Below are 72089 nucleotides of genomic sequence, written 5' to 3' on the forward strand. Positions count from 1 at the left end.
GCTGGACGGCAAGGCCCTGGTTCTTGCCGAGGACCGTGCGGCATTCACGGAGTTGGAGGCGAAGGCTCGCTCCTCGCTGAGGACGCTTTACGACAGCGGCCTGGAGGGCCCGCTGGCTGGCGCTGAGGACGGCCCCGCCAAGCTGCTTCCCTTACTGGTTCATGCTCTTGAAGATGTCGCCCTTGGCCTTGGCCCCACGGCCGAGGCCGAGGCACACGTCCTGTCTTCTGCAGCACTGACGCGGGTCCTCACCCACATCTACCTTCGCGATCCCGGTGTCGACCTCGACAGCCTGCTGGAGCCAGTGAGTGGTGAGCGTGCCGCTGCCACTGCCGAGGCCGTGAAGGGTCGCGCGGAGGCTCTGCTGGGGAAGTTCTGGGCCTTCAGCACCAAGCCGGAGCAAGGCGCTGCCGACCCCGCTGCTCCGTGAGGCGAACCCACTCCGCGCTGCTCCCCCGCCGCCAAGTGACTCCGTCGTGGCTCCTGTCCTTCTTTTTATTCCTGCACACGTATCATGCCTCGGGGAGGCGTTTAAAATTGCGTTTGGCATTGAGATAACAGTGTGGACTGTAATATTTTCTTTTGAATTCCTTGAAATTAGCGCTTTTCCTTCCTACTTGCTAATGTTCTACGCCGGCAGAGCCCGGCCCCGCGCGTACCTCACCCAGCAATAGTCTTGACCGGAAACCAGGACGGGACCAAGGAGTGAGGGGCTACGTGACAAGTTAGGCTCCTGAGTCGCGATGCTCAAGAGTCTCCCTTGGCGCACGAATAGCAAGTAGGGAGGTGTGATGCGGGTGAATCTACCGTTCTACGTCTGCAGAGCCCGGCCGCGCGCGTGCCTCACCCAGCGATGGTCCCGACCGGAAACCAGGACGGGGCCATGGAGTGAGGGGCTACGTGACCAGTTAGGCTCCTGAGTTGCGATGCTCAGGAGTCCCCCTTGACGCACGAACTGCAAGTAGGGAGGTATGATGTGGGTGAATCCACCGTTCTACGTCTGCAGAGCCCGGCACCGTGCGTACCTCACCCAGCAATGGTCCCGACCGGAAACCAGGACGGGGCCATGGAGTGAGGGGCTACGTGACCAGTTAGGCTCCTGAGTCGCGATACTCAGGAGTCCCCCTTGACGCTCAAACGACCTTCGTACCTTGGCTCCGCTCGGGGAGAGACGCGCGACGAACCAAGCCTGGGGGGGACCGCTGGGCGGTGTGCGTCTGGGTGTGACCCAGGCGCAGCCCCCGTGCCCAGCCCCCTCGCGCGGCACTCCTGAGGGGAGGCGTTACGATGAGGCTAGACACTGAGCTCTGGGCTCCCTGAGGTTGATGCGGCCCGGGGGCCACCCTCAGTTGTTTATCACCAGCGCGGAGCATAGTGCTACTGTATGTGTATGGACATAGCCGCTCCTCGGCAGTGTCGTCTGCCAGCGCGGAGCATGGTGCTTCCACTGGTACGTGGGAGCGGGCCCCCCTCTGGGAGGAGCCCCCGGGGCGTGTACAGCCCCGCCCTGACACGTGGCTGGCACGGTAGGGCCTAGCGAGGTGTATCTGGGCACCCGTGAGCCAGCGCGGGACTCATAGGGCCCTACCTCTAGGCGGGTTGCGCCTGGCACTGGGCCTTATCTTGTGATGTGTCCCTGCAAATTTGGTTAGATGTCGGCACTCTACGTCCTCGGTCCCGGCCCTCGAGCTGGTCTCAGCCGTCGCTGGTATGCCAGGTCGCTATGCCATGGACAAGGCCAGAGGGTGAGGGCTGGAGAGCTAGTAAGAGGCCTGAGTCGCGATGCTCAGGTGCCCCCCTTTAACGTGCAAGTGGTCGGCATGGAGGAGAAGAGGTGCCGTGGACCGGCATCAAATAATCAAGCATGGTGGGTCTAACGCATAATCGGAAATAAACACAAATGGGATACATGCCACTGGGCCTGGCCCGAGCGGCTTGGGGATCATGCAGCCTGAGGGGCGCCCCCAACAAGGTAAGCTAACAACATGGAATAAAGGGATACACGCCGCAGGGACGGACCCACGCGGCCTGGGAATAATGCAGCCCTGAGGGCGCTCCCAGCTGGAAGTAAAACTTGAAAGATGTCACCTGATGATGTTGAGGACAAAGGGGTGTTGGCGTAGCAGGCTCGGTGGGCTGCGGGAGCCGATCCTCACGAGCCCCCAGGCCTAGGGGCCTCGGGAGGCTCCGGAGGCGCTAGCGGCTCCTCACGGGCCATCTCCATCTCTGCCAGGGCTGCGGAACGCCTAGCCTCTCGTGCCTCCGTGATGCCCCTCATGAGGCGCTGGTACGCGTCAGCCGTGTTCGGCAAGCCGTAAGGCATGCGAAGGTAGCTGTGGGGTGGACCTCCGCGGCGCCCCACTCACGAGGGCCAGAGGCGCTCCAGAGAGGCGACTCGATTGAGCCCCGGTATGTCGATGCAGACGCGCAGCCCACCATCCTCGCCTGGACGGGGGGCCACTGCTGGCAAGCGGGGGCCGCCTTCCATGACTCTTGACTCCTGTAGCTCCTGAATGGCCTTGCTGACAAACTCCTGAGGATCTGGATCTCCTTGCCTTGCTCCTTCTTGAGGGAAACGTGCTTCAAGACACGCCTCCATGTGGTGCCCAAGCGCCTCCCTTGTGACCCTAGCCAGGTCGGTGGCCCTCCAGGGGAGAGCCCCCAAGCCCGGACTGAGGAGGGCGTCGGGCGTGCTTTCCTATGCGATGGAGGGAGGCTCCCCCTAGGCAGGCGCGGGCCCAAAGGGGCCTGCCTCCTGAGTGGTCGGGCCGAACGATGTCTTCTTCTTCTTGGGGGTGATCTCGGGAGGCCTCCTGCTTCCACAATCCGGGTCTTCCAGTGACGCGGCCTGAAAGGCTCGTTGCAGGGAACACACCGCGTCCTTCTCTTCACAGGGCACCGTGATGACTCCGCCGCTTCCTGGCATCTTGAGGACGTTGTAGCCGTGGTGAGTTACGGCCATGAACTTGGCCAGCGCTGGGTACCCAAGGATGGCGTTGTACGGCAGGCGAATATGGGCGACGTCGAAGTCGATGAGCTCGGTGCGGTAGTTGTCGCGTGCCCCGAAGGTGACAGGGAGGCGGACCTGCCCAATCGGGACCGTGGAGCGATCAGTGATACCGGTGAAGGGCTTGGTTGGCTGAAGCTGGCTGTAGGGCACTTGGAGGTTGTTGAGCGTCTCCACGGACAGGACATTGAGCCCTGCCCCTCCATCGATGAGGGTCTTGGTGACCACCACGTTGCTGATGATTGGGGAACAAAGCATCGGGAGGACTCCGGCTGTAGCCGCACACTTGAGCTGATCTGCTGAGCTGAACGTGATGGCGCACGACGACCACCTGAGGGGGCACGTGGCTTCGAGCCTGGGGAGGACTGCGTTCACCTCGCGGGCGAACTACTTGAAGATGCGCTGAGAGGCTGGGGCTTGTGCTCCGCCCAAGATGCAGGCGATCGCGCGCGGCTCCTAGAAGCCCCCAGCCTCCTCGTCCTGGTGGCGGTCCTCGTTTCTCCTTGGCTGCGGCGGCAGCGGTGGGAGGCCTGCGTTGCCTTGCGGGCGATCCTGCGAAGCTGATCCCTCAAGTCCCCCTCGCGAGGCTGATCCCTCCATCCTCTCTCGTGAGGTGGGTCTTGCCAGCGATCCTCGCGAGGTTGGTCGCGCCACCCTTGGCATGGCCCACGATCTTCCCAGCGTCCTGCGTTTCTTCCTCCTCCTCGGCCGTAGCCCCGGCCACTGTGGTCGGGGCGACGGTCGATCCTTCCTTCTCGCACGGCTTGGAGTTCTTGACATTCGTTGGTGTTGTGGGTGTGGAGGTCGTGGTACACACAGTACCGGCTGCCCTTGGAGGGTTCGGGCTGATCTCTGCCCCGCTTGGTGTCTGGTTCTGTCGCGAGCACGGCAGCCCCCTTGCGCTTCACGTCCTTGGCCTTGGGCTTCTTCTCTTCTGGGTCCGCGGCAGGCAGCTCAAGGAGGGAGAGACGCCCTTCCTCAGCCCTGGCGCACTTGTTTGCCAAGTTGAACAGCTCCAAGGAAGTGCACAGGTCTTCATGCATCGCCAGCTCCTCCTTCATCTTGACGTCACGTACGCCGTCGGAGAAGGCCGAGATGATGGCCTCCTCAGTCACCTTGGGAATCTTGAGGCGTGCGTTGTTGAAGCGCTGGATGTACTTCTCCAGGGTTTCCCCGGGCTGTTGCTTGATGCGGCGCATGTCGCTCACGGCGGGTGGCCGGTCGCGAGTGCCTTGGAAGTTGGCGATGAAGCGGGTGCGCATCTCCTCCCAGGAGGAGATTGTGCCTGGAGCCAAGTTCAGGAGCCAGGTGCGGGCCACGTCCTTGAGTGCCATGGGGAACCAGTTCGCCATGACCTTCTCGTCTCCGTTGGCAGCTTCAATGACTAGCTCATAGAGCTGGAGGAACTCTGCAGGGTCAGCCGTGCCGTCGTAGCGAGGAGGCAGGTCTGGCTTGAACTTGCCGGGCCACGCTACGCTGCGTAGTTCGGTAGTGAAGGCGCGGCAGCCTGCTGTGGCCACGGGAGGCCATGGGTGACGGAGAGCCTGGTCTTGCATGTCCCCACGCGCTGCAGCTGGGAGCAGCGCGGGGTCTTGACGCGCGGGAGCAGGAGCATGGTCGCGAAGTGCTGGAGCAGGGAGCGCCCGGGCAGCTTCTTGCGGGCGAGGGACTTCCTGGCAGCTCTGCTCTTGCCGCGCTGGCGCCTGACGGAGCGGGTTCCGCCCAGGGGCCATGCACCTTGGGGCCATGGCATCTTCTTGAGGAGGAGGCGGCCGGGGCGCCGCCGGAGCCTCGTCGCCCACGCGGGGCGGGGTGCGGTGCAGTGGAACGGACGGCGCAGGAGAGCCCCCTGCGGCGCGGGCGAGCTCGGCGACGCGGTCGAGCCATTCTTCGTAGATGTCGTCGATGGGACGGTAGAGCAGGAGCTCGTTTGCCGCGATGAGTGCAGCTCGAGCCTCCATGGGAGCGCGGAGCGGGCGGGATGAAGAACCAGCTGGGGTGAGCGAGGGAGTTGCGGTGCGGCCGTCTTGCCGCACGGACGGATGCTGGGACGATGCTTGCCGCTCGTCCCCCGCCGGGCTGGTGGCGGCGTTGACGGCAGGTGACGAGGAACGGCGTGGATGCCCGCGGGAAGCGAGTGCGGCCCGGCGCTTGGCGCGGGCCCAACGAGCGTCAGACATGGGCGTGACGGTCGGAGGAGAACGGGGCAGTGGGAGATGAATTCCGGCGCACCCCTACCTGGCACGCCAAATGTCGGATTTCGGGTTCCGGAAGACCCTTGAGGTTCGAACACTGGGGTGCGCGTGGAGATTTCGCCTCCTACCTACCCGCCCCCCTCCGCCATGTTAGGATCTAAACTAAGGAAAGAACAACACAAGAGACACAGGGTTTATACTGGTTCGGGCCACCGTTGTGGTGTAATACCCTACTCCAGTGTGTGGTGTGGTGGATTGCCTCTTGGGCTGATGATGATGAACAATACAAGGAAGAACAGCCTCACGAGGGTCTGTTCTTGGCTGGGACGATGAACTGCTCAGAGGAGTTCAGTCACCTTCCTCTCTCTCTCTCTGCTTTCCTCCAACTGACCTGGTTTCGACCCCAGCTTGTTTCTGGGTTGGCTGATGCTCGATCCTCTATCCTCGATCCTCGATCCTCTCTCCGAACCCCTCTCTTACCCTGGGGGTGACTAGTCCTATTTATAGAGGCCCTGGTCCTCTCCCCAAATATTGAGCGGGAAGGGAGCCAACAATGGCGGGCTAATTTGAAGGGGGACAGCTAGTATCAGCTATCCTGACAAAAGTAGTCTTCGCATGTGCAAAGCTCTGGTGATGACGCCGTCTTGGGCTCCACGGTGACCTCCGTCTCGTAGTCCTCCTGGTCTTGGTCTCGTTGCACTGAAATGGCAACCTTTGCCTGATGCCTCGGTACTCCGCGACTGCGCTTGCCCCCCTTTGCACCAAAGAGGGAAGGAGGACGCTGCGCGGGCTGGCACCCGCCTGGCGCCCTGAATCGTCATGGCTTGCGTCACGGGCACCTTGTGAGGTACCCCGCCTTGATCTCTCCGCCTCCTCGTGAGCCAGCCTGATGAGGCCGTGCCTGAGGAGGCTCCGCATCGTCCACCCCACGAGGCTTGGCCCCTCGCGAGGGTCTTGGGTTTGTGTTGGTGAAGATGGGCCGTGCTGGGCCCCCTTTGAGCCATGCCGTAGGCCGCAGGCAGGCAAGTCTGGGGACCCCCGTTCCCAGAACACCGACAAATTGGTCCAAGAAACTTGATGATGCATTATGGGCTTATAGAACTGCATACAAAAATCCTATGGGTATGTCTACATATAAAATGGTCTATGGAAAAGCATGTCACTTACCTCTCGAACTAGAACATAAGGCATATTGGGATATTAAAGAGCTCAACTATGATTTTAAACTTTCCGGTGAGAAGAGGTTATTTGATATTAGCTCACTTGATGAATGGAGAACACAAGCTTATGAAAATGCCAAGTTGTTTAAAGAAAAAGTTAAAAGATGGCATGACAAAAGGATACAAAAGCGTGAGTTTAATGTAGGTGATTATGTATAGCTATACAACTCTCGTTTAAGATTTTTTGCAGGAAAACTTCTCTCTAAATGGGAAGGCCCCTATGTTATCGAAGAGGTCTATCGTTCCGGTGCCATAAAGATCAACAACTTCGAGGGCACAAATCCGAAAGTGGTAAATGGTCAAAGAATCAAACAATATATCTCAGGTAATCCCATAAATGTTGAAACCAATATTATTGAAACCGTAACCCCGGAGGAAGACATAAGGGACACTTTCCGGAACGTTCCAGACTCCGAAAAGGAATAGGTATGTGGTACGGTAAGTAAACCGACTCCAAAACAATTTTTAAGGCAATATTTCTCCGTTTTGGAATATTTAGAAAAATAGAAAAATAAGTAGCAGTCCGGGAAGGAAACGAGGGCCCCACGAGGGTGGTGGGCGCGCCCTACCCTCCTGGGCGCGCCCCCTACCTCGTGAACACATCGTGTGCCTTCCGGACTCCGTTTTCTTGCACGTTACGTATTTTGGTCGGTAAAAATTCATTATATAATCTCCCGAGGGTTTTGACTCCCGTATCACGCAAATTTCCTATGTTTTTGTTTTCGAGCTGTTGCTGCTGCAGATTAGAGCAAGATGTCTTCTCAAGAGTCAATCGGGGAGAGCCGGGTATCTAATCCGGCACCGGAACCAAGGGCAAACAGCGACGCTGACCACTTTGGGCCAGCAATGGAGGAGGAGATGGAGGCCGACTTGATGAGGGTAGATGCCATGGAGGATCAAGAAGTCACCTCTCGCTTCCGAGCTGGATTCACAGGGGAACCACAGAGCTCAGCCATTCCAAACTCGGTTATCCCTTCCAATGTTAGATTTCTTTCTCATGAAAATATGAAGAGAAGTGTCACTTGTTCTCCCGCAGCTATGTCATAGGAAAACTTCGTAAGTAAATAATGGACCTCAAGAAGCAAGTCAATAAGCTCGAGGAGGAGAACCGTATCCTGAGGGGAATAATCGCCAAGAATATTACACCAACAACAAAGAAGGAGACATAATCACTTGGGTATGGGCACTCCCCTTGGCAACTGCCAAGCTTGGGGGAGGTGCCCCGGTATCGTATCACAATCGCAACTCCTATCTTTACCGTTTTTCTTAGTTCGATCCTATTAGTAGTATCCTGATCTAGTAGAATAAAGTTTATGGTATGATCTAGTTTTGAGTTTGCTTTATGATCTCTCTATGTAATCGAGTCTGTGAGCTATATATAATAAAGATTAGTGTTGAGTCAAGGGCTTGATTATTTTGCCATGATCTTGGGTGAATAAAAGAAAAGAGAAAAAGAATAAAAAAACAAAAAGTTCATATTGATCTTATCGAGAGTAATGACTTCACATAGAAAGAGTATGATGATTAAAAGTTGTTGGGAGTTGGCAGACATAGCTTTGGTCATTGTTGCAATTAATAGGAAGTAATAAGGAAAGAGAGGTTTCCACATATAGATATATTATCATTGACATCTTTTATGATTGGGAGCACTCATTAAAATATGACATGCTAAAGAGTTGATGTTGGACAAGGAAGACAACGTAATGAGTTATGTCTTTCTTATATCTGAGATAAAGTATGTTGTTATGGATCCTCTAACTTGTTGAGCTTGCCTTTTCCCCTCATGCTAGCCAAATTCTCAGCACTAAGTAGAAATACTACTTGTGCTTCCAAATACCCTTAAACCAGTTTTGCCATGAGAGTCCACCATATCTACCTATGGATTGAGTAAGATCCTTCAAGTAAGTTGTCATCGGTGCAAAGCAATAAAAATTGCTCTAAATGTGTATGATTGATTGGTGTGGGAGAAATAAGCTTTATACGATCTTGTGATGTGGAAGTAATAAAAGAGACGGACTGTATAATAAAGGCTCATATCACAAGGGGCAATATAAAGTGACGTTCTTTCGCATTGAGATTTTATACATCCAACCATAAAAGCGCATGGCAACCTCTACTTCCCTCTGCGAAGGGCCTATCCTTTATTATTATCTTCTACCTTATACAAGAGTCATGGTGATCTTCACCTTTCCTTTTTCATTTTATCCTTTGGCAAGCTCAGCATGTTGGAAAAAAAACATGATATATATCTAATTGGATGTAGGGGAGCATGAACCATTATTGTTGGCATTACCCTTGAGTTAAAAGGTTGTGGGGCAAAACTATAAGCCCCTATCTTTCTCTGTGTCCGATTAAAACTCCGTAACCACAAGTATCGTGTGAGTGTTAGCAATTATGGAGGACTAAATGATAGTTGAGTATGTGGACTTGCTTTTTAGCTCTGACATAGACTCTTTCCGATGTTATGATAAATTGCAATTGTTTCAATGACTGAGATTATAGTTTGTCGGAGCCCAATAAGGTTTATGATTTATACTTTTGCATTGTGAATAGATCATCACTTGAACATAAGTAATCATATGACAAAATCTATATATGTTGCTGTTATGAGAATAATCATGATGCCTTCATGTCCGTATTTTATTTTTATCGACGCCTCTACCTCTAAACATGAGGACATATTTATTATTATCGGCTTTTCGCTTGAGGACAAGCGAGGTCTAAGCTTGGGGGAGTTGATACGTCCATTTTGCATCATGCTTTTATATCGATATTTATTGCATTATGGGCTGTTATTTCACTTTATGTCACAATACTTATGGCTATTCTCTCTTATTTTACAAGGTTTACATAAGGAGGGAGAATGCCGGCAGCTGGAATTCTGGGCTGGAAAAGGAGCAAATATTAGAGACCTATTCTGCGCAACTCCAAAAGTGCTGAAACTCCACGGAACGTCTTAAAATAAATAAAGAAAAATCCTCGCCAAAGATGAAGGACAGGGGGCCCACACCCTTCTCACGAGGGTGGGGGGGCCCCCCCTAGGGCGCGCCCCCTACCTCGTGGGCCCCCTGGTGGCTCTCTGACGCCCATCTTCTCCTATATGAGGTCTTTCGATGAGAGAAAAATAAGAAGGGACCTTTTCAGGACGAGACTCCGCCGCCACGAGGCGGAACCTTGGCGGATCCAATCTAGAGCCCTGGTAGAGCTATTCTGCCAGGGAAACTTCCCTCTGGGAGGGGGAAATCATGACCATCGTCATCACCAACGCTCCTCTCATCGGGATAGGGCAATCTCCATCAACATCTTCACCAGCACCATCTCATCCCCAAACAAATAGTTCATCTCTTGTATCCAATTCTTGTCTCCAAGTCCGGGATTGGTGCTAGTAGGTTGCTAGTAGTGTTGATTACTCCTTGTAGTTGATGCTAGTTGGTTTAATTTGTGGAAGATCATATGTTCAGATCCTATATGCATATTATTACCCCTCTGATTATGAACATGAATATGCTTTGTGAGTAATTACATTCGTTCCTGGGGACAAGGGAGAAGTCTTGCTATGACTAGTCATGTGAATTTGGTATTCGTTTGATATTTTGATAAGATGTATGTTGTCTAGCCTCTAGTGGTGTTATGTGAACGTCGACTACATAACACTTCACCATTATTTGGGACTAGAGAAGGCATTGGGAAGTAATAAGTAGATGATGGGTTGCTAGAGTGACAGAAGCTTAAACCCTAGTTTATGCATTGCTTCGTAAGGGGCTGATTTGGATCCATATGTTTCATGCTATGGTGAGGTTTACCTTAATACTTTTGTTGTAGTTGCGGATGCTTGCAATAGAGGTTAATCATAAGTGGGATGCTTGTTCAAGTAAGAACAGCACCCAAGCACTGGTCCACCCACATATCAAATCTGCTGAAGAGGATTGAGGATGCTGAAGGCCCTTAATTCGGTAGTAGAGGAGCTGACTGGCTTGAAACAGCAAATAAACACCATGACTGCTGCCATTTTTGGTAAATAGCTTTCTCATAAGCTTTCAACATGTATTATCTAATAACACGCCGGTTTATAGACATTTTTGATGATGCAGGATCCCGCGTTGCTCATCTTGGCTCAGATATGTGGCAAAGACTGAAAGCCGCCTATACACTTATAGAGTAGTTATATACCGGCATGCAACAGGTTATCTGCACAACTTCTTATAACAAACCGCCCCCAACCTTGATCAAGGAGACATTGGAAAGGCTGGCGATGTTGCCTGCATGGTTTGAAGAGCTAAAAAGATCAGCTGCCAGGGCGGGTGCCCTTACTGCGCTAACTCGGGCCAAAGCATGGATATCTAATCTTGATACAGTCGATTTTGCAAATGGCTACCCGAGCAAAAAGGAGGACGGGTTAGACTTTGATGCTGATGACCTCGGAGCCCTAACAATGGAAATGCGCTCATTGGCTAGCAAGTTGGCTGAAGAGACCAATCTTTCACATTATCAGTTGGTTTATGATGCCAACAACAAGAGAGTTAAAGCGCCAACTTATGATGTTCCAAATCTTATTCCTCCAATCCGTAAGCATACTTATGCCCCAGATGTCGACCCCTCCCCACTTATAAGTGATGAAGCTGTATTCAAAGCCTTAACTGGAGGCTGGCTGGGTAGAGAAGAGGAAGATGAACCGGCGCTGGATGACCCACAACCTTCAAGTCCACCCGGCCAAGATTCATAAACCGGAGGCTGGCTGAACATCTGATCTCTACAAGACTTGTTGAAACAATTATTCTTTTGGGCATCACACGCCTTGTAATAGGCCAGCTTAAACTCTTGATCTGCTATGCCATCGCACATATTTGCTTTGCATGACACTGCTATTCCGCAATGTTAAGATATGCCATGTATGCTTATGATGTTCGCAATTGGAACCTGTTTCTGCATACAATAGATTAAAAAAGTGTCCTAGCGGTTTACCGCTGGATGGGTTATATTGCACGATATAAAGCCATGGGAATCATAGTTATATAACCAAAACTGGACTGAATGATAACCATATAATTTAAAATATATCATACCTGTGATATTTGATCACACAGTTGGTTTACCAAGTGATAAGCACATTTCATATATATAATTTTGGCATACGATTATACCACTCGTTGGGTTATGCCCATCTATTCTTGCAAAGCTTAGTTGAATATTTGCATGAAAATCATATAATGAATCATTTACTAGTCATTGTGTTTCTTTTGCACAAAAGTGCGCAAAGGCACTATAAACTTCAAGACCCGGACTAGTGGCTAAGAGAACGAAGAGGAGGAGGAAGAATGGACTTGTGTGAGAAGAAACAAAGTAACCATGGGACTAACTAGAGAAGAGAGGGATCATCTTGAGAAGAAAGAATGGAAGCAGGAGGGCCAGAGTGAAAAACTGGCAGATCATAGGAGGAGGTCAAAATCCCTAGACGCCCTGATTCCCAAATCGGGCCTGGCAACACCTCTTCTTCCCCCATCTCCTTCTCCACCACCGGCCACCACCGCGGCCAGGCTGGCGTGGTGGGGCGCCTTCGCCACCCATCCATCTATCCATCACTAGCGCCCCTCACCACCAGCGCCCATCTCGCCTGTCGTACCCGCGCGCCTCCACCTACTACTGATTCTCCTTGCCGCTCCCTTCGCTTACCTCGCTGTTCTTCTTCTTCCCGACGTCCTCCCTGCTGCCCTTCTGCTTCTCCTCTGCTTTCCCTCTCCTAGCGCATCAACTTGCTGCTTCTTCTTCTTGCGCCGAGCTACCGCTGCTCCTTCTTCTCCTGTACCTGCTGCTGCTCTTCACCTTCTCTTGCCCCAAACTGCTGCTGCTCTCTCTCCAACGCCCCTGCTGCTCCTCCCTTCTCTCTGAACCTCCCTTCGCTGATCCTCCCTCTTGCTTCACCCCTGCTGCTCCTCCTCTCAACGTCTTGCTCCTTCCCTTCTCGGAAACCTCAAAACTGCTGCTGCTCCTTCTTTCCAAGCTCCGCTGCTGCTTTTTCCTTGTTGTGCCCTGCTGCACCTCCTCCTCTTATTCCTTACCTCCTCTGCCGCTGCTCTCTTTAGATCTCTCTCTCTCTCTCTCTCTCTCTCTCTCTGAATTTTCTATAAGCTAAGATGTGTAAAACTTTGTAAAATTCAGATTTTAAGAGTGTTGGCAATCTGTAGCTTGTTCTGTTTGGTACTTGTAATATATAATGCTTGACTAGTATTACTTTAGGCTGTGAGAAATAATTGTCATTGAAATCTTGCTCTGTGATTCAGTAACCTTCTAGTATTTGTGTGTGTTCACCTTTTGTACTAGTTAACTTTGTATGTGTTTGAACCCATCGAAATAACTAGTCCCTGTATTACCTATGTACCTGTGACATATATGCTTGTGATATAAACATTTTCCTGTGACATATATGCTTGTGATATATACCTGAATTTTCTGTCATATGCTTGCTAGATATATATGTCCATGTCTTTTGACTTCTCTTGTCATTGATGTTAGTATTTTAATTTCTCAAGCATTACGAAAACACCAAAAAGACAATGAGTAAAATCTGAATCTCCCTGTGCTCTTTGCTTTCTCTTTGTCGTCTACTTTGGTTAGTTTAGGTCTATATTTCCTCGCAATCATCATCTGAATTCTGTCACCTAGCTTTAGTCGAGCATCGTTTGCGTCGCCTAGTCCCTGTGGAGAACACGACACTCGCAGTTTGGCCGAAAAACCCCAATGTACTCACAATAGATCATTTTGGCGCCGTTGCCGGGGACTAGCGTCGAGTGACTGTGTTAGGCTATAGACTAGGTTTTTCTTCTTTTGCTAGTTTGTGCCATATATGTGATATATCTCTAACTCCTAACCCTTGTTCCAGTTTATTTCCTCTTTGTTTTATTTTACTTTTTTGTAGGTTAGAACCATTTTCTCGGTTATGGCTTACTATTCAGATCACCAGGCTTATGCGAGCAACACTACAAACATCACAGAAAGTATTCAAGACCTGATAAGTAAGGTTTCCCATCAATTAGATGATTTAGCTCGCCAGCGAGAAGTAGTTTTTGAGGATAGGCCTAGCTCTTACGATCCTTATTCTAGAGGCCATCGTTATGTTGCTCCTACCTGCCATATTTGTGGATTTCAGGGCCATTCGCCCACTGAATGTTAGCGTGGTTACTCTCATCCTCCATATTGTTTTAGCATGAGCTTCGCTCAGGAGCATAGCTCATACCAAAACAATTACTTACATGGGTGGCCTAAAAACCCAAATATGTCATATAGGAGCAACAACCCTGAGATCTCACTGTTTGCCTCTAGTTATCCAATACAGGGAGTTAGGTATGAAGAGGAGAGCAATAGCTATGCACCACAACAATTTTATTCACCTCCTACTCATATACCTCAACACCAGGAGATGTGTCCAATGGAGTTAAATGGTCCTGCACTTGGTTAACCAACAACTCCAGCACATGTTGAGCAATCTCATGCACAAGTGCCCACACAAGATGACTTTGATGATATAGACAAGCTCACATTGCTTAGCCTCGAGTTCACTTGGAGTGCTGAAGATGATCCAATTAGGCCGGTGATACTAGAGGAAATGAAGAAGATCAAGAGTGGAAAAGAGCTAGTGGAAGAAGTAAGGAAAATTGAGAGGAATATTAATGTCGGGTGCACTATCTCATCCCTCCTTGAGTTGAGTGTTGCCGGGATATCCCTTGAGGTGTGTGAGGTTTCAACACCGTCACATTCAGCTGAGTAAGATAGCGAGAGTCCATAGGAAGAGATACTTCAGATCCAAGAAGAAATACTTGAAGACAAGGAACAAGATGATCTAGAGCTGCAATTCCCAAGTGATCAAGATGAAGACAAAAGATCTACTACTCTTGAAGAAGTAAAAGAAGTTGCTGTAGATGAACTTGAAGAACCAGAAATTCATTTGCCTATTGTCATACAAGAGCGTGATGAGTCAGGTTTATCTAATCCTCTTAATGACATGTCTCCATATGATTTGTTTGCTACTACCTTGCATTGCATTATGCCATCACTTAAGGTAGATTTGAAAAACTATTTTCTTGGACTTGATCATACACACCTTGTTAGTGGCATTGCTCATATCTCTGTTCATGATACTTATGTTCCTGATGTTATACCCATGCTTAATGAAACGTGTGATTCTAATACTAGCATTGAGCTTACTGATTTGTACCATCCTAAACTTGTGCTTTATAGCTATGCTTATGTAATTGGGTACTCTATTGATGATTTAGAGGGCATTACTCCTATCACTCATATTATCTCTTTGGTTGAGTGCCTTTTCAGGTTTTTGCTTGTGCATGAAACAATACATGCTGACCGGGTCCGAGGTGACATTCCTTGGGACCCCGGTGGACTCGGAGCATGGTGATGACGAGAAGCAGGGGGCACACATGAAGAAGAGTGAAGCTGGAGCATGCACGAGGAAGCAAAGGACAAGAGTTGCAGCTTAGAGAGTGATCAAGCGAGTGCTACATGATCAAAGCCCGGTGAGCTGTTTCATGACCCTAATCTGAATATATCATCCATCGATCATGCTGAAATCATTTGATATTTGAGTTGCTTAAGCCATTTATTAAATGATATCCCACTGAATTTTATTTGACATATTGTGCTTGATGTGAACATGAGAACTGATTGTTGAATGCCTTGTAAACTAGTGATCTATACAATGATTGCTTTGCTGAAATTAGTGAGAACTATTAGTTTTGAGTGCTTACATCCCTAGTGCACTAGTAAACTTAATCATTTTCTGCATTTACCTTGATACGCCTAGATCACTATGTTCAGATGATGTATTTGTGCCAAGTGTGTTCCCATTGAGAGCAATCACTCACCACTATGGACTAGCATGCTATGTTCCCTGGATCGGTAGTATGTGAACCAGACCTGGATGAGTGATGATTCTTGTTCCCTTTTTGTATTCATTTGTTAAATTAGTAATAATGAATAAATAATTATCTGACCTTACCTAACAGTAGCATGTCATGTTCCCTGGATCGGTGGTTTGTGAAATCTGGTTGGATCGGATAGGAGTTAATTATATTAAAAAATGCTATAATTGTCGAACCAGGTGTATACCATGTTCTCGGGATCGGTGGTATGTTCCTTTGGGGAGGCAAACAAAAAAACTTATAATTGGTCGAGCCAGGTGTATACCATGTTCTCGGGATCGGTGGTATGTTCCTTCGGTGTGACTGATAATATATTATCATTACTTTCTTCAAATTTAATAAGTGGTTCAACCACAATGTTATATTTCTGCAAATAAGTGATTTAATTCAAGTTCCTTTTGTTCTCAGGATCATGCACTCTTTAGGAACCTTTGGCATAATCAACATTTGAACTTGCTAATCTTCTTGTATCATTGTAAAAGTTTAAAATGACCGATTCTACTAGTATCCTATTGCTTTGTAACACTCTTAACCATTGATTTTCACTAGCTATGTCCAAAGCATGCAATGTTTGGAGATCCACTTCACTGGTACATTCTCTAGTCAGCTCACTGTTCACCATCTAGCTCTTGTCATTTTCCTTTACTTGAGGACAAGTAAATATTTATGTGTGGGGGAACTTAAATATAAGAGATTGCCGGCTTAGAAACAAAGCCAGGCCGGGTTAATAAACACCGGATATTATCTTATCTCATACTGATGACTTATAGTCGAAAGCCAGGCTGGGTTAATAAACACCGGGTAGTTTCATGTATAAAGCATAAGGCATCACAGCCCTCATTGGCTTTTTAACCATATATTACTATGTCGCATGAGAAAAACCTCAAAAATTGTTCAAATCAAACAACAACGACAAATCAAGGCTTTCATAGGCGGTCAGGCCTAAAACGCAAGTGCTTTCACGGGCTGCACAACCACTGTGTTAAACCTTTATACAAACCTTATAAGCTAGACCTCACACAACCAATCTTCGTTTTAACTTTGACAAGTTCAGGGTCTGTATAGGATTGACTTGTCAAAAGTACAACAGGTCGTTCCAGGTTTACCTGGGCGGAGTGGGAGACTTAAAAAGGAAGGATAACCCAGGGTTTTAGGTTAATACACCTGGCTTTTAAGCCTATTACAAGGGTTATAAAAACTCTTGTTCTTTAGAACAGAGAGCTTTAACAGGGATGCCGGTTTATTATATTGATCATAATATATACATTGTCAAAAATATGTACATCAGAAGAGCCAGTGACTCAAGTATAGTAAGGCCGAAGATGAGCAATGTGCCATGGCCAGTGGGTCTTCTCCTCTGACTTGCGTGAGTTTTGTGCTCTCGAGCATCGATAAGGTAGTAGGACCCATTGTTGAGATTCTTACCGATCACAAAAGGTCCTTCCCAAGGTGGGATAACTTGTGCATACCAGTTTGATCCTGGATAAGCCGGAGCACCAGATCACCTTCTTGGAAAGTTCTGGTTTTAACCCGGCGGCTGTAGTAACGACGCAGATCTTGCTGATAAATCGCCGAATGAGCTGCTGCGATGTCACGCTCCTCATTCAATAGGTCAAGTGCCTCCTGACGTGCTTTTTCATTGTCAGCTTCAACATAAGTCGTCACACGAGGCGAGTCATGACGAATGTCACTAGGGAGAACCGCCTCTGCACCGTAAACCATGAAGAAAGGCATGTAACCCATAGATCTATTGGGGTGGTATTAATGCTCCATAACACGGAAGGTAACTCCTCTACCCAACAACCCGGCGTCCTCTGCAGGGGAACCATAAGACGGGGCTTGATCCTCTCAGGATCTCTTGATTGGCTCTCTCAGTTTGACCATTAGATTGAGGGCGAGCCACTAACGACATGTCAAGTCGGATGTGCTCACGTTGACAAAATTCTTTCATAGCACCCTTGGACATATTAGTGCCATTATCAGTTATGATACTGTGGGGAAAGCCAAAACGAAAAATCACCTTTTTGATGAACTGAACCGTCGTTGCCGCGTCACATTTACTGACCGGCTTGGCCTCAACCCACTTTGTAAATTTGTCAACCGCCACCAGGAGATGTGTCCTTTTGTCCTTGGATCTTTTGAAAGGTCCAACCATATCAAACCCCCAAACTACAAACAGCCAAGTAATTGGAATCATCCTTAATTCTTGAGCCGGCACATGGGCTCGTCGTGAAATTTTCTGACATTCATCATACCTACTGACCAAGTCTTTAGCATCAGCATGAGCCGTTAACCAATAAAACCCATGACGAAAATTTTTAGCCACGAGAGACTTTGAACCGGCATGATGACCACAGTCTCCTTCATGAATCTCGCGCAGGATCTCACGACCCTTTTATGGAGAAACACATCATTAAAAAGGACCCTGTAACACTGCGGTGATGCAGCTCTCCATTAACAATTGTCATTGACTTAGAACGCCGGGTTATCTGCCTCGCTAAGGTTTCATCCTCAGGTAACTCGCCCCCGGTCATATAAGCCAAATAAGGGACTGTCCAATCAGGAATTACATGAAGAGCTGCCACCAACTGAGCTTCCGGGTTAGGAATAGCCAAATCCTCCTTTGTAGGTAACTTGACCAACAGGTTATGCAAAACGTCAAGAAAGACATTAGGAGGCACCGATTTACATTGAGAACCCAACCGACTTCGGGCATCGGCCGCTTCATTTTTTCTCTGATCAACATGCTCAACTTGATAACCCTTGAAGTGACCAGCAATGACGTCCACTTCTCGTCGATAAGCCGCCATGAGTGGATCCTTAGAATCCCAAGTACCAAAGACTTGTTGAGCCACCAAATCTGAGTCACCAAAGCACCTAACCCGGCCTAAGTTCATCTCCTTAGCCGTCCGAAGACCGTGGAGAAAGGCCTCATATTCAGCTGCATTGTTAGTGCAAGGGAACATCAAACGGAGAACATAACAAAATTTATCACCTCGAGGGGAAGCGAGCACAACTCGAGCCCCCGAGCCCTCCAATTGCCTGGATGCATCAAGTGAATAGTCCAATACGTGTTATCTGGCTTTTCCTCAGGCATCTGTAGCTCTGTCAAGTCATTGATGAAATCCACCAGCGCCTGAGATTTGATGGCCGTGCGAGGCATATATTTCAATCCATGAGGACCAAGCTCAATGGCCCACTTGGCTATCCGATCTGTAGCTTCTATATTCTGAATAATATCTATCCCCTAAAGGAGCAGAACTAACCATAGTGATGGGATGACCCAAAAAATATTGCTTAAGTTTCCGACTGGCCATGAACACCCCATATACAAGTTTCTGCCAGTGCAAATATCTCTGTTTGGACTCAATGAGCACCTCGCTGATGTAGTAAACCGGACTTTGAGCCGGATATTCTTTGCCTGCCTCCTTCCGTTCCACCACAATAGCCACACTGACAGCCCGAGCATTGGTAGCCACGTATAACAACAATGGCTCTTTATCAACGGGAGCAGCCAGAATAGGTGGCTCAGCCAGCTGCTTCTTCAAGTACTCAAACGCTGCATTAGCGGCATCACTGCAGACAAAATTATCCGTCTTTTTCATCATCTGATACAGAGGGATATCCTTCTTTCCCAACCAGCTTATGAAATGGCTTAATGCCGCAATACGACCCGCCAGACGTTGCACATCATTGACACACACTGGTTTAGCCAGAGAAGTGATGGCTTTGATCTTCTCTAGATTAGCTTCAATGACCCTGTTAGACACCAGAAAGCCCAAGAGCTTGCCTGCCGGCACACCAAAAACATACTTGGCCGGGTTAATCATCATTTTATAAACTCAGAGATTATCAAACGTTTCCTTCAAATTGTCTATCAATGTCTCCTTTCTGGATTTCACCACAATATCATCCAGATAAGCATGAACATTGCGCCCAATCTGATTATGAAGACAATTCTGCATGCATCTCTGGTAAGTCGCTTGGGCACTCTTGAGCCCAAAAGGCATAGACACATAGCAGAAGGCCCCAAAGGGAGTTATAAAAGTTGTCTTCTCCTGGTCCTTAACTGCCATCTTGATCTGATGATAACCAGAATAAGCATTCAAAAAACTCAAACTCTCACAACCCGCTGTAGCATCAAAAATCTGATCAATACGAGGGAGAGCAAAAGGATTAGCCAGACAAGCCTTGTTTAAATCTGTGTTGTCCACACACATACGCCAATTGCCATTCTTCTTAAGTACCAACACCGGGTTAGCCAACAACTCGGGATGAAAAACCTCAACAATAAACCCAGCCGCCAAGAGCCGGGCTACCTCTTCACCAATGGCCTTACGCCTCTCTTCGTTTAAGCGACGAAGAAATTGCTTGACCGGTTTAAACTTGGGATCAATATTAAGAGTGTGCTCAGCGAGTTCCCTCGGTACACCTGGCATGTCAAAAGGTTTCCATGCAAAGATGTCCCGGTTCTCACGGATGAACTCGATGAGTGCGCTTTCCTATTTCGGATCCAGATTAGCACTGATGTTGAACTGCTTGGATGAATCGCCAGGAACAAAATTAACTATCTTGGTATCATCTGTAGATTTAAACTTCAAGAGCGGATCATGCTATGTAGTTGGGTTTTTCAAAGATGTCATATCCGCCGGATCAACATTGTCCTTATAAAATTTTAACTCCTCCATTACACACACTGACCCAGCATAAGCCACATCACCTTCTTTGCATTCCAAAGCTATCTTTCGGCTCCCATGTATTATAATGGTCCCCTTGTAACCCGGCATCTTGAGCTGCAGATAAATATAACAAGGCCGCGCCATGAACTTGGCATAAGCCAGCCGTCCAAACAGAGCGTGATACGGGCTATGAATCTTGACTACTTCAAAGGTCAATGTCTCTGACCTAGGGTCATGATAATCTCCAAAAGCCAATTCCAGAGCTATCTTACCAACTAGGTACGCCGACTTACCAGGCACCACGCCATGGAAAACAGTGTTCGACGGTTTAAGATTTTTATACGTCAAGCCCATGCGACGGAAAGTTTCATAATAAAGGATATTGATGTTGCTCCCTCTGTCCATGAGTACCTTGGTAAACTTGTACCCTCCGACCTGGGGTGCGACCACCAATGCCAGGTGACCCGGATTATCAACCCCGGGTGGGTGATCTTGCCGACTCCACACAATGGGTTGCTCAGACCACCGGAAGTAACGGGGAACTGCCGGTTCAACAGCGTTCATCGCCCTCTTATGAAGCTTCTGATCTCGTTTTCATAAGCTTGTGGTGAAGACGTGGTACTGCCCACTATTTAACTGCTTTGGGTTACTCTTATATCCAGATTGCTGCTGCTGATTCCCCTGACCTAACTGTTTATGGTAGCCACCCTGATTGCCTTGATTACCTTGGAACCCAGAGCTAGAACCGCCACCGCCATCACCCGGTCCATGAGAGCCGGATCCTGAGCCCCCATGCAGCCCATGATTGTCTTGAAAAAGATTGGAATTCTTGTACTCCTTCATAATGAAGCAATCCTTCCAGAGGTGGCCAGACGACCTTTCTCGTGTACCATGCCTTGGGCAAGGCTGATTCAACATCTTCTCAAGGTTAAAGCCTGATCCTCCTATCTGTGCGGGCGGTTTACCTTTAAGACCCTGGCCATTATTCTGTGTGTTGGTGTTAACCACAAAGTCCAAACTATTATTAGATTTGCGCTTATCGTTACCTCCCTGATTTGCCGGGTTATGCTGCTGCCCTCTGGTGCTGCTGCTCTTCTTTCCCTTTTCCGGCTTTCTCATCATTAGACTTGGGGTCCTTGGTACCATCAGAGTCAGTGTACTTAACCAGAGCCGCCATGAGTGTCCCCTTGTCGTTGCAGTTGCGTTTGAGCCATCCCAATTTATGCTTTCAGGGGCGTGAAACGACAATTGCTTTCCAACATTAAGACTGCTAAATCAGCAGTGATGCGATTCGACGAGTGCAGGATTGTTGATACCCGGCGTACTCAATGAGTTGTTGACTCACCCTCTTCTTGGACATAGGAGGCTAAATCCACAACTGACATGGGCTGCTTGCATGTATCCTTGAAATTCTGGATAAACCGGGCTTTTAACTCGGCCCATGACCGATGGAATTGGCAGGGAGCCCTTTCAACCAAGTGCGGGCCGTTCCCTCCAACATTAGGGGGAAATATTTAGCACACGCAGCATTGCTAACATCTAGCAATTCCATGGCCATCTCATAACTCTCAATCCATGCTTTAGAAGGTAAATCGGCCATATAGTTAGGCACCTTGTGAGGACCCTTGAAATCCTTGGGCAGACGCTCATTACGTAGAGCCGGCAATAAACATGGCACACCCAAATTCCTGAAGTTACACTTGGCTCCACTGGAGTTGTCAGACGAACCAGAGAAGGTTGACGGGCCGCATATTGCACTGCTAGCTCGGCCTCTCGGCCTGCTCTACCTTGATCCACCACATTCTAAGCATCAGCGCCACCGCCCGCGGGTTATGTCCGTGGGGCGGGTTATGGTTCTGCCCACTTCTTGACACAGCCGGTTCATCGATATGCCTGTGGAACTTCAACTTGGGCGAGGGGTGGAATGAATCCTGTCACGACTGTAAGAATAAGCCTGATGCTGAACCAGTGCGGTTTGAAGGAGCTTCTAGCCCTCCGTGTTTCAACTGCCTTCAGAGACTCGCCTTCAACCGGGAGAGCCGTCAATCATGACGCCGCAGCGATCATGTTATCCAAAGGGTTAGAGTAATGACCCGGTGGCATCGGCACATGCTGCGGCGGGTTATTCTTCTGACGAGGCGGGTCCGTTGTGCACGGCTGAACCGGCGTACCCGTCCCAGGTGCTTCACCCTGGTTTACAACTGCCGGGTTACTGGTTCCTGCTCCTGGCATGTTAAAGAGATTTCTAGCCTCGTAAACTGAGGGCAGACGAGTCTGATATCTCCTCGTGATGACTTCGTTTGAAGCGTTCTGATCTAGCATGAACCGGTAAGACCCCGACTGAATCCGCTGTGCCTGAGCATCCAAAACAGCCCGCTCTTCGGCCATCCTAGTGTTTTCTGCGGTCAGCTCCTCCTTGGCCTATGCTATCTCATCACGCAATTCTGCGACCGCCGCATTATGCTGATCCTGATCCGCCGGGTTAACCACTGCTGTTAATAATGCTGTCAGCTTAACCAGTAAGTCAGTTAAGACCTGGGCCGATGGGCACACAAGGCCTCTTGCCCCGGCAGCCGTTGCCGCTGCTGACCCGGAAATCAACTCTGCTGCAGTCGACGAGTGCTGCACGGGCTGTGTACCAGCCATGAAGATTGCGACCCGGTTCGGCGGCTCGCAGGGGTCCGGAATACTGTCGCCATCGGAACATCCCCCAAGCCGGCCATCTTGCAGTTGATACTATGACTCGGTCTCACCGGTGGACGACTCACCATCAGAGTAAACGACCATCTCACCACTAGATGCTGACCTATCCTCAGATTCCGCTCCATGGATAAATCCCATGAAGGCACGATTCATGGCAGGCCGAACCCAGGCGGGTCTCGCATGCTGAGCCGTCTCGATGATGTTAGTGCAAATGTCCGGCTCAGGGCCCGGTTCACCGATCTTGTCGATTAAGACGTGAATTCCGCCAAAGGGGACCCGGTACCCGTACTCAATTGAGCCGGCCTCGGGGCCCCCACCTGCGTCGTCCATGTAGAGCTTGCCGCGAGGACTCTTGGTCATCCGGCCTACGGCGTATCCCTTGATCCCTTCGAAGTTGCCCTCTACGAACTTGAAACCATCGTGCGATAGCCCCACAGTGGGCGCCAACTATCGTGGAATTGTCACGGCAGATGTCCTAGTGTGAGGTATTAACCATGGATCCATCGTGACTAGGTTAGCTTACAGGGGTTAAACGGGACAAAGGACACATGGAGTTTATACTAGTTTGGCCCCTTGCGGTGAAGGTAAAGGCCTAATCCAGTTTGAGGTTGGTATTGCGAGGGTTTCGATAACCAGGGAGCGAATACGCTTAACCTGGCTCTCGATCTGTTGTTTCCTGTCCCTAAACCGCCGCCGGGTCGTCCCTTTATATACATAGGTTGACACCCGACGGTTCACAGAGTCCCGGGTGACTCATAAACGTGTCCGGCTCGGTATCTACTCTTTCCTATATTACAATACAAGTCATACACCTATGGAGGTTTACATTTATGGGCCCCAACCCGCCTTTTGGCTTTGGGCTTTCTTATTAAGTCTCCTTCGCGAGTCGCCATCTTCTGTGTCTTCATGGGCTTCAATACTGGTAAACCATCATGAGCATAACCCGGCCCCTCATGGGCGATTTATACTCAATAGTTATATCCCCAATATATTGCCATGCAGCTTCCATCGTCATCATATACATGACTTGAGGATTAATTGTCATATTGCTTTGCATGATCGTAAGATAGCTAGCATGATGTTTTCATGTCTTGTCCGTTTTTATGTCATTGCTACGCTAGATCATTTCACATCCCGGTACACCACCGGAGGCATTCATATAGAGTCATATCTTTGTTCTAGATATTGAGTTGTAAGTAAATAAAAGTGTGATGATCATCATTATTATAACATTGTACCATGTGTGGTTATCAAAATAAAAGTGGCCAAAGAACCCCCCCCCCCCCAAAAAAAAGAGAGAGAGGCCAAAGAAGCCTAAAAAAGAGAAAAAAATAAAAAAATGAGAGAAAAGAGAGAAGGGACAATGTTACTATCCTTTTACCACACTTGTGCTTCAGAGTAGCACCATGTTCTTCATATAGAGTCTCTTGAGTTATCACTTTCATATACTAGTGGGAATTTTCATTATAGAACTTGGCTTGTATATTCCAACGATGGGGTTCCTCAAATGCCCTAGGTCATCATGAGCAAGCAAGTAGGATGCACACCCACTTAGTTTCAGTTTGAGCTTTCATACACTTATAGCTCTAGTGCATCCATTGCATGGCAATTGCTACTTCTCGCATTGACATCAATTGATGGGCATATCCATAGCCCGTTGATTAGCCGCGTTTATCTGAGATTTTCTCCCTTTTTTGTCTTCTCCACACAACCTCCACCATCATAATCTATTCCACCTATTGTGCTATATCCATGGCTTACGCTCATGTATTGTGTGAAAGTTGAAAAGGTTTGAGAACATCAAAAGTATGAAACAATTGCTTGGCTTGTCATCAGGGTTGTGCATGATTTGAATATTTTGTGTGGTGAGGATGGAGCATAGCCAGACCATATGATTTTGTAGGGATAACTTTCCTTGGCCATGTTATTTTGAACAGACATGATTGCTTTATTAGTATGCTTGGAGTATTATTGTCTTAATGTCAAATTATAGACTATTGCTTTGAATCACTCGTGTCTCAATATTCATGCCATGATTAGATTACATGATCAAGATTATCCTAGGTAGCATTCCACATCAAAACTTATCTTTTTTATCATTTACCTACTCCAGGACGAGGAAGAATTAAGCTTGGGGATGCTGATACGTCTCCATCGTATCTATAATTTTTTATTGTTCCATGCCAATATTATACAACTTTCATATACTTTTGGAAACTTTTTATACTATTTTTGGTGACTAACATATTAATCCAGTGCCTAGTGTCAGTTTCTGTTTGTTGCATGTTTTTTGTTTTGCAGAAACTCTATTTCAAACAGAGTCCAAACGGGATAAAAACTAACGGAGATTTTTTTGGAATATATGTGATTTTTGGGAAGAAGAATCAACGCGAGACGATGCCCGAGGTGGCCACCAGGTAGGGGGGCGCCCCTAGCCCTTGTGGCCAACCCGTAAGGTGGTTGGTGCCCTTCTTTTGCCGCAAGAAAGCCAATATCTGGATACAAATCGTGTTAAAATCTCAGCCCAATTGGAGTTATAGATCTAGGGAGAAGATAAAGGAAGAAGAAGAAGAAGGGGGGCCCTCTCCCCCTCTGTCCCGGTGGCGCCGAAACGCCGCCCGGGCCATCATCATGCAACGACGATCTACACCAACACCTCCGTCCTCTTCACCAACATCTTCATCACCTTCCCCCATCTATCTATAGCGGTCCACTCTCCTGTAACCCGCTGTACCCTTAACTTGAACATGGTGCTTTATGCTTCATATTATTATCCAATGATGTGTTGCCATCCTATGATGTTTGAGTAGATTTTCATTATCCTATCGGTAATTGGTGAATTGCTATGATTGGTTTTAATTTGCTTGTGGTTATGTTGTTGTCCTTTGGTGCCCATCATATGAGAGCGCGTGTGGATCACACCATAGGGTTAGTTGTATGTTGATAGGAATATGTATTGGAGGGCAAGAATGACAGAAGCTTCAACCTAGCATAGAAATTGAAGCATACGAGACTGAAGGGGGACCAATGTATATTAACGCTATGGTTGGGTTTTACCATAATGGACGTTAGTAGTTGCAGATGCTTGCTAATAGTTCCAATCATAAGTGCATAGAATTGCAAGTCAGGAATGACATGCTAGCAGTAGCCTCTCCCACATAAAACGTGCTATCGGTCTAGTAGAGTAGTCAATTGCTTAGTGACAATTTCGCAACTCCTACCACCACTTTTCCACACTCGCTATACTAACTTTATTGCTTCTTTACCTAAAACAGCCCCTAGTTTTTATGAACGTGCTCTTTATATTCTTTCAAACCTATCCCGTTACACCTGCATAGTACTTCTAGTTTCATACTTGTTCTAGGTAAAGCGAACGTTAAGTGTGTGTAGAGTTGTATCGGTGGTCGATGGAACTTGAGGGAATATTTGTTCTACCTTTAGCTCCTCGTTGGGCTAAAGAGGCTACAATTGATACCCTATACTTGTGGGTTATCACATCTCACGGACAAGTATGGCCCACCGCCTGCAAGCCGTACCGACAGCCCGTTGTGGGAGCATGGCTTCCTCTGCCATGATGATGTCATGGGCGTTGTGGCAATAGTGCTGCACCAGGCGAGGGATACCCGCCTGGTATGCTGCACTGTGGTCGAGCTCAGCCCTGGAATCGGGGGTGATAGGCGGCACTGTAGCCACGCCCCGTCTCGTCGCTGTAATGAGGTGCTAACTTTGAGGGAGTGAGGGGCCGCCTGCTGCGAGTTGGCCAACCTCGTTGCCGCCTTCTGGGCTCCACCGCCTTCTAGCAGCGGGACACTAGGACCAGCCGGCCCCAAGAAGTTGGTCCTTTGTCTTTGATGCTTGAGGGGCGCAGCCAGCCCCGATGTCTTGAAATACCAGGGGAGGCCGATGAGGCTACCCGTGGTCATTTACTCCAATAGTAGTCCTCGAAGCTGGTGGGGCGCTGCGGCTGGAAAGGCGAGAAGCCTCAACAGCTTCCTAGTTCGAGTAATTTGGTAGTGTTGCGTCGTCCGTCTTCTGAAACACCGAGTGCTAGGAGCCGGCCGTGGCCAGGCAGGCCGCCTGGTGGTTTTGAAACATCATGGCGGGGGCCGGGTGGTTCGGTAGCCGGATGTCAGGCTTGCCACCCGTAGCTAGCTCGCCACATGGCGTCAGGAGGCCAGGCCGGCCAGCCAGTGCACGCGCGTGACAGGACGTCACCGTAGGCTGGGGCCCGCCCCTATAGGGCCACGGCACGAGCACAGATCCACTGTGGCCGAGGCAGACGGTTGAGCTTATGGGAGCAGTTAATACACGCCATTACGGTGCTGGAAACGTGGGATCGTGGGGGTAGTGGGCGCAGTTAATACCACGACCCCCCATGTTCTCACCCCCTCGGCTCCGCCGCCCGGGAATATAAATAGGGGAGGGGGGGCGGCTGACGCATGCGTGCCCTCCTCTCCTTCTGCCCTTGCCATTTTCCTTCTTCTCCTCTCTTCCGCCGTAGTGCCCCTTCCTCTTGCCGAAGTGTTGCCGCAGCCCATTGTCGCTGGGCCTCTTCTCGCTGTGGCTTCCTTGCTCCGCCGCGGTTTCGCCCGTTCGTCACCGCGCCGCGCCTCCGTCAAGCACTGAAGTCCATGATGAGGGAGTCCTGGACTAAGGGGTACTCGGGCGTCCGGCCTATTATCCATGGGCCGGACTGATGGGCTGTGAAGACATGAAGGCCGGAGACTACACCGTGTCCGGATTGGACTCTACTTGGCATGGAAGGCAAGCTTGGCGACCGAAGATTCATTCTTATGTAACCGACTCCATGTAAACCCTAGACCTCCTCGGTGTCTATATAAAACGAAGGGGGTAGTCCAGAAAGGACACCACATATACTCATTAATGTATTCACATAGGCTAGGCTTCTAGGGTTTAGCCATTACGATGTCGTGGTAGATCAACTCTTGTAATACTCATATTCATCAAGATCAATCAAGAAGGAACCATCAATCCTAGACGCACAGTTCGGGACCCCCTACCCGAGCTCCGCCGGTTTTGACACCGACATTGGTGCTTTCATTGAGAGTTCCACTATGTCGTTGATGAAAGGCTCGATGGCTCGCCTTGTCACTAAAGTCAACATTACCGCGCAGGTAGTTTTAGCCTCGAGCCAAAACCTCCGGCTGTGCGACTTTACTATGACCGCCTGTTCGGCCACGGAGCCGACGGTGACCTCTCGGGCCATCGAAAATCCCCTTCGCATCAACTCTGAGCACTCCAAGCATATTGATCCGGTTGAGTTTTCGTCCTTAAATGAGCTCCTAGATCGCATCGCCGCTTTGGGAATCGTCACAAATTATGATCAGATCAGGCCTAAAACTGATATGGGAGAAACCTAAACTCCACCGGTCACCCACCAGATCGCGGCAGTCCTGGAGCAGGACGACGAGTCTTCTTCTATATTGAAGATGGACTATGTTCGGGTCGCCGTTCCTGAAGAGACAGATACTCACCCGCGAAAGGACGCAACCAGCCCTCCGAACATAGCATCAGACGACGGTTCCAAACAATCAGAAGTTATTCCGGAACCCGCACTGTCTAGTCTGGAAGATCGTTGGACTCCGGACAACCGGTTAGGTCGGGGTTCGGATTTAATTCCACCCACCCACCCGGACATAGAGGCTCTCATGAGCATAAAACAGTAATCTCAGGAGAAGGTCCACCACTTTTGGGCAAGATTCGTCCTTCTCAAGGACAAGGTAAGAGATTGCCGTGACGAGGACGCAATATCAGCGTTCTGCAAAAATTGTGCAGACAAAGGAATCCTCAACGCCATCAATCGATGCCGCGTACTAAAATTTGCTGACTTAGCAACCATCGTACAAAAGTACTGCGCGATGAAAAGCACCTGGGAAACTCGGGAAGCTCGCTGGGAACCACCAGCCCAAACCCAACTTCCCCTACAGGAGAAAAGGGCGTACCCTTGGGGCACGCCTAGTCCAACAGTCAAAAAACACAATGCCACTATACGACACGACACCGTTCTGGAAGGGTGGCTCGATGGCCCATGCAAAATACATACAACAACAGATACCGTGGCAATACACAGTCTTAGAGCATGTTGGATACTACGACAGGTAGCCAAGAGCAGCGAGGACATCCTTATCAAGGACGCCCCAGAACAACACCCCCTAGAAGACGACGACTCAAGAGTACTGATAGTATTCAAGACATTTGCTTCAAATAACAAGCGCAAAAGAGCAATTCGCGAGCTCAACGAAGTCTGCCAAATCGATGTAATAAACCCATGGAACGACACGGCTATTACATTCAATGCCGGTGACGAACCAAGGTATAGAACAGTACGAGCACCACGCCACAGCTCGGTCCCTTGTTAGCAAGGCCTTCCGTACAGGGTTTTATTGGCCGACAGCCCGAGCGGATGCACATGACCTTGTCCAATGTTGTGTCAGATGCCAACTCTTTGCCAATCAAAGCCATACGCCCCCACTGCCCTACAAACAATCCCCATAACTTGGCCTTTTGCGGTCTGGGGACTCGACATGGTTGGACCCCTTAAAGGGGGAAGCCATAAGAAAAAATATCTGCTGGTTATGGTGGACAAATTCACTAAGTGGATAGAGGCTAAACCGGTCAAAACGGCTGAGTCCGGCCCGGTGATAGACTTCATATACGATGTTATGCACTGTTATGGTGTCCCACACGACATCATCAATGACAACAACTCCAATTTCACAGCCGACGAGGTAAAAATCTGGTGTACTAATCTGGGTATTAAACCAGATTACGCCTCCGTCTACCACCCACAAATCATTGGTCAAGTCGAACGCGCCAACGGTCTTATTATGAGCGGCATCAAGCCCAGACTAGTGTGTTCTTTGAAAGATTCAGACAAGCACTGGGTTGAGGAGCTCGACTCCGTACTCTGGGGGCTGCGGACCACACCCAACCGTACTACCTGGTACACACCTTTCTTCATGGTGTATGGTGCAGAGGCTGTATTGCCTTGCGATATTATTCACGACTCACCTAGAGTGTGTATGTATGAAGAGAGAGAAGCCGAGCTTGATCGGCAGGACAGCCTAGATGCCTTGGAGGAGGAACGCGATGTCGCAAAAGCTCGTGCAGCAGTTAACCAACAGCGGGCTCGAAGATATCAAAGCAGAGAAGTACGGGCCAAGACTTACAACATTGGCGAACTTGTTCTACGGCTCCCGGAGAAGAAAAAGGACAAACTCAAGCCCAAATGGGAGGGTCCCTTCATAATTGATGAAGTTCTCACTGGAGGAGCGTACCGTCTTCGCAATGCATCAGACAATCTCCTCGAGCCGAACCCCTAGAACGCGGCCACACTTCGGAGATTCTACGCCTAGCGCTAAACCCCTTGTTCGTCTCCTCCTCCCCTATAGTTTCCATTATTTTTTCTCTCTTTTCCGATTACTTTCTTCTTTCTCACTTTAAAGCTTTGGTGCGGCTAGACCGCACACCATCAACACATACATCTTTAAATATGTACGCCACTTGTACCTGGGGGCTTCTCGGACAGAAGTTCTTATCATTCCTTAAGCATCAAGCTCCTCACATATGAGTTTTTCCATATGTACCTTTTCTTTGCCATTACATGCATCTATATGACTTAAGTTTTGGCCAAGCTGGGTTGCCTAGCTCCTGTGCTTATGCCCTACGTTCCCGTTAGTTTGGCTAGGGCATAAAGGGAGCACCTCTGCGATTGTTACTGTCGTGTCATCCGGATGTGTACCTCAGACTGGGTAAAGTAGAAAGCTAGAGTTCTTAAGGGAATATTCGGTCGGTGAATTAAAGATGTTTTTTAAACTCACTCCATTGTGCACCCCCAGAAGTTAAACAAACCGTGGTGCTCACATCACAATTCGGACATGTGCATTAAATGCATGTACACCCAGGGAAAGGAACATTTAGCGGAACTATTTTCTCTGGAAGATGTTTCTTACGATATCAATGTAATATAACATAGCTAGCCGGATACAACTTGTCTTTTCAAGCAACTATGACCCCTAGGCCTAGTTTTCCAGGCATACCCCGGCCTATTCGACTGCGACGGTATTCGGAAACACTTCGCACCTTCGGGACCGGAGGTTGAAGTGAAAAGGTCTGCCATGAAAAATGATATACAATTCAGCTAGATGAGGAAAGTACACAGTCACTTGGGCTCGAAAACCTCCTCCTCTACACCTTGCAATAGGCAGTCTAACTTACAATCCTGTTGGGAATATTTGGCGGCCAACTCTACTTGGTCATATGCTAAACTAACTGGAATTTCTTCCCCATTCGACCATAGTGGTCCGACACAAGCCATGTGATTAGGATCCAACTTGGTATATCGTGTCTTCACCATGGCCCAGGCCTCTCGCGCACCCTCTCGGCATGCCGATATCTTCCACAGCCGGATACGCCGCCGCGCTCCCTTGAAGAGCTACCAGCTTCTCCATGCTTCCTGGAGGGGGGTCGGATGGCCATAACGCCTTGGCTACACTCCGCATCGCCTGCCGAGCTTGCTCGTGCAACTATGACAGCCCTTGCAGAAGATCACTCGATGATCCGGACACCTCCTCTTCGGGGCGGTTCGTCAAAACACCTACAATTATATCTATATCAGCTATCGTTACCTCCAAAACTGTTATAAAACAAAAGTGGCCACATACTGAATATGCTGCCTCGCAACTTCTTGTTCTCCTTCACAGAGTCAGCTAGCTAAGCTCCCACATCTTTTAGTTCTTCACCCAGTTTGGAGTTCGAGTCCTGGAGTTTCTTTTTCTCTTGAACGAATTTTGTCAATACACATTGGCCCGCTGCTAGTAGCTTTTTGGCTCCGCATTCTTCGCTTCGAGCGGCGTCCAGCTCCTCTTGTACTTGGTCTAACGGCGGAACCCAAAGATTATCACCCAGATTCGCACTATCGGTGTATCATTATGAATTTTGATAGAAGGAAGCATTACCGGGAGATGCCTTGTACTTCTCCAGTTCGGCATTGGCAGCAAGCAGCCGGCGCTGACACTTTTCTAACTCCTGAGCTAGCTAGGTGCTCTTCTCTGTAAGCACATGGTCGTACATTGATCCTTAAATCAGTTGTTTGAACTCCTTTAAGTCTCGGGGGCTACTGGCATATGGTTATCATAGTCAGACAAAATAAATTTACCTGCACATCTTTCAAATGTTGCTTTGTGGCCCTGTTAATCCCATCTCAAACAGCTCGGATGTCTGCATCGGCCGAGTTGAATGTGTTAAACGACTCTTATGAAAAGCCAGGGTCTTGTAAAATGGCCGGGCGGCGCCGATGATTCATCACACTCTCCACTTCCGAGTTTGTAACAGATACATCATCCGAGTCCTCGGCCGGAGGACAGTCCTGCTTCGCCTCTGCATCAGCCCCCGTCTTCGTGGCAGGATTTGAATCCTGGCTGCGGGAAGTACGGCCGCTCGAACCTCTAGATATGGTCCGACGTGTCTTTCTCCTGACACATGGATAACAGGAAGGTCACGGTTGGACGTGACTACTCAGGTGCAGGTTGGCAAATTCATACCTCTTCGATGATGGCACGACCGTATCTTCGTTTGGCTCGCCCGGAGTGGGGGACGCTCTCTTCGGAGGTACCCTTGGAGCAGTACGGCGCGCCGAACCCTTCCCCTTTTGAGCACAAGATAGTGCGGTGGGTAAGAAGGAAGGAGATATCTCTTTTGAATAAGGTGTGTTCGAATCACTTATGTGTGAAGCTGGAAGAAGACCAGGGTAGTCGGCGATGATGGCCACTTATGTGCCATCATAGCTCGCCTGGTAAAACACCCCCTCCGCAAGCACCACAAATATATCTGGATCCTCTTCGAAACCGGGATCGAGCTCCCGGTTGTGGTCCTCTGGCTGTGGGGCCGGACTATAAAATCCCTCGGTGACCTTTCGCCAGTGCTGTCATAAGCAAACAAGCTAGAAGTTTATCAAAGGCAATTCGGAGATGGAAGAAGTAAAAACAGAGGGGTCGGGCCTTACCCAGCTGGGAGGGTTATACATAGAGTACCCATCTATAAATTTGATGCGGAGAAATTCCTTTTCCTCCCCTTTGAACAGTTCGGCTAATATCTTAGCCAAAGCGGCATGGGTAACCGGACCTTTCCGGCCGCAACGAGAGGCGTCGTCCTCCCCATTGTAGTGCCACATTCGAAGCCCTCTGTATTGGAGTGGCTGAACCCCTCGCGCTATGGAAATCGCCATAACCTCGATTACTATGAGTCCGAACTGAGTGAGCTCTTTTATCCAGCTCATCAGCTGACGAACCTCCGCGTTGTCTTCCTCTTCAAGACTCCGGGGACGCCAACTGTGGTGTTTCTTCAGCGGGGCGCACGCAAATTCGGGAAGACCCTTTTGAATCAGGTTAGGAAGCGCAACGTCCTCTATATAAAACCATTCAGAGGGCCATTCATTAGGTGCCTTCCTTGGTGTGTCAGATGGATATCCGGTATCGGCGATGTGCCATACTTCGGCTCTGCCTATTTCAAATATTGACCCTTCGTGATTGCGCGGGACGAGACAAAACAGCTTCCTCCACAACTCGAAATGAGCCTCGACGCCCTGGAGAAGTTCGCATCAAGCGACGTAACCCGCAATGTGCAGAATAGAGGCCAGAGTGAAGTTGTGCAGCTGGTGGCCATAGTATTCCAGATGCCCTCGGAGGAATAGATGGATTGGAAATGCAATGCCTCTTAGCATGTAGGGGACAAAACACACTCGCTCTCCCCCGGACAGATTTGGGAAGTCCTCTGCCTGAGTCCCCTCATTGAAGAAAGCTATCCCCATTCAAACAGGGACTAGATCTGCATGGGGAAGGAATCCCTGCGTTTGCAACTTCATCAATCGGCTATGAGACACGAAACACCTCTCCCACTCGCCTTTCTCTGGGCGGGACGAGCGGAGGAGTTGGGAACACTAGGCATGCTGGAATAGTTTCTCCTAAGCAGTCTCTGGGGATTTCTTCTGCGTAGCGCTGACTGGATCTCATATCCAATCTCTTTAAATAGGCGCTCTTCCTCGCATGGATGGGGTGTTATTCGCAAAAATACACTGACTTTCCACATTCACTCGACACGTGGAGGAAAAATATTTTTCAACACGGAGAAGCCAAGGAGGCGACATTGGATTAATGGCCGAATACATTACTTGGAGATCATTGAAGGGGGAACCCGCCTTGCAATGCCGAAGACAATATGTGTACCGAGCACCTCGCTATTGAAGACTAGTTTGGGGGCTACTGAGGGATTCCTGGACTAAGGGGTCCTCGGCCGTCCGGCCTGTTATCCATGGGCCTGACTGATGGGCTGTGAAGACATGAAGGCTGAAGACTGCACCGTGTCCGGATTGGACTCTACTTGGCGTGGAAGGCAAGCTTGGCGACCAAAGATTCTTTCTTATGTAACCGACTCCATGTAAACCCTAGATGCCCCCGGTGTCTATATAAACCAAAGGGGGTAGTCCAGAAAGGACACCACATATGCTCATTACCATATTCACTTGGGCTAGGCTTCTAGGGTTTAGCCATTATGATCTCGTGGTAGATCAACTCTTGTAATACTCATATTCATTAAGATCAATCAAGCAGGAAGTAGGGTATTACCTCCATAGAGAGGGCCTGAACCTGGGTAAACAACATGTCCCCGTCTCCTGTTACCATCGATCCTAGACGCACAGTTTGGGACCCCCTACCTGAGATCTGCCGGTTTTTAGACAGACACATGGCGCGCGCATGGGCCGGCGACTGGGACGGCTCCAACATCCATGAATACCATCTATCCTTTCTCCATCAGACACGACGGCTACCCCCGGAGACACACAAGAAGGTGCGGGGCCCCCTTCCCCGAAGCGGAAATCTCGCCGGTGCCGGAGGAGAGCGAATATGTCGTCTTCCAGTCCCATTTCTTTCGCGACTTCGGCCTTCCGGGGAGCGGCTTCCTGCGCTCCTTCCTAAACTTCTACTGAGTCTAACTGCACCACCTCACACCAAACACGGTGGTGCTGCTGGCTGCGTTCTTCACCTTCTGCGAAGGCTACCTCGGCACTCTCCCCACCCTTGAGCTCTGGGGATAGTGCTTCTAACTCAAGCTGGGCACCGCCGCCAAGGGCATGGCGGCTAGTACGAAGCCTGCATGGCGGTGCTACGTCCGGGTGCCTGGAACCGCCTCCCGCCAGTCTCCCTGCTGTAGTCAGCCAAACTGTGGTAGAAGTCCTACTTCTACGTCAAGAACGTACATCTGACGAGGGACTACATGTCACAGCCCTAGAATTTGTGTGTAACTAGTTGCATCTGCATCATGCATCTTGTTAAATTCAAGAAATTGGAATTGAGGGTATTTCAAAGCCTCAAAATCAATTAAGGGGAAAAACCCTAAAAATACATTCAATGTTTCCAAAATAGCCTTAAATAATGTTGGTTATATTCTAGCAAAGGTTTTGAGCCCAACCAAAAATGATGAACATTTTTATGGAATTTTTTGTGCACTGAATTCAAATCACTATTGTATTTGAGTTTGAATTTATATTCATATATTTAGAATATAAACAAATACTTCTGAAATCAATTATGTGCTTTTAGCAGGGTCCATACCTGCATCATATAATACTTCAGAAACTTTTTGGCATTGTTTGAATTTGTCTGAATTCAAACAGTGGCAGAAATAAATAAATAAAAAGAAAACAGAACAGAAGATAACAAAAAGAGCAGAAACCTTACATGGCTTACCTGTCACGGCCTTCTCATGTCGTCTTCCTCCTTGCTAGAAGGATGGGCGCATGCCCAACGCGCGCGCACTACCGTGTGTCCACCTCCTGCTTGCCGCTGCTGCTGCTGGAGGGCGCCAAGAGCGCCACGACACCCCTGCTTCTTCCCCCCCCTCTCTGGTTCCTCCCTCTCCCCCCAGCGCTCGCACCCGCTGCCACCTGAGCGAGACCCACTACAAAAAAAAGACACATCCGTGATATTTTGGGACGAACGATTTTTTTTTCTGTCATACATATGACACTTCTATGACGATAATTGTGACAAAACCCGGTATCATCATAGATGTGGTGGGCTCCTACTTCTATGACAAAAAATCATGACAGAAAATGGGCTTTTCATCCTGGGCGGGCCAGAGATGCAGCTGCATGACATTCTTTGGGCCGTCCATGACAGAAAAAACCGTGGTAGAAGTGAGGGGGAGGAAAATTTCGGGGAGTTCCCGGTTACGGTGGGAGGTCGGGGGCCGAGCGATGCGCGTTTATCTCGTACACGTACGCGCGTGTGTGCGAGGCGTTGGCTCTAACTGAACCCGAGCGAGGCGTTGGGCTCTAATTGAACCCGAGCGATTACACTGCAGGCTACGCGTTACTGAACCCGAGCGATTGATCGATGGCTGTTAACTAAACCCGATCGAGCGATTCCTTGGCTACTACTGCTAACTGAAGCCGATCAATGGGATGAACAGTGAGCGTTGCGGGGGGGTTTGATGAACAGTGAGCGGTGGCGTTGCCTCTGGATGAACAGGACCCCGTGGTGTGGTGGAGGGCTGGATGAACAGTAGACGGTGGAGGGGTGCTCGTGGAGGGGTGGATGAACAGGACCCCGTGGTGTGGAGGGCAGGATGAACAGTAGACGATGGAGGGGTGCCCGTGGAGGGGTCGTTGAATAGGACCCCGTGGTGTGGAGGGCTGGATGAACAGTAGACGGTGGAGGGGTGGTTGAACAGTAGCCGGTGGAGTAGCGCGCGGTGGAGGCTGGATGAACAGGAGACCGTGGAGGCTGGAGGAGGTCGACGGTGGATGAACAGTGGCTCGTGGAGGCTGGAGGGGGTCGACGGTGGAGATGAACAGTATCCCATGGAGTCCCGTTTTGCGGTACGCCACACCCCTCCCGATGAATAGGACCCCCGTTTCGACTGTAGCGCTCCAACACAAGCCAGTTTCCTCCGTTTTGTGGTACGCCACACCCCTCCCAATCAACAGGACCCCCGTTTCGACCGGAGGAGGTCAGTTTCCTCCGTTTTGTGGTACGCCACACCCCTCCCGATCAACAGGACCCCCGTTTCGACCGTAGGAGGTCCGTTTCCTCTGTTTTGCGGTACGCCACACCCCTCCCGATCAACAGGACCCCTGTTTCGACCGTAGGAGGTCCGTTTCGTCTGTTTTGTGGTATGCCAGGCCTCGTTTCCATTGCCTCTTCCATCCAAGCCCTCCCGATGAACACGACCACGCATTCCGTTCCAACCCATGAACATGACGACGACGTTGTTTCTCCGTTCCGACCCAGCCATGTACACGAGCCCTCGCCGTACATATGCGCGAGTAGGCGTTCGAGACCCCGCCCGTATGTACACATACGTGGCCATATTTTCTTTCTTGCACCCTGGCCGCCTCTACTACGACACGTGCGCGCCTCTACATCCACCAGTATATATGTACGTACACGTTCGTGCCCAGAATGACAACGCTACGTACGCTTCGACTAGGTGGGTCTCGACTGTCAGGCACTTCCTTGCCTGCGAAGATGTAGCTGGTGGGTCCCAGCAGTCAGGGGGGAGAAATACGGTGGCTCATGCGATGGGTACCCGCTGTCAGGTGGAGGAATAATTATTTTGCACATAATAAGGAGGCACTTCCTTGCTGCGGCCGTGGACCTAGCTGTCAGCCTCTCCACGTACAGTCCACGTCCGATGGAAGTCGTTCCTTGATCACGTTGACCATGCCGCCCCGAGAGCACCAGGGCGGTGGACGACGGCGAGGCCTAGGAAGGGGACGACGCGGAGCCGGGGAAGACGCGGCAGTGGATGCCCACGCGTAGAGGAGTACGAGGGTTCACTGGTTCGTTGCGGTGTGAGGCTGCCGTCGCCGTAGAATAACAGGGGGGTGTGGGTGAGTAGAGGGATGGCCTGGCCAGCGGTGGGAGTAGTAGGGGGCGGTGAGGCCTCCGCTGCATCGCAGCCGGCCACGGAAGGCAGGAGCACGAGGCACGACCGGCGCTGGTTTGGGCGGCTGGAGCAAGAAGACCAGAGGTTGAAAAAGCACTACGGCCGTTGGATGGACATTGTACGGTCACTGGAGCTAGAATCGTGCATATTGACTAAGTTGACAAAGCCCTCAGTCCCCGACAACTTAGTAGGCCCACAAGTCAGCCTCCCAGCAAGGTGGGTCCTAGCTAGCCGGGGGAGTATTCATTTTTTTGTGCGTAGTAAGGAGGCACTTCCGGTGGGTCCGAGCTGACAGCGGGGGGAACGTTTTTTTCATGAAATACGGTGGCCTGTCCGGTGGGTCCCAGCAGTCAGGGGGAAACAATTTTTTTCGCAAAATACTGGTGGCTCGTCCGGTGGGTCCCTGCTGTCAGGTGGAGGAATAATTATTTTCCGCGTAATAAGGAGGCACTTCCTTGCGGCTGCCGTGGACCCAGCTGTTAGCTTCTCCACGTACAGTATTCTTACGATGGAATTCGGTCGTTGACCACATTGACCACGGCGCGCCGACAGCACCATGGCGGTGGACGACGGCGAGGCCTAGGAAGGGGACGACGCGGAGCCGGGGAAGACGCGGCAGTGGATGACCATGCAGAGAGGAGTACGAGGGTTCACTGGTTCGGCTGCGCTGCCGTCGCCGCAGAATAACAGGGGGTGTGGGTGAGTGGAGTGGAGGGATGGCCTGGCCAGCGGTGGGAGTAGTATGGGGGCGGTGAGGCCTCCACGGCAGCACAGCCTTCCACGGGAGGCAGGAGCAGGCGGCACGACCGGCGCTGGTTTGGGCGGCCGGAGCAAGAAGACCAGAGGTTGAAGAAGCACTACGGCCGTTGGATGGACATCGTACGGTCAATCGAGCTAGAATCGTGCATATTGACTAAGTTGACAAAGCCCTTCGTCCCCGTCAACTTAGTAGGCCCACTATACTGGGTCCCAGCTAGCAGGGGAGTATTCATTTTTTTGTGCGTAATAAGGAGGCACTTCCTTGCGTGCGAAGATATAGCTGGTGGGTCCGAGCTGTCAGCGGCGGTAACGTTTTTCTCGCGAAATACAGAGGCCGTTTCGGTGGGTCCCAGATGTCAGGTGGAGGAAATCATTATTTTGCGCGTAATAAGGAGGCATTTCTTTGCGTGCGGCCATGGACCCCGCTGTCAGCCTCTCCACGTATAGTCCACTTCAGATGCATGTCGGTCGTTGACCACGCTGGCCACGCCACGCCGAGAGCACCAGGGCGGTGGACGACGGCGAGGCCTAGGAAGGGAACGACACGGAGGCAAGAAAGACTCGGCCGTTGTTTTTGTTTTCCACGCGGAGGGGAGTATGACTGTACGAGGGTTTACTGGTTCGTCTGCCGTCGCCGGAGAATAACAGCAGGTGTGGGAGAGTAGAGGGATGGCTAGGCCAGCGATGGGAGTACGGTGGGGTGGTGAGGCCTGCGCGGCAGCACAGCCGGCCGCGGGAAGGAGGGAGCAGGCAGTCCCGCCGGCGCTTGTTTGAGCGGCTGGAGCAGGAAGAGCAGAGATTGAAGAAGCACGATGGCCATTGGATGGACATCCAACAGTATACAGGCCATCTGTGGAAAGCCTCAAATCTGTGGAAAATAGCATACAGCCCATCTGCCATTATTTCAAATAATTTACAACCCATTTGCTAATTCTTACGGGTTTTTTTGGAGCGCATATTCTTTATGTTAGCATTACAACCCATATTGTGGCCACGGTTAAAAAATTATACGAAATTTTGCATATGTCGGTGCGGTCTGAACTGTTTTTAATCCCGAAATTTCGAGTCACATTCAGACTGATTTTAAAAATAAATGTATATCAATATAAAATCCAATAAATTGTCCACGCATAAAAATCAATGCAATTTAAAATCTCGAAATGAAAAAAGATATTTGAAAATAATTGCTGGTTTGATGTGCTTTAAAAATGTACAGCCCATTTCTCATTACTGATAGGCCATTTTCTCGGCCAGCCGAATGAAGCTCTCCTCGTCTTGAAAGATTTGCAGCCCAACAGGCCTGATAAAGCAACTTACTTGACAAATCACAAAAAACTGGGCTAGCCATTTTCAGAAAGAAAAAAAACTACTAGGCTGGTATGTGGTAAACATAAAAAGAAAAGGCTGTTTAGACAGGCCAGAGTGTCCCGCACAGCCCAGTTGACACCCTGCTTCCATCTCAAAAACAAATTAGATAAATGCCACTCCAATTATGGCGAGTCATAAAAATGCCACTACAATTTCCAACTTTGAAAAATGCCACTGCAATTTTTGCAAACTTTGAAAAACGCCAATGCAGTTTGCAAACTTTGAAAAACGTCACTCCAGACTTCGAAAAATGCCACTAGAAATGACATGAAATGGCATTTTTCAAAGTTTGGAAATTGCAGTGGCCTTTCTCGGATACACCAGATTTGGAGTGGCATTTATCAAATTAACCCAAAACAAAAATAACTGGGCGAGCTGCTGGGTCCCTGGTGTCAGCCGCTCGTTGTGCAATTCTCTCGTTTGTTGACTACGTTGACGCATGGGACCCAGATGTCAGAAATCCACTAGGAGGAGCCATTTTTTATTGGCTTGAAATAAGGAGGCACTTGCTTGCGTACTGCCATGACCTTGGCGGGTCCCTGCTGTCATCCTCTCCACGTACAATCATCTCCTGATTGTGTATGCGTCAACTTGCTAGGCCCACAAGTCAGCCTCTAAACCGTGAAGGACAAATACAACCCATTTAAAAAAATAACAGCCCATTCCATGCGTTCAAACGGAAAGTTCATCATTCAGACCAAAGTAACAGGTCTGATCCACATATAGAGTACTGAACTTCCACGTTGACAACCATCATAGCCAAGTTAACTATCTACTCCCACTAACACTCTAGTAGCGTACAAGTACTAACTTACTCTTAGCTAACTAGATGATCCCGGCCGCCATCTGTTGTCCATGCTAAACGCCGGCACCGGCGTCCTCCGCCTCGCCTCAGACTTTTGCCAGAGGTGTGATAGGAGGCACTTGCTTGCGTATGAGCTTGTCAGTTTCTTCAGAGGTAGGCATTCTTATTCAAAAAACTGCCACTTCGCATCTTGCGTCGCAAATAAAACTTCCAGGAGTGCATTTGTAGGCTAGCTAGTGATCGATCAGTAACTTGTAAACACTGAGAGAACATAAATAAGTAACTGTAAATGCATCTCAATGATTCACAGATCATATACAAATATGTAGCTCCAAAAGCAAAGATCAGCCACTTCGGATCTTGCATTGCAACTAAAACTAACTAGTACGATTCCCATACATAAGATCAACATGTTAATGCATCTCAATGACTCACATATCATATACAAATATGTAGCTCCAAAAGCAAAGATCTAGAAAAAACATATGTTCTTCCTACCAACATGGATGCTTCTATTGGCCAACATTCAGTACAGACTGAAAGACAAATTTGTTTGTGAAGTCTACAATTCCTCTTGCAAACATAAGTGGCTTCACCAATAGCTGGAACCATGAGAATGAACCAGACATGATGGAGGAACATGCACTACAATATGATTTGGTCTTCCCTCGATCACACTGCAAGACTATTTTCAGAATACAAATTTTAACTTAGGCAAAATGATGTCCATTGTATAATCAGACCAAAGCAATGAAGCACCTAGTGTTGGCCAATAAATAGTACAGTACTACTTTTCTGCAGTCCATGAAGTGACTATCCAATCTATTTGTGTCTATTTTCAAATGGCACTGCATGCAGTGACTATACTATTCTCTTGTGCAGTTCAACTAAAATTGCGGGCACTTTGTTGGTTTGCCAAATAGCAACGGGCAGACATCTCTGTCTGTACAAATAGCAAGCAGCTAGTAGACATATACCACACCTTGTATTTTCGGTTTAAACATGTCTCTTCCGCTTAGCATCTGTCATGTTCTGCACTGGACAATCTGATACAGTTATGTTTTGCCCTGGACAATTTCATACTGAATTGATTTGGTGGTTCAGAGCAGAAATATAGCGCCTATTCTTCATCAGACCAAGGATATCCATGTTCGCAGTGATGGAAGAGGTGAAATCGATACAACCGAAATTGAGCATCCAATCATTGAATCATGTCCTGCACCTCCAATGCAGGTCCACCCTGCCAATAAATTCACATGCAAAACACTGGTATTACTATCTAATGACAGTACAAAAAGAGTAGCAAGATAGTATCAAACCATGTACCTTCGTAATGAACAGCTCATAGTGCCACCAATTGGATATAAAGGTTGGGAAAAAACATGCTCCTAATGTTGAACCAGTTGGACTTTTTGTGCAGTTCCACTAGAATCGAGCATCCCTGTTTGCATAGATATTGAAAGTGTGATTACTCTAAAAGTGGCACTAGTTGAAGCATAGACTCACAAATATAAGCATTCCAATTTCTTAATGGGAAAAGGTAGCAAGACTGTTTCTAACCACCTGTTTGAAGGAATAAATAAAGCAACAACGGCTGATGTGAGGAAGGCATACATAGTTTTTTCTGGAAAAGTGAGCCATTCCTGACCTTTCCTCTTCTTTTAAGCAAATTTTGTGCGGTTCTACTAAAATAAAATGCCATCACCGCCTTGACAATTCAGTGACACTGTACAAAAGGAAATGACTTAACATTACATCATGATGTCAGGTATGTAGTCGACAGGCATTAGAGACAAACATACAGACCTCCTCAAGAGAACGGCCGGAGGAGGAGGTGCCCACTCTTGACCTTTCCTCTTGTCTTCATAATTGTCTGTGCAGTTTAACCAAAATAAAATGACATCAACGCCTTGGCATTTTGGTGACACTGTACAAAAAAATTAACTTATCTCATGAAAGTGAGGTATGTAATCTATAAGCATTAACAGTGCCAAAATCTGACGGGAGGAACAAGTTTCATCGTTGGTATACTGGCTGTGCAACAACATTAGAATGCCTTATAGCTGAAAAATCATTAATACATCCACAATCAACAGCTAACCCTGAAATAATCCGGTGACATTAAATGGCATTGCTTAAATTTATGGGTGGCATTAGACTGAGAGCGGCATTAGTTAAATGTGGCATCACTTTAGCAGTAGCATTGCTTGACTTGACTGCTGGCGTTATACTAACAGCAAAAAAAAGTGGCAATAAGAGCATGGGAGGCACCAGTATGATGTACCTCCACGGACGCAGTGTGGTGAGGGAGGTATGGTTGCCCAGAGCAACAAATATCCAGGCAGCATATGTGGATTACGGTCCAATTTTTGTTCTCTTTAGCCACCTTTTTCCTATGCGAGGACAACAAACCGATCAACCTGGTCATTCTCTATTGTGTTGTCATGCCTTTCTACCCTTCTTCAACCAAGAGACACGAGACTCGTTCCTTAGCTACTGATTTTCCCCTTTTCAACCTAGATGCGGGTTCGATGCCTACTCTCTTGGACAGTACAGTCTCCTTTCCTTTCCTTATTCAACCCAGACATGGATTAGTCTGCATGAAGTATGGTTTACTTTAATAGTGCAAATTATGGTTTTCGTCTACGTGACCAGCAGAGTAGAGGATAGCAAATTGGGAAGATGGTGGAGTGGAAAAAGATCCACATGCAACGATGTAGCAGATGGGGCAATAGAACAAGGTTATGGCTTGAAAAGAGGAAGCATACCTGAGGGTCGGCGGGAAGTGGCTTCGCTCGTGGTCGTCGTCCTCCGCACACACTACGGCAGCGAGCATGGGGACGGAGGCCATCCCGCGCGGGCGCTAGGTCTAAGAGGATGGCCTTGTCGTCAGTGCGTGACCTCGCTCAACGACGACGAGTGCGTCAACGCTGCACGTCATTTTCTTCCCCGGCGGATTTGTGACCAACGGTGAGGAGGGAGAGAGGGGCCATCTTTTTTAGATCTGGAGAGAGGGTGGTAGTGTGAGAAGCAAGTGGGCAGCCCTTAGCAAGAACGCGCTGAAGCTCCAGCCTATATATATCTTTTTTATACTACTAGTACTGGAGGTGGGGTAGTGGTAGAGTAGTTTATATTTTCTCTGCGTACAGTACCAGTTAGTCGTGCTTCAAAACTGATCGACACGCCATTAAAAAAATAAAGGTCGATAACTAATGCGGCACCTCGGGCCAACGCGGCCAGATCGCATTTTGCACGAGAAATTACACACCATGTTTCGTTGACATGTCCCGTTCCAACATATCAGTGAGACGACGACGAGTAGTAGGAGTATTTCCGAACGGACGTGTAGGCCGGGGCGCCTCTATGTGAACCGTGGCAAACTCGCAACCGTCCATCGACTCTTCTCCTTTCCCTCTCGATTTGAAACTGCTGTCGCACACTCTTCCTCTCCCTCCTCCATTTTCCTTCAGCCCTTCACCCTTTCTTCTACCATTGTTCGATCATCTTCTCCATGGAGGGAACAGGCCGGAAACGACCTCGTTATTCTTGCCCCGATCTGAAAGATGACGTGGTGGAGGAACTCATTGATCGGTGCGACGTCATCACCTCGGCTAGCATGGCAGGTTCGTTCCAGCCCATTCTCGACTCAACTAATAACATCATTGCAAGGAACCCAAGGGTCAAGGAGCGGTTTGATCTCCCCTATCTTCTTCGTCGTGACCTTGATGACTGGCGCCGGCACGACGGAGGCCTTGCCCTATGCAAGTTGATGCCGCTTGACAATGATATGTGTGATGTTAAGATGCCATCGCTTGAGGGCAAGGCTTGGGCGGGCACAAATGGAGATTGGGTTGTTTACATTGGGTCCAACTGCGAGTGGAAACTTGTGAATGTGTACACTCATCACCGGGTTCCACTTCCAAAAATCTCAACACACTGCCCAGAGGTTGAGCACACCGGTAATGTACGCACGTTCAAATATGATCATGGTGACTGTCTTCTACGGAAGATAGCAATTTGTCGAGTTCCCAACCGCTCTTGGAATTACAAAAACTATGATGTTGTCGCTATCTTCGACAAGCTTGTTGCCGTCCTTGATGGTTTCACTCGATGGATATTGCTCAAAAATCAGTTTCTGTACACGGATGAGTACTGTGATGCAATTGAATACGAGGGCCTTGTGTTTGCTGCCACCACTCGTGGCACTGTTTTTGCATGGCATCCTCGTTGTTTCGGTACGTTTGTCTTCCACCGTAATTATAATTGTTTCATCCACATGCATGCGAGTTAGCAAGTTTCCCTTTACTAATTAACCTTCTTCTTGTGTTTTCAAGGTCCTGTGAACATCCCACCACCTATACTTGAAGATTTTTATAACCAAGGGGGAGATGACGATGGTGATGATCACGAGCATGAGGACGAGCAGCGCCGATATACTCTGTGGCGCCTGGCAACTAATTCCGATGGATCACCTCTTCTTGTGTGTATACAGCCCACTGATGATGTTACCGCTAAGGAAGCAGGTGTAGTCTCCCATGGTCGCACTCTCCGGACCTATTCCAACACCCGTTGCATGGTATTCGGGATGGATACTAGGGTGCTAGCGCCAACTCCTTCTCCCTGGCACAGAATTGATAGTCTTGGAGAAAACTCGCTCTTCCTTGGACAAAACTATCCGATGATGGTGAAAGGCGACCCAACTGCTGTTGACACATTTATGAGAAGCAACTGTGTCTATACCTCAGACATTTGGGTGGTTCCCTACCCTGGTACTGATATAGTAGGCCACTTCAGCCTGGATGATCAGTCCTGCGTTGGTCTCCAGATCGACAACAGATGGCCCGTCCCAGAGAATCACTTGTGGTTCAAATCAAGCGTTTCCAACGCCGCGGAATGGTTGAGTTGAAGTTCATTTCATGGCTTGTTATTTGTTGTGTGGTGAAAACTTTAGTATTTATAATGTATCCTCGTTGTCGATGTGGGTTGATGACCTGTTGTACTATGTAATAAAATGATATGCCTGTGATAAACTTACTAAATTTATGAATGGCTTTCGAGTCGCTTCTCGGAGTGAGTGGTGCAACGAGGCAAAAAAATATTTTCCGAATACATAATTGTACGTGCATTGCAACAGGTTATCGGATGAGGCCAATCAACAATAATAGTACACTATTTGTAGTAGCTTCACATGCTTCGCACGTCGGGCGGGTGTTTTTACTGTAGCCATATGTTAATGTGTTCGTTGTACATAACCAGCACCTCGAATCCTCGATATACTAGTAGTATAGTATATAGTAGGAGTAAGTACACTACAACAAAAACTGCATGTAGAGACGTCATATTCCAAAGTTAGAAACGTGTTATTTCATCTCTAGGCAACCATAGAGTCGACTTAGTAAAGCGTCTTTGGAGCGTCTCCCCACGGACCGTCTCAAAACATATAGACATGCTGGCTAAGCGTCTGTACGTGGCATGAGACGCTATATTGGGACGTACGAAGGCATCTCTAGATATGACACGCTATATTTGGACGTTCAAAAGCGTCTTTGATATGTAGAGTCGTTATGTTAGCCGCGCTCATACGTCTCTACTAATAGAGCCATTTCATTCATCATAGGCCCTAGGCCCATTCCTATACACGCTATATATAGACGTTATATTCGTCTCTAAATATACAAAAGCTTCTTTTAACCACGTAATATTTTGCTTTAAATAATATTTGATTTATTCCAAATTTGAACTTCGCCATTTCAAATCCAGTAACTTTATCATGCCGTATGCTTGAGCAGAATGATCAACAAATATTGTTATATAAAAGCATGCACCCATATCACCAATCACATTTGTAAGCAACAAATATCATTATATGAAGGTATCCACCCGTATAATCGATTGTATCCATAACCATCCCATTCGCACAATTTCATTTAGTAGAAATAAACACCTTAGGTTCACAACTAAATCAAATTAGATCTTCATATAAAAAATGCAAATAATTAAGAAGAGATCATACAAACTAGAACTAAATTTTCCTATAAAGCTACAATATGTATATAAAACATAATATTTGTCCATCTAAAGACTAATTCTTCTATAGTTGCTCCTGGCTCCTGCAATGCACTCCTTTTCTAAATCTTGAACTACCCTGAAAAAGAAAGATAACGGAGAAAATTTTAGTACGTAGCTTTAAGACTATTATGAGAAGAAATGTACTTTGATGATGTACGATAGCAGTGTTTGGTGGCTTGTTTTATCTCTATTCACATTACAGCAGTCCCACGTATGTTTTATCTCTACTCACTAAAGTTCCTTCGGCCACAAATTTATCTTTGCTTCTCAGGTTCAACAAAACCAAAAAGACTTTCATTTTATCCTATTTTTTCAAGAAATGGAACATTCATTATCACAAACCATGGGAGATTTCACTTTACATAGAAAGGGACAATTGCACATGGAATTAGACCAACTAACTATTCTAACCATTGTCATTCAGATATATACAATGTACCTTCTTAGTGATGCGATGAAGTTGTACACTTGGTTCAGGACCACCTTGCTTGGTCGCATTGTTATTTTCAGCATGGCCATTCTTTGCTTCAGAACCATCATGTGCTTTCTATAGTTGAGGTTCAGTTTAGTTGTAAGTAAACTTATAGAAAACATAGACATTGTTTGATAACACAGCAGAAATCTATGCGTGCATGCACACACACCTTAGCAACCGTGGGTTCATGTGGTAAAGATAAACTGGTGCAACCCTCTTTGGTTCTTGCGCAGTTGCTAGGATGCAATTCCTGGTTAGTCTTGTCCGGTAAAGTTGATTCTGTACAGCCTTGATTGACCCTATCAATTTTTTCAATGTGCATTTTCTACAGTTGAGGTTTAGTTCAGTTGCAAGTAAACATACACAAAACATAGACATTGTTTGACAATGAATCAGAAGTTTATGCGCACACACACACACACCTTAGCAACCATGTGTGGTAAAGATGAATCAGTGTAATCCTCCTTGGTTCTCGAAGAAAAGCTAGGATGACAATCAGCAATGTGAAGTTAACAGTCTTGAACAGTGCTATGAAATTTTTACCTCCACATCTGTGATCATCTGCCCATGTTTTTGAAGAAACAATTCATTGTCCCATCTCTGAATATGCAATGGTGCAAATGTTGAGTTTTCTACAAGCCAGGTAAGATGCTGACCGAGAATGGCAGCCGACCTTCCATTTGGAATTCCACTACCATCAGTCTCCACAATTATCTTACCCCCACATAATTTCGACAAATTTTTACCTCGGAATTCCCCTATAATCTGTCGCACATCTCCATTTGGCCCTGCATGCACGATTATCACAGTGGCATACGAATGGACCATATACATCACACTAGATATGTGTTTGAAAAAGAAAAGTGAGCTTACAAATTATTTTAATTTGCCTAGTAGATTCAGGAGGCTTTTTTGGTACTAGATCATCAGTCTCTAGAGGGCCTTCTAAATTTTCTTCATCTGGTTATACACTTTCAGAAACTTGCTCTGGGAAGTTTAGGCTTCGAAGCCATCAAGGTACCCTCGACATGATATGTTTACCAAACAATGTTAAATCATATGTTAATATCAAGCATAGAAGCATATGTCAAGGTCATGCATATGATTTCACATATTTCTTGGAACCAAACAGCCTTCCACACAAACGAAAGACTCAAAATTACTGCATTATGTGTGCGTTTTTCATGAATCAGTTACCAAGTAACTCAATCCTTATGTCTGTCTCGCAAAAGATGTGTAACAAAAGTTATCTCCCAGATGCTAATAACATAACACTGCCAATAAAATCATATAGTTGGTCTAGTCCTAAATACCAACAATAATGTAACAAACAACACACTCCAGTTTATCTTACAGCTGCTAGATAAGTGGCCTCTTTATGCTATGCAAGTATTTTTAAAGAGAATCTAGTTGTAGCAAATGGTACATGTTGGACTCAAGTGGAATAAGGTGATCTTGCAGTAAATATGACCCATACATGCATGTAACTGAAAAGGCACCCAAAAAGCACTTCAGAAGTTACTGTAAATCTGTAACACACATAGTAGCATACAAACCTGTAAACAAAAAACTTTTAGTGCAAAATCTAAGAGCTGCTGATTGAACCTCCCTTCAGCTAAGATGCAAGAATCAAAACTAATGAAATAGTGGGATTGCACTAAGATGAGGTAGGAAATAGGACAGACTAAAATTACTACAAAATAGCAGAGTACATTGCAGCCTGTACAACCAGACACTACCATGTTTTATGCTCCATCGTAAATGGAATGTGAGGTTATTTGGCCAATCTATATAACACCACTTGTACTACTTTTGAGTTTTACCATATAAAATTTGATTGGACCAAATAGTTTCTCACATATTTTTAAGAACATCTGTCAGAATTGATTTCTAAGCAAGCAAGCAATTCAACAAACACTTAGTGTGCATTGCCTACATGAAAAGAAGAAAGGAGACGAGGAGAAGAGGATCAGGACTTGAGATGCATATAAATGAAGGAGCCCACTTCGGTTGATTTAATGGTAAAATTGTAGGGGCTATGGGATTTAAGAAAGTACCTGCTTGACGTGGTGGACGCTGAAGATAATGGATGGAGGCGAGAGCTCCTTGCGGGCTGTGTACCGAGGGAACACGCGCGCAGCTTCGAGTGAAGGATGAGACCTGTGTGGAGCCGGCCGCTGTGTGACGGTGAGGACGATGGCTTCGTGACGGCCGGGACGACGGACACCGACAGGGCTCCGATTAGCGAGCTTGTCGATGGAGAAAAACGGGAATCGGCGGCAGGTGGCGATAGCGGCAGAGGGCAGCGCTTGAGGGTGAGGCTTCCACCGCGTCTGGTGCAGGAACGGGCGGCGCGCGGGGTGGTGGTCACAGCGCAGATTGGGATCGGAGGTTGGATAAATGGGGAGGTGGTGGGGGGATATGGCGGAGACGCGGGAAGTATGCGCGGTAAAGAAAATAATCCGTAGCGCCAAAACTTTTATAAGCGAAAATAGTTCGGGAACGTGAAATTTGATTTGGTGGGAATAGTTTGGGATCTTTTATTGGATAAATCCGTATGCTTTGGGGTTTTTTCAAAAAACATCAAACTTTACTCGGTAATATTCGTATCCAAGTAATATCGATATACTTTAATAATAAAAATAATAGAGGCCAGTGGTAGATCGAAGTTGGGCTTCTCCCTCCGCCGCACGCTGCCCGTGTCGACCGCGGACGCCCCCCCCCCCCCCCCCCCCGCACCGCATCCCTTCACCTAGCCCTTGTCGGCGATGGTGCGGTGCAGCGATTCCTTCAAGCCAATCTTGACCAGCTGGTCACTGCTGCGGTGTCGGCGTCCGATGTGGCGAACGTGGCCTGACATTGCGTCGCTGCTCCTCTTGCGCCGCCCTCTCGGTCGTCATCAAGGTATTGTGTGATGATGTGTCGTCTCCACAACGAGTTAATGGAGGAAGCACATGGGAGGGCTCCTCTTCCTTCACGGACTTCGAAATAAACTTGTCGCACTGGTTCCAACAAATCGTGTGGCTGGTGCGAGCGTCCAGCATGGCCGTCGTCGCCATTTCCAGCTCCCTACATGCGCACTTGCAGCATCTCACGCCACAGTGTTTTTGTTAACGTGAGGCGCTCCGGTAGCTTCCTTTGGTTTTGGGAAAACTATGCACACACCCTCCCCTCGATATGTTATAAATGGTCGGCCTGCAAACCAACCTTTGGTTGGATGGTTAGGAGGACATTGGTATCCCATGGGAACGTATCTAGTGCACCAAGACAATTGGTGCTACCGATGCACCGGACCCGTTGCACATTCAAAAATATTAAAAAAAAATCGAAAATAATTTAGTGTATCAACACAACATCAATATATGTTGTCACAAAAATTCAAATCAAAACAATGCTCAAGATACAAAAATGATAAATTTGACCTCAATGTGCTAATGGGCCAAAACTGAAGCCCAACTTGTGTTACGTATTATTCAGTGTCAAATTTGTTATTTTTGTATCTCGAGCAATGTTTCAAATATTGAATTAAAATTTTATGACAACAAATATTGATGTTGTGTCAATGCATTAGATTTTTTTCAAAGTTTTTTGAATATTTTTTAATGTGCAACGGGCGACCGGTGCACCGGTAGCACAAATTGCCCCGGTGCACCAGATACATTCCCGGTATCCCATGCCCATCAGAGTGCAAGTCTTGAATTTGACATTGGTGTTTGCATTTTTCCAGATTTATTTCAGGGATTCCGACCATGTGCGTGGGAGAAGACGTTTCCGTCAACTACAAAGGAGTCTGTGACGACTTCGTCAATCTTAAGATGATGTGCTGGATCAGTCTCTCGGAGTCTCGTGGGAGGGGTAGAATGTGCGTGCGTGTATACGTTCATACGAATGAGTGTATGTATGAGCGTCTGCGTCTATGTTATGTTAAAAAGAAAAGACCGGGCCAACCAAGGCACAAACGCGAACCTCCCTCCTACTCCTGATTTTGGAGGCGCCAAAAGCTTCCATGGTCGGGTTTTAGGAAGCATCCGAAAGCTTGCTAGGTTTTTAAGTCGGGTTATCTTTATCTTGTTTAGGTTCATTTCGGCCAAGTTTTACTTTGTTTCCCTGGTTTTACCCTTTCTTTTTTATTGTTTTTTCTTTTTTAGAATTTTATTTATTTATTATTTCCCTTGTCTTTCTATTTTTTTTCAAATTCTTGAAGTTCTTCCAAATTTTTTAATTGTTTTAAATTCCCAAACTTTTTTAATTCGTGAATATTTTTCTTCAAACAGTGAACGTTTTTCAAATTCACAGTAAATTCAAGTCTGTGAACATTTCTTGAATTTGTGAATTGTTCCCTAATTCATGTACTTTTCCAATTTGTTGCAAAAAAGTTTTGAACCCATACACCTTTTTCAAATTCACAAAACTTTTTCATATGCTTGAACTTTTTTCGAGGTCATGAACATTTTTAAAGTCTTTTTTTAGTTTGTCAATATATTTCTTTGAATTCATGAACTTTTTTTCAAATTCATGAACATTTTCAGAAGCTGTGAACGTTTTGAAATTCATGTTTTTATCAAGGTTGTGAACATTTTCAAATTTGATTACCCCCAAAGTTTTGAACCTTTTACAAAAGTCAATGGCCACATATGGCGGTTCCCAGGATTTAAGAATAACAAAAAAAAATATTGTACTAGTTACTGTAACACTTAACTGATTTTACCAAATATCCCTTATTGCTTTTGATTTTTATGACTGGGATGTCAATCGTGCAAAGTCGATGTCATGAACTTGCAAAATATTATTGAAATATTGACTAGACTACTTTCGTTTCCTATAAACTAGCACAAAGAAGCATCCAATCAGGAAGTGAACCTGAAGCACACTTCATCAGAACGTTCCAAAATTTAGCAGTACTATTGTCATGTGAAAGTTAAAAAAACAATTTAAAAACTATTCAAAGAAGTGAACGGATAGCCATAAATTCATTCATAACAAAAGGGAAAATATGCATTAAAAAGACCATGGACTCGTTCATTACAGAGTAACACAGGGAACAATATATTCTGAAGAAGATCCGCCCAGCTAGAATAGTTATATTGGAGCAACTCTACCTAGGAGCATGGATGACAAGTGCTCAACCTATATCTTAGCTGCCGATAACAAGCTGAAAGCACAAAGACTAATCTGTTTCATCAGAAGATGGTTCTCCACCCATGTCAAAAATATCACGAGGTTCGAATTTCACCATGGTATTCCAATTCTCACTTCTCGGATGTTGGATATAAAATACCTGGTCCACTTGGGAAGAAAATACAAAAGGATCATCCTCTAACTTCTCCCATGTATGTATTTTGCGGGAGAAGTTCACATGAGTGAATCCAAACTCATCTCTTAAATACTAGCTTTGTGATGAACATCATACCAATCACATTTGAAGAGCACCACCTTGTAATCTCTGTATGACAATTCGAAGATGTCAGATAACCGGCCATAATAGGACACCATTTTCAGCAAGGTTCACGACACCACTATTTTGTGTCACGCGTCCTGTCTCGCGACTGATATTATGAAACTAGAAGCCATTAATTATATAGCCACTATAGCACACCCCGCATTTGCTTGGTTTTGCGGCTAATGCTCTTATCTTTTCTGTAATATCCGGTCCATCATCTAGTATAGCCTATATGTAAGAGTGGTTACATTGAGTTCATATGGAACTAAAGTGAAGGAACATGCTGAAGGAGAATTATACCTTTTGTTCCAACCAGTCAGCAAAGTGTCTACTAATCAAATCCTCATTGTCATCATCCGTCAAATTTAAGTTACCCGGCTTCCTCTTCTCTTGATCCACAAATTCTCTGTAATAATAAGAAAAATAACATCATGATTTTTTCCAACTTGTGAAAAACAACAGAAATAGAAGATAGCACTGAAGCACACCTACGGAGATCATCAAGCTCATCACAGTGTCGCAAGACATATCGATGTGCTTGAACTAGAAGCTGATCGTCCAACTGGCCTACAGTGACAGCCTTTCCAATTGGCTCACCAACACTATCAAACATGTACATGCCCTTTGTATTATCTGAAGGATCAGGGTTCCTAGATGTTCTCGTGAAACGTGTGGTTCCTTCTAGAAATCTTAAACAAAAGGTCAAGCATTCTTCAACAATATATCCTTCAGCAATAGAACCTTCAGGATAAGTTCTATTGCGCACAAGTGACTTTAGCCAAACAAATGATCTGAACATCATAAAACAACAAGGTTATATGATCACGGGAAACAATAAATCAAATCATATACTTAGATGCACCGTGTAAAATAACAAATAAAATGAAAGTAGCATACCTCTCTAGAGGGTACATCCACCTGTAATGCACCGGGCCACCAAGTTTAGCTTCTTCAACTAAATGCACCATCAAATGTACCATGACAGTAAAAAACGATGGAAGAAAAACTTTTTCCATATTACAAAGTGTCTTCACAATACTCTCTTGCAGTTTGTCAAGCTCAGAGACATCTAACACTTTGGAGCATAGCTTCTTGAAGAAATTAGCCAGCTCAACAACTATTATCATGACATCTTTACTGGGATAATAGTTTAAAAGTGCCACAGGAAGGTTGTCTTCTAGAATAACATGACAGTCATGGATTTTGTGGCCAGTCAATGTTAATTCTTTCATGTTCACACACCTCGAAAAGTTTGATGCATAACCATCAGGTGTCCTACAATTCTTAATCACTGTACAAAGAATCTCCTTCTTTTCTTTATACATATTAAAAGGTCCATGCGGCAATTTAGTTTTACCCTTATCACCTTCATCAGGTTGAAGGCTAGATCGAATTCTAATTTCTCCCAAGTCAAGTCGTGCATTAAGGCCATCCTTTGTTTTAGAATCAATATCCAGTAAGGTTCCAATTAAATTTTCACAGATGTTTTTTCTCAATATGCATTACATCTAGATTTTGCCTTAACTTGTTGTACTCCCAGTATTCCAAATCAAAGTATATTGACTTCTTTTTGAAACAATCCTCAGGCTTCTTCTCAGGTTTACGTGCGACATTACCTGATTTCTTGTTAGGCGCTCTTTTACGCTTCTGTTTTTCAGGACCTTCAGTTGCTTTTTCACTATCTTTGCCCTTCTTTTTCCCTTTCCCTTTCTTTGCCACAACAACCTTTTTTCCTAAGAGAAACACTCTGCCCTGCAACATTCTCAAAGCTGAGCTACCACTCATAGTAATGAAAGCAAAATCGATCAGTTTGTAATTTCCATATGCTCTTGTACATTAAACATAGGTATATATGAATATTTTAAACTGTGCAATAGATACTAAGGTTCAAATTGTATAATAGGATCTACCCAATCTTTCATCTTACACTGGAAAACATAAGTGGAGATGTGTCTTTACTAGAGTAATAGAATTTATGTGAAGTACATAAAGAAAATATCATAAATGACAAATATGGATGTATATTCCCCAATGCTTGACAAACAGCAGAACAGAAGGCTAGCTGGTATAACCAGTTACTAAAAATCTAAGTAATATCCAGTGGTTTCTCTTGCTAAAAAAAGAAAAATACTCTTGTGTGGCATGACATATGCAGCTCCCCCTAACCAGATCAACTTCAAAAATATCATGTCATCAACAATTGCCATCGAATCAACAGTCCGCACTGTTTTTAACAACAATTCTCATCCAATCACCAAAAAGTATTCACTGATTTCAAATTTCACCAATACAGTGCATCACTGCAAAGACAGAAAGGGAAAACAGAGGTGACATATCGCAATTTGAGCTATATTTCACATGATATGGAGATAGAAAAATGAGAAGAACAACCTGTGGACAAGCTCCTAGCAGCAGAGGTGTGTCGGCGAGCTCATTGCCAAGGTCGGCAGCAAAGCGAGAGAGGAGTCGTCCGGGTAGAGTATTCTGCGGCCGGCGGAGCCTGGCGTTGGGGGGAGCGGTGTCGGGCTGCAACCGGCGGAGCCTGGCGTTGGGGGGAGCGATGTCGGGCTGCAACCGGCGTCAGGGGATCGGGGAGCTTGGCCTGGGGCAGACCGGCGTCAGGTGGCAGAGGAGCTTGCGCTGTAGGGAGGCGACCAGCATCGAGCGGCGGGGGAACTTGTCTAGGAGGAGTGGTCGAGCGGCGGTGGAGCTCTGGCCGGAGGGCCGGCGGGGGATCAGAGTCGGGCGACGCCGGAGTTCGGGCTGGGGGCGAGTTGCGGCGGCGTCAGATCATTGGCCGGGGGAGCGCGACGGCGTGAGATCTATGGTAGAGGGGGCGAGCGACGACGATGGCTCTGGCTGGGCCAAACGGCGGCGGGAGATCGACTGCTGTTGCCGAGGCGCCGAGCGGCGGCGGCCCTAACTGCTGATTTCTTTTATCATTTTAGGGAGTTGCGTATCACAGAGGTAGTATAATATATTCCTCCTAAAAAAGTACGTAGTATAATATACGTCAGCCCCTTTTTTCAATCAAATAATATACATCAGCCTTGCTACATCTACGACTGTTCTTTTACGAATTGTATACGACCTGGCATAGCAGCCGTCCATTGCATTCGTTGGGTGATTGGGATGGCTTTCTGAATCGTATCTCAGTCTTTGGTGGAGTCTGAAAAGTTTTCCTCATGTAGCGAGGCCTAACCGCCGCCACAGGAGAGCCGCTCCTTCCTGCGCCGTCTTCTGGGGGCTCTTCTCTGCTAACGACTTTTTGGTCGTCGGTGGTGAGGGGATCACCTGAACCTGTACGTGTGGATTATTTTACCTTTAGGTTTTAGGGCCCAAAAAGTTTAGGGTTTTGAATCGTTCGACGTCTTGCCTTCAGCGGTAGCGATGATGATGCTGAATAAAGAAACTCCGGATTCTTCTTCGGCGAGGCAATCATCTCTATTGTCGGTGAAGGATCCGGGAATCGGTATGTTCAAGCGGGGATGTCGTGGCGTCGGCGGCATCCCTGTGGTGGACATGTATCCTCGTGCTCCGTCGTTGCGCCGGCGTATGCTCCAACGTCGGCGCGGAGCTTGGGAGGTAGTCGAGGAGCGGATGCAGATTGTGGTCTGCAACAATGGCATCTGAAAGATGGAACGTGTGCTGGGCCCGTGGTTCGTGGATGGCAGGTATGGTTTTCTCCTCCGACGTCTTAGTCATGTGGGTGCCAGATCTGGAATTCGATGACGTGTCCGGGGTGTTGCCCCGGTCTAATTCATTCAACGGTAATGGTTTCGTCTATGGCGAGCCACCTTGAAGGTCTGCAAAGTTGTATATCAACAATGTAGTCGCGTCGATCTCAGGTGAGAAGGTGATCCGTCATTTTTTCTTTCGGTGGCTGATATGATGGTGCTGGAGACAGGTGACGGACGTTGGTATTAAGCTCAGAGACGTTCTGCTGTCTTTTCACTTTTGTCTTGGTGGTCTTTATGTGACTTGTATTTTAATTTTTATGATATGATTGAGACATATATTACCATGCAAAATATTTTTGAGATGGCTTCATATGAAAATCCAATGGGCTTTCCTCATACGTACACCAATTCACAAATATACATAGACAAACAACTTTTTTTTGCAGGGACATAGAAGCACATTACAGAGGGGATGTTTAAAGTCACAATCAAATAACAAAGTAGCATTATCCAAAGTTTAGTACAGCTAATTTTCATAGATATCTGGGTTGAAAAAATAATTATTCAAAGTTTTCTTAAATCTATGATAAGAACAGAGTCGCACATTAAGACGTTTCACAAATCTTCTCGAAGAGCAGAGGCGCACATAAAGCGTTTCACAGATCGTCTCTTAAAGTTAATTAAAACTAAAATACTTATTTTTTAGCCTAATTAAAATCAAAAGTTTGTGGCGCTTTCTAAACGTCTTAAGAAGTGTCTTTAGGTCGTCAGTGTTCATGAGCGTAGAGATGAATAAAAAAGCGCCCCAGAAAAAGCGACCATACCTGGTGTTTTTGTTGTAGTGGTAGTAGGAGTAGTAGGGTGGTATGGGCCAGAACAAGCATTCACGTCCAGGAGTACGGCACACGCCACCACCACGACATCCATCTGACACCATATTATTTCTTGGAGTCCGTGCGAGAGCAATCTCTTCAACCTCGTCGTTTCTCTAACTTCAGCCATCGCGTGGCGGGCGAGGTGGGGGTTTGCCGATAGTCGGTTTCCTTAACTGCGGTCCCACTTGTAAGGCCAACTCCAACGCACGACCCCAAACGGACCTCCGTTTTGCACGAACTACAATGATAATTTTGACTACTCCTGTAGTAACTTGGATTAGTGCCTTCTCGATGCATTCATTGTTGATCTGCGGAGGCTCGATCTTGCGTGCTTCTTTCTTCTTCGAGTGTAAAGAAGTAGACGCTGCTTTCTCGCATCTAGTCTCATGTCTAGCCTCTATTCTATACTAGCTAAAAGTGATAGAACATCTACTAAATTGCGCTCTATCAATATATGGATGTACTCTTCTTCCCAATACAAAAACTTGCATCCATTCTACTCCCTCCGTTGCACAATACTACATGCCTTCTATTTGTCAAAATATATATGTATCTAGACATGTCTTAGTATATAGGTACATCCATTTTTGGAAAAATGGAAGTCAAGTATTTTGGAATGGAGGGAGTACACAATAAATTTTTTAAGCTAGCACAACTAGTCTAATCCGAGATCAGAACCGAAGATTTGGTCGGGTTCTTCCTCCTTTTGCCGACATGTGGGACATCCAACATCCAGGTCGTGTCATGAAAGAAAATAGAGTGGTAGTTGAAGCCACGAGATATGCATCTTGGGTTAAACTGTAAATAATCTTACTACTCTTGAGTAACTCCAAAAGCGGCCACCGAAGATCTTTATTGGATTTGTTTTTCATCACCAGCACGTCGAGGTGAAAGATGTGCAGGTTCAGTGGGTCGTCTTGCGTTTTCACTGACATGTGGGGCCGCATGTGAGCAAACAGACGATGGGCTCCGCACGTCCACTGGCTGGCTGAGAAGAGAGATAGAGGAGGGCTGAGCACGGACTGCAGGAAATTTGTTCTACGTACCTCGATATAGGCTCGATATAGTGGGGTGGCATGGGCCATAACTAGCATTCACGTCTAGCAGTATGGCACACACCACCCACACGAGTCCCATCCGACACCAATTTTCTTGGAGTTCGTGCTACAGCCATCTCTTCTCCCTCCTGTCCTCTTTTCTCAGCCATCGCGCGGTGGGCGGGGTGGGGGTTTGCCGATAGTCGGTTTGCTCAACTGCGGTCCCACTTGTAAGTGAAAATGCAACACCTCACGCATTCCCACTTGAGCGGCGTGCCGGACCAACCGTGTGGGGGTGCGACGCGAACACGGCAGGCTTTTCCTTTTTAACTCGTAACTTGTAAAATTTGGTTCTGCTTCATGGCGCGACCGATAGATAGAAAATAACGATTTTGCCTAGAGTAATGAGAAGTTTGCTTCTGGCGCCGTTCATGCATGGAGTACGTACGAAAATTATGAAGTTGATGCGAAAGGTAAGATAATTACTGTAGTATCATATACTACTACATGGATTTGACGGAAGGATAAAAATACATACGGATCCATCAACGTTCAACAACATCCTCACGCCCTAGTGCGCCGGGTCACCAACCGACATGTGAGGAGCAGCAGCGTTGGCGGCGACCTCAACGTGCTTCTGAACAGTGCCGTCCAAGGTTGCCATGCGCTCCAAGAAGGCCAGCGTCCTATCATCCTCCTCTTGCATGTACTAGTCCTTGTGGACGATTTGCGCGTAGACGTGGGTGATTATGTCGATGGTGTCTTGCTGCGCCAAGCGCTGCGCGGCGAGCGCGACCTCGAGGTGGACATTCTCCGGCGCGGCGACGGGCAGTCGCAGGGCCACCAGTGCGTCGAAGAGGTTGTTACCATAGTGGCCGTTGAGGGTGGCGGGCATCGCAGAGCCTAGGCGCGTCAGCTGGAGACTTACGTCAATGTCGTCCGCAAGCTTCTTGACTACGGTGAACTTCTCGAGGAAACCGACGAGGACCTCGTCGAACAAGGATGCGAAGCTGTCGTCCAAGCGGCCCCTCGCCCTGGCGGCCTCAAGAAATACTACCTGCCGGGCCGCAGGCCGGCGTCGTGGACCATCTGGCACAGCCGGCTGATGCTCGCGCTCATCGCCTCCATGGGTCTAGCGTAGCTTCTAGTCAACTGATCTTGCGATTCGAGTGATCACTCAACCCTTGGTTAGCGTGCGTAGGTGCATAGGATTTCGTACTACTCCTCGGCCCTCTACGACACCTGCCTTTGGCTGTATGATAGGTGGGCCAGCCACCCCCTGGGTCCACGTGTCATTCACCTCCTAACCCGTCTCTCACACGCACCCTGCTAGTGGTTTTCTTTTTCTCTCCATATCAACCATTTTATATTGCGTACGTGTCATTCAAGAGTGAAATGATGGTTGCTTCTTCCGACTAACATACTGTGTGATTTGACTGCTCCTTAGTGGCCCCTACATGTACTCCCCCTACGTGTATGGAACAGTCACACGTACACATATACGCAAAAATGCGCGCGACACCCTAATGCATGCATGTCCGAGCACACGACGGAACACACACGGTGACGCTCAAGTGCTCAACCTACACGTGCGTGCACACACATACTCAGTCAGGGTGAGCTAGTGACCGTATGAATACCGGAAAATATATATATTGAGCGCAATGAGTGTATTATGAAGTCCACTGACCGTATTTTTACAAATATACAGTGACCGGCAATGTATTTATCTCGTTTGAAATTAAGCCATGTTAACCGGAGAGGAGGCAGCATGGTCTAGCATTACTTTGTTGTGTCCCGTCAACTTGCCGAACGAGGAGAAGCTTGCATATAGAACAACATATATATATATATACACACACACACTTATAAGGACATGGTTGCATAACCAAATTAAACATCCACTTACATAGGTGGCTACTACACACATGGCATTTCCACAGACCAATAAAGTAAACTATATATTACATGCATTATTAACTAGCATAAATGATCATCTGATCATCATCTACTTCTTGTGACGCTTTCTCTGGTTGTGGCTCGATCCGGGTTCGTCGATTTGGGTAACGAGGCACTTCCTCATGTCAACGATCCCCCTGTACATCTTGTAGCATGTGTACACGCTCTTGGCCGTGAACCTGAGGTGAGGTTCATCCAGTTGCCACATCCAGGCCCTATGCCAGGATACATGACTTGTTCTCTGGGCATCCTACTTTATCTTTTCGTAGTAGGGGTCGATGATGGCCGAAGCGAGTTCAACCAGGGAGTCCTTCGTGCAGCCCCAGACCCTGTAGTGCTCATGGATTTCGACAAGGTTCTTGCAAGCCAAGCCCGTAACCCTGAGCGCTTTTACATCGTCGGTGGTTTCCACCATGGAAAACTTGTAGTCAGTGCTATTGACAAACCTGTTGAAACGGTCGGGACGACCGGCGGTGTACTGAAGGTCGATGCCGACCACCCTATACTTGTCTCGAGCAAGCAACTACTCAATGCTATTGATGTAGTGGTCCACCACGGCCGGGTCGATGGTGTACACCACCGAGAGATCCGTCTCCCTCACGTGGGTCTCCACTTTATTCTCATCGAACTCCATTGGAGCACCGTGTGGCACCCCGATCCACATGGAGCAGCGGGCCTTCGCACGTCAGCCCAAGTTAACACCTGACGCACGACAGGTCCATAATACATCATTCCAGGTACAAGAATATTCATCAAATACATATATAGAAGATTACATCATTGATGAATACAATTATCTGGCATAGCTCCAAGGATATTGAAATGGCGGCGGAAGTCTTGGTTTGGCAATATAACAAATCTGGCTGGGCTCCACAACTCAGAGGACTAGCAAGGTTACGGCCTAGCACGACGGGTCAAGCGAACACTTTGGGTATGACCTACGAAACTGGCATGACATGACAGGTCAGTACATTGAATGTACTTGCAATACAACCAAATACATAGCATCCAAACAAGTAGAAGACAAAGAAAGAACCAAGTGCATGCAACAACCTATCTCATATCAATTACTAAACATGGCATGATAAAGATCAACTAAGCATGAACAACATCATAGCAGCTACTAACATGGTAATCACATGGCATATCAAAACATGCTTCTAACATGGCAACAGTAAAACATAAAATATCATCTCAATCATGGCATAATTCAACATATCAATCAAAGCAGGGCATGGCATCATGAAACTATGTTACATACAAACAACCAGTCATATTCAAAGCAGACATAACATGTTAACTTTATGCAACCATCTCCTGTTCGGCCATGGTTATTTAAATGCAACATATTACTTAAGTAATGCAACCAAACTTGTGGACTAAGTCCCTCGCACTCTCTTACCAACGGGTCGTCTCGCAATCGAATAGTGATCACTCACGGATCACGAACGGAACCACACTCGGTTCAACGGGTTACCTTGTAACCAAACGACGATCTTTGAGGCGAGCACAACCATGACCAACACTTGGTCTCAAATGGTGATCTTTCCTACGATCACAACCATGACCAACACTTGGTCTCCAAGACTCACCGAGACCTCGTCTCGTGATCATATCAAAACATCGGCGTGACTTCTCACGACTATCTCATAGTCCAAGTCACCACATTCTTGTTACCACATTAATTAACTTAATTATTTCAGGTTTATACTCCATTTTGACCAAGACCCGATAGTGTGACCTACTACGGACTGTGCTGCTATCGATAGACTTAATAAACACCCTGCAGAGGTAGAGCACTGTACCACACACCATGGAACCCATGGCCTCACACTCCCATTCGGGTGGACCAACGGCGTTCCGACAAAACCGACCTATTGCCATGACACTCTCCTGGCCACTCCGACTCCCCACTGGGCTAAGTCCTGGGTGGCCCCGTGTCTACCAAAGACACCGACGGCCACCATCGTGGCAAAACAAAACGGTCCCAAACGGGGACACGAGCTCAAATCCAAACCCGGGCACACAAGGCTTATGTCCTCCTACCTGATCAGAGGCACGGCAATAGATCGCATTAGGGCCTTCCCATAAAGGCAAAATGTGGCTGCACTGAAGAAGTTCGATTTGGTGGCACTATGACTCGATCCCATCGATGACGGAGGAGTTTTGTTATTATTAAGTCATATTATTATCTTCTCCATCATCATGGACATATTTAACATGAATGCAACAATGAGCATGCAACATACAAATGCATGGACAAAATGTCAAACTTCTCAAGTGCACAACTATAACATAAGGAACATGACATTACCAAGTACTAGCATATCAACAGTGCATTACAATCATCGTAGCATTTTATAACGATGTCATGAAAATAAAGTAGAGTAGTGTCATGGCATTATCAATAATAACATTCTAATTAGCATGGCAAAAGATATCATGAAAACATAAGCAAGCATGATAATCATAACAGAATAACTGCAGACGAAAACGATAAGGAACAACTGTAACTACACACACACAAGGTGCAAGCAAAGTCAACATGCAAGTTTGGGGCTCATGATAAGAGGTTGGCTTTCCTGGGGTCTACAAGTGCTCCGGGAAGAAGTGTGAAACGGCCATGGAAAGAGTTGTCGGAAATAGTTCTCTCTCGGAGGGGGCTGTTTACGGGCAAGGGCAAAGTGTTCATTTTCACTATGTGAAAATATTTTGAAAATGATACCAAAGGAAATAGCTGGACGAACAGAGAACATGAGTGTTGGAATCACCTCAATCGGAGTTATGAGCGCAAAGTTGTGGCCGTTCGCTTTTTACACAATAAAAGCAACTAAAGCAGTGAACGTTCACAAAATAAGCACTTCGGCCGGCTGAGCTGAAAAAGAGAAAGCGCCCTTCTGAGAATACGCCTTCAGAGAAGTGAAAACGTATTTTCATCTAAAAGAATAAAAGAATGCGCTTTCTAACCTGGGAAACGGACTCAGGGAACAATACGTTTTCAGACTGGGGAAAACGGCTTCGCGGCGGAGGCGCCGCCACTTAACTGATGTGGCACTGGGACAGGCCCTACGGTCGCTGACAGGTGGGGCCACGCAGGAAGGGGCCCGCCTGGCCTGGTTTCTTCTTCCTCCCGCTCGGGATCGAATGAGGCCGAGGAAGGGGATTGCCCCGATGGCGAGCGCTGGCGACTCCGGCCACTGCTCGTGACGGCCGACCTACCCAGATGCTTAGGAAGGAGAGAGACATCTCAGGGTGGTAGCCGCTGCCGCCGACCAGCATCATAGCGGGAGCAGGAAGGCACGCCGCGGAGGGAGGCTTCGGCCGCCGGAGACAGAGAAGCTACGGTGGAGTAGGGAAAGCGCTGAGGCTATGGGGGGGGGTTCGCCTGAGCCTGAGGGATGAAGTGGTGGAGGTGGAATGGAGGGAGGGGCGTGGCATTGCTAGAATCGGGCGAGACCCGAGGCGGCGGCCACGTCAGTGGTGGTGGTCGAGGAGAAGCTCCGGGGGCGAAATGAGGAGCGTGGGGAGGCGTAGAGAGGTGGGCAGAGGCTGCTGATGATCTCCAGAGGGTCGAGGGCGGGCTATATATAGCCGGGGCAAAGGCACCCGAGCTGGTCGCCGCCGAGCGAGTCCGGCCACGGCTCTGCCGGCCGCAGCAGTCACGGGGACGCACCGGAAGTCGACGATGGGGAAGTGGATGAGTGCCAGAGGCTCACGGAGACGAGAAACGCTCGGAGACTAAAGGAGGAAGAGGACACCGGGGAGGAAGGAGACGGTGCATAGGAGCGCACTATTCGGTCGTTGGCATGGCTCGCCGGAAAAGAAAACAGGGGGAAGGCGACGACGAGGGGGGGGGGGACTGTAGGACATTAATGGCGAGGCCAGAGCCGGTGGGAGCAGCGTTGCGAACGAGAACAGTGGCTAGACCATCATTTTGGGTTGGCTACACTCTTGATCACCACGGACAAGACGCGCTCCGGAGTTTTTACTGATGCCCGCTCATGTCTACCGCGTAGTTCATCGAAGATAGAGTGTTACTACAGTAAAGAAATGGACAAAGACAAATTCAGATGAGTAAATCAAGCTCCACAAGTTTACTGTTGCAAACTTGGCCACACTCTAGAGAGTAAACTAGAGAGGGTAAAAGGTAAATTTGTTGTCTGAGAGGCTCAGGGTTGAAAGGACTATGATCCTGGGAGTTATGAAGTCATTAGGACTACGATCCTGGGAGTACAACTGCTAAATCTGACACAGAAACTAAATCATGAATAAGCACTCAATGGGAGTTATGGATTGAGCTAAAACTTGGCAAAACCTGATGATTTGATCATAGGTATATGCTGCAAAAATATCATACCAAACGGACTTGCAAAAATGGTACTTCCTTCACAGCTATCATTTTTGCCCAGAAAATTGAGAAAAATCCTCAGGGAAAATGGCTAACTGAAATGAGCCAATTTTTTTTGGAGAGGGGTTATATGGATAGGAGAAGGCTTGAGAATATTTTCAGCCATAATGGAGCAATATCAGATGCACTTGCTTTAGAAACTGAAACATCGGACACAAACCAAGAATTGCTCCTGTGCTCACATAGTTCAATTAAATGAACTGAATGTAGGTGGAGGCTAATTATTTTAGATACTTGAGAGGATGGAAAAGTTTCATCCCATTTGGAAACTTTATGAAGGTACTTCCTTCACAAAGTTGTGTTCTGGTCAAAAACTTTGAAAAATTGCACAGGGAGCTAGGAGGAATGGATTGAGCTCATAGTTGGCATCCATTGGTTATTTAACAATGTTAATCACCCTGCCAAATTACAACTCCATTGGAATAAGGAATAAAGTACTTCCTTTGCACAATTTCAGAGATGACAGAAACTTGCATTGGATCATGTGCCCAATTTTGAACTATAGAATCATAAGATTAGGATGGAACTAGTTAATATATAGCAAGGACAAGCTCCACAATTTATGTGGGAGTTGTCTCTGCTATAAAAATAGTAGTTCCTTTGGAAAATGGTAGAAATGCAATATTGGCATTAAATAGGAAAAGGCAATTTTCCTTATTTAATTTTGCTAGAGCTTGGATTAGGCATAAGTATCAACTCCACCAATTCTCATGAATTTAGGAGATGGCTAGCTATGTCTTTGGATTTTATACCTCGGAAAGGCAAGAAAAGGAATAAATGACAATTCAAAAATATTGCATGGGACTTTGCAATATTTTTGCACATCCAAGGCTCAGAAAGATAGGAGGATCTCTGGGAACAATTGGGAGGATCAACAGATCAAAGAAAATGATGGCTCCTTTGTAAGCACAAAGGACATATCCAAATTCAAAAATTTGGAATTTAGGGTTTGAGAGGATTTGAGCTGATGCAAAGGAGGTCTTGCACACTAACAAAGACATGAGCAAGGTTTTGAAAGGATGGAAATGACAAGAATGATCATAGTCATCTAGCAAACTCAGGAGGATTTTTTTTTTTGAAAATGAGTGCCAGGAAGGAATAACAGCACAAAAATTGATAACCCAATTTCAGGGCTGTTACAAACCTTCTCCCCTTAAAAAGAATCTCGTCCTCGAGATTCCTAGGGATACAACACAAATGAAAGAATAACCACTCTGGGGGAAAACCTCGGGATTAATTTTTAACACTTTGGTTAAATTCAAACGAGTTGGGGCACCGATAATTGGTACACCCAGAGAGATATATGGGCAAAACAGGGTTATCTCCACGGCTAGGGGCACTCAAGATCTGACTCCCAAAAAATTTCTAGATGCACCCCAACGAATAGTGGCTTCACCTGCTGACACGTAGGTGTAGTGCCCACTGGCAGCCTCCTTCTTCTACCTCCAGCTTGCTCTTTTTTCTTCGTCGCTGCTCCACGTGCGGCTTGGCGCAGCGCGCATCTAGCTCCTAGGGTGATGAGGACCCTAGTGCCGTAGTGCGCGGCGTGGACGGCGCCGGTGCAGCGAGCACTCACGTCGCGGGCTAGCACCTTGTCGGCACTGCTCGCGGATTCCCCTCCTGGACGTCGGTGATCGAGCGACGAGCGATTCTCCTGGACCTCGCTCACCGTACACCGGGGTTGGGCTATGAAAGACGACAGCACGACTTTCCTCCAACACACCAACACATGCCGCTCTACTACCTCTTCGGTTTGGACGCGATCGAGCTGAGCTCCTTCGGCGAGGAAATGTTCTTGGCGGCGCTGCGGTTGTTCCTCGCGGTGCTGCTGGGCACGCTCATCGGCTCATCGATCCTCCTGCTGATTCTTATCAGGAATGATCGGGCTCGGGACAACGCGTGGCTGGGTGCGATGGCTCGAGATGCAGGAGAAGATCCTTCATCGCTTTGCGTCGGCGGAGTAATCACGTGCGGCGGTGGAGCGGGGGTGGCAACTTTCCTACGCCACGCAAGGCAGAGACGATGGTGGGGGTGGGGTCCAGATGCAGGCGAGGTGGCTGTAGCAGCTCAGGAAGCACATGGGGGTACGGGAAAATTTCGCGGATTGCTCCATGAAAAAGTAGGTGTCGAGGTAGAATCGGAGTTGAAATCTGTATCGGGGTAGATGTACTGGATCGAGTGAAATAAAGTTGGCAGTGTTCCTCCGGAAATGAAATCGGGGAAAATAATTAGAGACGAGGAATTGCCAGACGGAAATGCCTCTACGAGGCTCTGGATTTGAAAATCCGGCACACGGGGTATGCACAGATAGATAGTGATATGTGACTTTGCATTCCCTCGAGTACTGCCCTAAGATACTCATGGGTGAACCGGGTATGCGTGCAGTATGCAGTATAATCTAAACTAGCAAACAAACAGAGGCAATAAACATGCAAAAAAAGGAAAAACACACCGGACAAATCATACTAAAGTGTTTAATGTCAGTGGGTATATGTAATCCTAGTATACGTATACCTACACCAGCGCACATTTTATTAAAGACTCGGGACGAGCCAATGTTGTTTTTAGTGTATGTGCTCTACTGGTTAAAATCTTGTTAGCACACATTGCCAACCCTGTCAAACACCTCTGTTTGACAGAGAGACAAACAAAAACAAGCACAAAAATCAAAAGCAAGAAAGCATACATAAACACATCACGGTTTACAAACAGTGCAAGCATACAACAAAGCACGAGCGCTCTACGCACTAAACGAAACTACTCACTCCGGGATACATGGTTCTATCCTCATACTAGGGATGAATCGACAGACCAACCTACTTGCAGAAACAACTGATTGCGCGGCTGAGGTCAAGCTGAGGGCTTGCCTTGCTGGGGTTCTCCGGGAGGACGAAGACTGAGCCAATCTCCCTCTTCATCATCCGACAGCACTATGGGTTGGGGTTCGGCTACTGGGGGTGTGGCTGAAATTGATCCAAGCATATGTTGCTGGTGGATTCAGTAGAGAGCCTTGTCGAGGGTGATGATGTTTGGCCGAGGCCACAATACAGGCTGAGAGGGTAGCACTGGCTCGGATGGCGTTGGGTGAACAGCTTGAGATGCGAATTTACGGGCCTCACGATAAGCTTCTTTGACAACTCGTACCACATCGTTGTCCATGGTTCTGAATTCGACAAGCATCTTTGAAATCATCGTCCCCTGGGCAGTGATATATTGCACCAGGCGGGCGATTGCAGGGTCATCCCCTTGGATAGTGGGAGAAGGTTGAATTCCTGCTTCTGTCACCACGGGGAAGAAACAGAACTCCCTCTTCTCTGCCACATGCGGGAACTTAGTTCGGAGGTATATGATAGCCTCCATAGTAGCGGCCTAAATGGCCAAATCAGTGGTAGGCATGGCTCTACCCTGAAAAACCAACGGCTGGCCATCTACTTGGGGACCTGGGCCGATGTGCACTCTTGCATCATAGCGATGAAGGTGAGGAACGGGTGTCGACTGGAACACCAGGTAATCGGGGCTAGCATTATAGCCAAAGGCTTTGGCGAGCATTTCAGCAAGAAGGGGTGGAAAGCCAGTATGGTTGACGACAGTTGTGCGGGTGTGAAACTTGGTAGCTTTGAAGGTGCGGCTGGAGTGTTACTAGCTAGGCTTCTTTGCAGGGACATGGCTAAATGAGAAGAGCGCGATACGACTAGTGGAAAAGGGGGCTTTTATAGGCAGCTATGCGGGACATGCCCGCTTCGTGTGCCCCCTTTCCCTTAATGGCAAAGGGAAAGCGGTGTGGCCTACTAGAAAGGATATGGTTGTTATTCGTTCCACGGTTAACTAGGTGGGGATAGCGGGGTGAGGACGTGTCGGTCCCGACTACGCCACCTATGGATTAACAGTGGCCATGCCGGATGCCAGGGATGGGTCAAATCCCTTAGGGTCATTACGATTTAATTGTAGCGGTGTTCTAATACTAGGATAACCTATGCCAGCCTGGCTGCTCTGATACAATGTCCCGTGGCACCCCGATCCGCATGGAGCAGGTGGCCTTCGCACGTCAGCCCAGGATAACACCTGACGCACGACAGGTCCATAATACATCATTCCACGTACAAGAATATTCATCAAATACATGTATAGAAGATTACATCATTCATGAATACAATTATCTGGCATAGCCCTAAGGCTATTTAAATGGCGGTGAAAGTCATGGTTTGGCAACATAACAACTCTGGATGGGCTCCACAACTCACAGGACTAGCAAGGTTACGGCCTAGCACGACGGGTCAAGCGAACACTTCAGGTATGACCTACAAAACTGGCATGACATGCCAGGTCAGTATATTGAATGTACTTGCAAGACAACCAAATACATAGCATCGAAACAAGCAGAAGACAAAGCAAGAACCAAGTGCATGCAACAACCTATCTCATATCAATTACTAAACATGGAATGATAAAGATCAACTAAGCATGAAAAACATCATAGCATCTACTAACATGGTAATCACATGGCATATCAAAACATGCTTCTAACATGGCAACAGTAAAACGTAGCATATCATCTCACTCATGGCATAATTTAACATATCAATCAAAGCAGGGCATGGCATCACGAAACTATGTTACATACAAACTACCAGTCATATTCAAAGCAGACATAACATGTTAAATTTATGCAACCATCTCATGTTCAGACATGGTTCTTTAAATGCAACATATTACACAAGTAATGCAACCAAACTTGTGCACTGAGTCCCTCGGACTCACTTACCAACGTGTTGTCTCGCAACCGAACGGTGATCACGAACGGAACCACACTCGGTTGAATGGGTTACCTTGTAACAAAACGGTGATCTTTCCGGCAATCACAACTATGACCAACACTTGGTCTCAAATGGTGATCTTTCCGGCGATCACAACCATGACCAACACTTGGTCTCCAACACTCACCGAGACCTCGTCTCGTGATCATATCAAAACATCGCCGTGACTTCTCAAGACTATCTCATACTCCAAGTCACCACATTCTTGTTACCACATTAATTAACTTAATTATTTCGGGTTTATCCTCCATTTCGACCAAGACCCTACAGTGTGACCTACTACGAACCGTGCTGCTATCGATAGACTTAATAAACACTCTGTAGAGGTAGCGCACTGTACCCACACCATGGAACCCATGGCCTCGCACTCCCATTCGGGTGGACCAACGACGTTCCGACAAAACTGACCAACTGCCGTGACACTCTCCCGGCTACTCCGACTCCCCACTAGGCTAAGTCCTGGGTGGCCCCGTGTCTACCAAAGACACCAACGGCCACCGTCGTGGCAAAACGGCCACCATCGTGGCAAAACAAAACGGTCCTAAACGAGGACATGAGCTCAAATCCAAACCCGAGCACACAAGGCTTATGTCCGCCTACCTGATCAGGGTAGCGTGCACCCATAACCTTTCCTCTATGGAGGCACCGACGAGAGGCATGACAATAGATCGCATTAGGGCCTTCCCATAAAGGCAAAATGTGGCTGCACTGAAGAAGTTCGATTTGGTGGCACTATGACTCGACCCCATCGATGACGGAGGAGTATTCTTATTATTAAGTCATATTATTATCTTCTCCATCATCACGAACATATTTAACATGAATGCAACAATGAGCATGAAGCATACAAATGCATGGACAAAATGTCAAACTTCTCAAGTGCACAACTATAACATAAGGAACATGACATTACCAAGTACTAGCATATCAATGGTGCATTACAATCATCATATAATTTTATAACGAAGTCATGAAAATAAAGTAGAGTAGTGACATGGCATTATCAATAATAACATTCTAATTAGCACGACAAAAGATATCATGAAAACATAAGTATGCATGATAATCATAATAGAATAACTGCAGACGCAAACGATAAGGAACAACTGTAACTACACATAAACAAGGTCCAAGCAAAGTCAACATGCAATTTCGGGGCTCATGATAAGATGTTGGCTTGCCTGGGGTCGACAAGTGCTCCGGGAAGAAGTGTGAAACGGCCGCGGAAAGAGTTGCCGGAAACAGTTCTCTCTCAGAGGGGGCTGTTTATGGGCAAGGGAAAAATGGTCATTTACACTGTGTGAAAACATTATGAAAATGGTGCCAACGGAAAGAGCTCGACGAACAGAGAACGTGAGCGTTGGAATCACCTCAATCGGAGTTACGAGCGCAAAGTTGTGGCCGTTCACTTTTTAGGCAGAAAAGCAACTAAAGCAGTGAACGTTCACAAAATATGCACTTTGGCCGGCTGAGCTGAAAAAGAGAAAGCACCCTTCTGAGAATACGCCTTCAGAGAAGTGAATACGCCTTCATAGAATTGGTATAGGGGAAGAGTGAGAGGCGAGGGGGGGGGTAGCTAGAAGGAGATTTTTAAGTGTGAGTGTGTGTTTTACCCATCCAGGCTGAAGTTATGTGCACAAAAGAGGAGAACGATTTGATGTGGCATTAGGATTGAGGGTAATTAACTGCGTATGGAGACATAGAGACCTTGAACGTGCATGTGTGAGAGGTATACATGTATACATGGGATGTGTGTGTGTGTGCGCGCGCGTATGATCGAGATAAAAGAAAGAAGACATAAGTCATAAGATCAACGACATGCGAGAGACGGATCGGTATGACAATATGCATGCATGTGAGAATGCAGGGAAGAAGGCCCGACAATTGAGCATGTGTTTTTGTCTTTAAGAGATAGTGGCGTGGGCTGGAGCATGCATCTATGGAGAGCAGAGGGAGTGAGGCGCAACGATTGTGCAAAAGAGGCCAACCTATAAATGCATATGTATGGAGAGACATATATAGTGTGGGTGATAGGAAGCAAGACTCCGTGCGAGAAAGAAATGTTGACAGAGAAACTACAGATAGATACAGAGATGGAGATACTAGCTAGAGGGACATCCGCTAGTTTGGGTGTTGGAGATGACCATCGGGTGGTTCAAAGGGTGAAGTTATATATGTGTGTGAGAGGGCACTTGACTGCATGTAGAGAGAAACATATGTAGTGTGCGTGATAGGAATCAAGAGTGAGGGAGAGAAAGAAGGTTGATGGAGAAACAGATAAATAGAAATATAAAGATGCTAGCTAGTGTGCGTTAGAGATAGGAGTCGAGTGGATCAGAAGGCTTGGTTATGTGTGTGGGTGTGAGAGAGATAGAGAGAGGGTGCATGTGAGTTACATACAAACAGATATCAGAGAGAAATGAGATCCAGAGAGACGGAGTTTTGTGTCTGCAAGAGAGGAAGATATTTCACAACGAGACTGATAGCTAGAGAGACATACGAGGGAACGCAAGATATCTCTAGGGAGAGAGGGTGTGTGTGAGCAACATACATGAGAACAATGGAGAAATATGAGACCCTGGGAGATAGAGTTTGTGTTTGTGTGTGAGAAAGAGACATTGAAGAGGAAGAGTCATAGGTTCTCATATCTAAGGAGCGAAAGACATCTCTGTATGAGGGGTGTGCGAGTGGCACACATG

The 72089-nt window shown here is 47.4% G+C and overlaps 2 protein-coding genes and 1 pseudogene across 3 annotated transcripts; 1 reads left to right on the top strand and 2 right to left on the bottom strand.

The window, feature by feature from the left end:
• The first annotated feature begins 11838 nt into the window (after positions 1–11838).
• Positions 11839–25558, top strand: LOC125537120 (uncharacterized; annotated as a pseudogene). The gene is made up of 2 exons (XR_015616195.1): positions 11839–15636; positions 15761–25558. The product of XR_015616195.1 is annotated as an uncharacterized LOC125537120 (transcript).
• Positions 25559–46708: 21150 nt separating this feature from the next.
• LOC147984721 (uncharacterized) lies at positions 46709–47728 on the bottom strand. Its single transcript, XM_087541226.1, has 6 exons — positions 47721–47728; positions 47600–47660; positions 47347–47502; positions 47142–47249; positions 46903–47006; positions 46709–46778 (listed from the first exon to the last, which is right to left on the bottom strand). The coding sequence occupies exons 1-6, from the start codon at positions 47726–47728 to the stop codon at positions 46709–46711; spliced, it is 507 nt and encodes a 168-aa protein (XP_087397352.1).
• A 4426-nt stretch (positions 47729–52154) lies between these two features.
• LOC125537118 (uncharacterized) lies at positions 52155–55197 on the bottom strand. The gene is made up of 6 exons (XM_048700417.2): positions 55009–55197; positions 54234–54369; positions 53515–53572; positions 53106–53408; positions 52918–53023; positions 52155–52845 (listed from the first exon to the last, which is right to left on the bottom strand). The coding sequence occupies exons 3-6, from the start codon at positions 53529–53531 to the stop codon at positions 52738–52740; spliced, it is 534 nt and encodes a 177-aa protein (XP_048556374.1). The 5' UTR covers positions 53532–53572; positions 54234–54369; positions 55009–55197; the 3' UTR covers positions 52155–52737.
• Between the last annotated feature and the right edge of the window lie 16892 nt (positions 55198–72089).

The sequence above is a fragment of the Triticum urartu genome, chromosome 2A (assembly GCF_056163025.1).
Source record: "Triticum urartu cultivar PI428250 chromosome 2A, HENAU_Tu73, whole genome shotgun sequence".
Classification (NCBI taxonomy): domain Eukaryota; kingdom Viridiplantae; phylum Streptophyta; class Magnoliopsida; order Poales; family Poaceae; genus Triticum; species Triticum urartu.

Excerpts from the sequence above, each read along its gene's own strand:
- LOC147984721 (XM_087541226.1), bottom strand. Across the intron at positions 47,007-47,141 it reads TTCATCGCATCACTAAGAAG|GATAAAATGAAAGTCTTTTT; the intron begins GTACATTGTATA and ends TTGAAAAAATAG. Across the intron at positions 46,779-46,902 it reads AAAACATACGTGGGACTGCT|GGTAGTTCAAGATTTAGAAA; the intron begins GTAATGTGAATA and ends TTTCTTTTTCAG.
- LOC125537118 (XM_048700417.2), bottom strand. Across the intron at positions 53,024-53,105 it reads GAGCTTGATGATCTCCGTAG|AGAATTTGTGGATCAAGAGA; the intron begins GTGTGCTTCAGT and ends TTATTATTACAG. Across the intron at positions 52,846-52,917 it reads CTGACTGGTTGGAACAAAAG|GCTATACTAGATGATGGACC; the intron begins GTATAATTCTCC and ends TCTTACATATAG.